General features: G+C 43.3%; 2 protein-coding genes across 5 annotated transcripts; both read left to right on the top strand.

Moving 5' to 3' along the window:
* The first annotated feature begins 4692 nt into the window (after positions 1 to 4692).
* Positions 4693 to 13120, top strand: anxa1 (Annexin A1). Its single transcript, NM_001141271.1, is given in 13 exon segments — positions 4693 to 4784; positions 5526 to 5597; positions 6080 to 6170; positions 6967 to 7061; positions 7214 to 7327; positions 8450 to 8540; positions 8630 to 8709; positions 8799 to 8855; positions 8951 to 9044; positions 9767 to 9862; positions 11897 to 11955; positions 12243 to 12365; positions 12732 to 13120. Coding segments are annotated over 12 exon segments (1020 nt in total). The 5' UTR covers positions 4693 to 4784; positions 5526 to 5537; the 3' UTR covers positions 12792 to 13120.
* A 7265-nt stretch (positions 13121 to 20385) lies between these two features.
* mfsd3 (major facilitator superfamily domain containing 3) lies at positions 20386 to 56700 on the top strand. Of its 4 annotated transcripts, none has more exons than XM_014160681.2 (6): positions 20386 to 20643; positions 21420 to 22185; positions 38158 to 38305; positions 44606 to 44706; positions 46678 to 46787; positions 55031 to 56700. In XM_014160681.2, exons 2-6 carry the CDS (start codon positions 21495 to 21497, stop codon positions 55232 to 55234), a joined length of 1254 nt encoding a protein of 417 aa, XP_014016156.1. In that variant the 5' UTR covers positions 20386 to 20643; positions 21420 to 21494; the 3' UTR covers positions 55235 to 56700. The 4 variants fall into 4 exon arrangements, with proteins under 4 accessions (XP_014016156.1, XP_014016153.1, XP_014016155.1 ...); XM_014160678.2 differs by having other exon boundaries at positions 20402 to 20730; XM_014160680.2 differs by lacking the exon at positions 20386 to 20643 and adding an exon at positions 20729 to 20896.
* Positions 56701 to 58315: the final 1615 nt, after the last annotated feature.

The following is a 58315-nucleotide window of genomic DNA, read 5'->3' as shown; positions in this document are numbered from 1 at the left end:
GTGATGATTAGTGCAGTGTTATAAATGGGAGATATGTACTTTAACACTTTTGGAAGGTATAGCTTACCTCAAGCTGGTCCCCCTCCGACTCAGAGCACAAAGAATCAGACTGATCTGAACTCACTTGTTCTGGTGGATGGGACACCTCCTGGGGGGCTCAGACAGTCTATGATCCGAAAGTCAAGCAGCACCGGAGTCCACCAGAGCTAGAGACAACACTTGAGCAACAGCCAGCGAAATAGGAACCGTAAAGGGTTTGGCAGAAAACAATGAAAATGGAATACTCATGCCAACACTGGACTATGGAAGGTCACGTGGCCGCCCCTCTGCACTAGTGGAGCATACCGGTGTGGATGCCCTAACCATGGAGGTTAGGGCGTACCGGACACCACTGACGCTGGTAACCCTCCTGGCTGCAATAGGGACAGAGCCCCAGCTGTCTCTGGCGATGCCACGGAGAGGTGTGGCCCCTACCTCTATGGGGTTCAGGTTCGGATTCAGAATGGTCAACAAGGAGGGAGAGAGGAAACAGGGGTACAGACGCTCCCAAAGGTTATCCAGACGGATGACCATTGGATTGAGTGAGTCGAAGGTTAAAGTGTCATCTCAGCATGCCAACTGCATCTTGACCTCTTCGCGCAACCCTCTTCTGAATAGGGTGCAGAGCGCCGGCTCATTCCATCCGCTGGATGCTGCTACTGTCCGAAAGGTGAGCGCATACGCCACCGTGTTCTGGCCTTCCTGCCGTAGTTGGAGTAGGCACTCACCCCCCTCTGGTGGATGGTCGAAGACCCCGCTGCACCCCTCATAGGAACCAAGTTCCGCCAGACAACCATAGCCCATGCCCACCTGGTCTGCAGGGAAATAACCATGGCAACCTTAGACCTCTCAGTGGTGGGGGCTCTCATCTAATGAGTGAAAGAGGGAGCACTGGAGTAGGAAGCCACGGGATTTGGATGGAGACCCGTCACATTTGTCTGGGAGGGACAAACGGGCATCGCTGACGTGGGCGGACTATTGGACAGGCTGGGGTGCTGGCTCGACCCTTGGTGGAGAATCCTCCGGTGGTTGGAGGTGACACCCCTCTGGAAATGTCGAAGAACGCGGAGGACCTCTTCCATAGCTATCCCCAGTTGTGCCAGCTGGTCGTGGTGTTGGCAAAGTTTCTCTATTCGCTGACCATCTGGGAGATGTCATGCTTAACTTAACCACTGCTTCCATTTGGTGAGGTAGTATTTTGTAACGTAGACACAGGTAGTCAGGACGCAGGTGCAGTTAGTGAGTTCAATAACATGGACCAAAACAAGAGTAGCATCTGACATGAAAACACAAACAATACTACCTGAAAACTAGTGATAAAAGAGTGATATAAGAAGGGTAAGTAATCAGGGAGTAATGAGGTCCAGGTGTGACTGATGATAACACGCAGGTATGCGCAATGGTGGTTGCCAGGTGTGTGTGAATATGGGTTGCCAGGACCAGTGGTTAGTTGACCGGCGACGTCGAATGTCGGAGGGGAGGAGCGGGACTAGACATGACAGTTGGTCCCATGTTTCATGAGCTGAAGTAAAAGATCCCAGAAATGTTCTATATGCACAAAAAGCTTATTTCTCTCAAATGTTGGGCACAAATTTGTTTACATCCCTGTTAGTGAGAATTTCTCCTTTGTCAAGATAATCCATCCACTTGACAGGTGTGGCATATCAATGAGCTGATTAAACAGCATTATCATTACACAGGTACACCTTGTGCTGAGGACAATAAAAGGCAACTCTAAAATGTGCAGTTTTGTCACACAACACAATGCCACAGATGTCCCAAGATTTGAGGGAGCGTGCAATTGACATGCTGACTGAAGGAATGTCCACCAGACCTGTTACCATAGAATTGAATGTTCAATTCTCTACCATAAGCCGCCTCCAATGTCATTTTAGAGAATTTGGCAGTATGTCCAACCGGCCTCACAACCGCAGACCACGTGTAACCATGTAGCCCAGGACCCCCGCTTCTTCTACCTGCACATATTGCAATACAGCTATACACCAAGGCAGAATAAAACATTAGTAACAACTAACTGTTAAGAATAGTCTATACTTCACACAACTCACTTTAGGCACGCACACCATCCTAGAAGTCCAGCAATATGAGTGAGTCCAGTTGTTGATGGGCAGAGACAAAGATGCTGCTCTCTACCACTGCTTGAGGGAGACGGCAAGTATTGTGTGACATGTATGGTCAAGAGGATGAGCAGATGTCCGGCCCCTTAACAACCTTCCTAGCAACCTATCCGGAAACAGCTTCCACAGGTCAGGGGGAGTTTGTGCTAACCTGCTGTTTTCGACTCTCTCTCTCTCTCTACCGCAGCTGCTGTCTCGACCTCTGAAAGCTGCAATATGTAACTTTTTGGGCGACCCGACCAAATTCACATAGAAATGTGTGTTATAGATATGTCATTTTCATTGAAAGCAAGTCTAAGAAGCAGTAGATATGTTCAACTGTATGTGCGCTATTTCTATGCTTCCCATTCTTATGTTTCGTTTTTTGCGTCTTTTACTTTCAGTTTTGTACACCAGCTTTAAATAGCTGAAAATACAATATTTTTGGTTATTGAAAATATATTTCACAGTGGTTTGGATGGGACAATGATTACTTACACTATATATTGCTTGTTTTGTCAAATAAACTGAAATTAGACAAACAATTTTAGCAACCAGGAAATGGTGTAGTGATTTCTGCATATTGCACCTTTAAGGAAACCCCTTTTGGCTCAATTACACTCCCAGAGGCAAAACTTTCATAGCCTAACGCCTCGATCACACCAACATCGATATCTCAGATAGAACAATGAAACAGTTATTTCACCGGATGTATAAATTTGAAGCGTCCACTTGGCGTTTCCACTCACTACCAAATATATCAAATATGGTAGTGAGAGGAAGCCCACTGGCCAGCTGTGGGAGTGGATTTAGGCAGACATTCTGCAGATTTTCTCACCGATGACACATTTGATCTCAATACAGTTATCAACAAACTGGACTAAGTTTTGTAGACTTTACCCTTTGCAAAATCTTTTAAAAAGCACGTTGTTTAGAAGGAGTATAAAGGCGAATGGAGTTATTGCACACGTGCACTTCACAGAGGTTCCGTTCCCTGACAGAAATATGCGGATGCACGCTAGAACGCGTCAATTGGATCTTGCTAGTTCGTGTTTGGCTATGCCCACTTCCTTGCTTGTTCTGCCCACTATGACTCATTTATTCCCATTGGAAACGACAGGTTGTGGTCTATCTTGGTTTAGTTATAAAAATATTCGTAGTTATTGCATTTTGGTACACCTGGGACCAGATTCACAAAACCTTCTTAAGAAGAAATGTCTTCTTAACTGCCATTTTTCCGTAAGAAGAAAGTTAAGCAAATGTCTTATGTTTCTCCTTAAGCAAAAAATTAAGAAGACATTAGATTCTTGAAATTAAAGTTATTGGAAATGTTCTTAATTCCAAGACAGCTAAACCGTTGTCTTAAACTCAGGTTAGTGAGAGAAAAAGCAATTGAAAGCAATTGAACATGTTTAGCTAGATAGCTAGCAAAAACGGTTGCCTAGCAACAAACATCTTAAGAATATTTGTAATAAGATATTTGAGAAGAAAATCATTACATCTTGAGATATTGTTGAGGAATTGGACTTACGAACCATTTTATGAACTTCTTTAATTTTTTTCTTAAGAAGCTTCTTAAATTTTGGCGTAAGAAGTGTTTTGTGAATCTGGGCCCGAAGTACATACATTTCCAATAGAACGCTGGGTTTGCCTTGCTGCATTGCGTTGCAGAGGCAGTTGCAGTGCGTTCTGTGTAGTGCATATGGGGTTGGCTGTAATACTAGGCTGTAATAGCGATAATACTTGTATTTCTCAAACAGCAGTCAAGCATCATGTCACCAGAATAAGACTCTTGATATTTATTTGAAATGAGCATAAAGATCACTATGCACTTTCACCAGGAAGTTGGTGGCACCTTAATTGGGGAGGACGGGCTCATGGTAACGGCTTGAGCGGAATAAGTGGAATGGTATCACATACATCAAACACATTATTTCCATGTGTTGGATGCCATTCAAGTTGCTGCATTCAAGCCATTATTATGAGCCGTCCTCCCACCAGCAGCCTCCAATGTTCATCACAACTTATTTCATTTGTAGCCTAAAAAACTGCATGGTTTCTCGAGTCCTAATGGAAGGCCCACACACCATATCATCTCGTGACTCCAAGTTTATTTTGATATTATTTATAGTTGCGCATCAAGTCCTTTCCACCGCCATTTCTAGCATAATTACCTAAACTTCCTGTTTCCATCAGAGCTGTCTTGATTTACTCACATACTCACATACAAAATACCTCTTATAGTTAAGAAATCAATTTTTACCTCTCAATTTGTAGTGTATATATTAAATATGTAATTTGTTAACATCAACTCAAGAGGGTAATTGAACATCCCACATCTGTTTTCATTTAACCAAATTGTGTCAGGATTTTCCGTTTTTTTCCATTTTCCTTATTGGACTGCATGGAAACTTTTCCGCAGCACCAGTCATTGGTAGTGAAGCGCGATTGTGGGATGCACATTGCTAGGTGTGGCTATATAAATACATGAGCGCAACTTCACAACGCCTCTGCAAGCTCAGTCTGAGAAAGTTTTCCAGTCCCAATCTTTGGGCAGCCGGTAAAATATCCTGTTTGTGATTCAATAAACCTACTCCAGGAAATTGAGCACCGCGACATCGAGCCTAGGTAACAGTAATTTGTTAATTTCTCTATTTTATTCGGGAGTTTGAACCGTGTTAAACTGGGAAACTAACTTCCCCGCTTGCCTACATTCTAAATACAGCTACGTTGTCAAGGAACTTTACTGTACGTAGCCTACATCCTTGTTTGTTTGTCGCTTAGGTAGCCAAAGGTTGTGTGTGGCTGGCGTAGTAGTGACATTTTCATTATTATTTTTGATTAGTTTTATAGGGGATCCTGTTATGTCTTAAACCATTGAACTAATTGAGTAAAATTGACGAAACGGTTAAAGTTTTGGGCGAGTTCTACATGATTCCAATTCTAGGCGTGGTCACCAGACAATTTTTGCCATACCATTGTGAAATAGATGGGGGGGCAATTTGTTCTGCAGTGACAAATAAATAATCTGTGCAGCATCATAAACACGAATTATATCCACATGTTCTCGGCATGTTTACTTTTACTCTATGTAATGATGATTATCCTATGTAAGTGGCAGTCGTAGCCAAATATATATATTTTTGTACCAGATTCAATGAGGCATAAAAAGTGTACGAGGTTGCGTTGCATGAGTCCACAGAAATATAATTTGACCAAATTGGTCTTGTATTGTAGCATATTCTTGCAACAAAGAGCCTTTCATCTCTCCATTTCACACTCAGAAATGCAAAAGGCCTTGGTGTTCAATACAAAGGATGTTATTAATACTGTGGTTATTACTGAATCCCCCTATTCCTCTCTCTTCAGACCCGTACCACCATGTCATTCATCGCAGCCTTCTTGCAGCAGACCGTCTATCTGGGCCTGCCCGATGACTCGGTAGGGTTCTGCTCCACTTTCTAGAGCGAACGTCCCAAATCTGATCTCCCCCCCCCCTCTTGTGGTATGCATGTGTGAAAAAAGTTACCAGGCAGTGTTTGTACATTTGTAGCTGGATAGACAGGAGGGGGACTGGGAGGGAGGACAGAGAAAGGTGAGGCCAAAAGGGATGGCTGTTGAGGATAAAGAAAGGGGGTCAGAGTCTGAGATACAAAATAATGGGAGGAGCGTACCTAACTTGTGACTCATAGAAGGAATTTAGGAGTAGGGGCCCTTCCCTTCAGAAACAGTTGAAAACTGTACAATTCCTGCTCTCTCCCGCTGTTAGTAACATATTCTTTATATGATGTGGTATGATTATTAACATTATGTGGTATGGGCTGTTCATTTCTTTGCTTCTATATTATTGTTCTGTATTTTGTGAAGGTGTACATTCATTCACTGAATGAAACTAAGTGTTCTCTCTGAAATCTCTTTCTCAGACCTTACCCAATCAGGGCACTGTGACTCCTGACCCGCATTTCAGTGTCGACGGGGATGTAGGCATCTTGGATAAGGCCATCAAGGCCAAAGGTGAGACTGACATAGCCTAAATGTGTGTGTTACATAGCTAGGGGTGAATGTAGATGGGTCCCCGTACCACAAAAATGTCTGCCCATGCACTTCAAGTTTTATTACCTTTTTGTTTTTCAGTCAACAAACAAAACACAATTCACATATGTGGCAGACATAAATAATATAAACCACTTTTCCAGCAGCACTTTTCCAGCAGCACTATCATTAATTGTTAGATATTTCCAGGTTTAGCTGAGACAAGCAAGGAATTTGTTTTACAGCACCTTACACATATATATATCACCCCATTCACTCTGTCAAGTTGGAAATATGTGACTCGTTTCAGGACACTAGACGTATGTCGCGCGTCACTACTTCACAGGAGAGCCATTTGAATGTAAACTTAAAAAATATATATTGTGCAGAAATGCCTTCTGGAACATGTGAACTTTCGTGTGCCTTAATAACAAATGTGTATGCCCTCTGTAAATAAGAACTTACAGTAGTGATGTACATTTTCAAACCCACAACCCTGGCGTTGCAAGCACCATGCTCTACCAACTGAGCCATACGCGTATCCTTTCGGTATTGATTATCGTGATACTAAACCTGGTAGCAAAGTACAAAAATGGGTATCATGACAACACTAGTATGAACATGTCCGGGTCATTGTTTTCATTGTTGCTGGTGAGTAGTCAGGGTTGTTTGGCCGGGGCCATACAGAAATTTTGTATTTGTAAAAAAGGGCTCATGGATTAGGCTACGTATGCAACAGCGTTTCTTATTGAACAAGTCCCTCCATCTTGTGATGCAGGTGTGGATGAGAACACCATCATTGATGTGCTGGTGAGGAGGAGCAACGCCCAGAGACAGCAGATCAAAGCTACCTACGAAAAGGCTAGTGGCAAGGTAAGCGGTGACACACACTTACCAGCACACTAGTTTGGTTTAGGATATGCGGCGGGTGGAGTTTGCACAATTCCATCGGTCCTAAAATGCAAACTCCAGCCTAACACACACTTGTGTATGACTGTGGAAGAGTGTCACCCCTCTCTCTGCAGCCTCTGGAGACTGCCCTGAAGTCGGCCCTAAAGGGAGACCTGGAGGATGTGGTTCTGGCTCTGCTCAAGACGCCAGCCCAATATGACGCCCAACAGCTCAAACTGGCCATGAAGGTAAACATGCACGCAGCTAGTCACTCACTAACTCCGAAAACAACACTACTTAGAATACAAACAACTGTGCAGATTCCCTCTTGTTTATGTAGGCCTAGAGACGGTAACAGAATACAAATATTTAACGAGTAATCAGTGGTGGGAAAAGTACCAAATTTTCAACTTGAGTAACAGTAAAGGTACCTTAATAGAAAAGGACTCAAGTTAAAGACGCCCAGTAAAATTCTACTTGAGTGAAAGGATTTGGTTTAAAATATATTTAAGTATCAAAAGTGTAAATCATTTCAAATTCCTTATTAATCAAACCAGATGGCACCATTTTCTAGTTTTTAAATTTTTTTACAGATGTCCAGGGGCACACTCCAACGTTCAGACATCATTTACAAACGAAGCCTGTGTTTAGTGAGTCCGCCAGATCAAAGGCAGTAGGGATGTCCAATGTTCTGTTGATAAGTGTGTGAATTGGACCATTTTCCTGTCCTGCTAAGCATTCAAAAGGTAACGAGTACTTTTGGGTGTCAGGGAAATGTATGGATTAAAAAATACAGTATTTTTCTTAAGGAATATAGTAAAGTACAAGTTGTCAAATATAAATACCCCAAAAAACTACTTAAGTAAAAATACTTTAAAGTACTATTTAAGTACTTAATACCACAGAGTAATGAATCAGTTCTTAAGAGGGAGATGTGATGTCGTCATCCAGTATTCTTGGTCTGCTGCTTAGTCACACCCACCCACCCACTTCCTCACATTCAGCCCAGAGTGACTCATTCTGATGCATTATTACACTGTTGTGAGGGAGGCAAAAAGGTGGGACTTTTACAATGGGTGGGACTGTCTTAATATGTGAGGAGACTGTGCTGCCGAGTATCTACTGTACTTTAGAGTTCACGGTGTGTATGAGGTGTCTGGTATAGAAGTAGACCTGAAAATTAGATGTTATTGAACAAGTGCAGGTAGTCCCTCCATGTTTTGTTGCGTTTGGGGCATAATTAACACTGCCCTGCACTTTCTGTTTGTGTTATCCGATCCTGGACTCTTTCTCAGCTTTACGACTTGTGACCTGACACTTTTGTCCTTGTTGACCGTTCACACCATCCCCTCTCGCCTTCTCTCTTTCAGGGATTGGGCACAGACGAGGATACTCTGATTGAGATTCTGGCCTCCAGGACCAATAAGGAGATCAGAGAGATAAAGAAAGTCTATAAGGGAGGTGTGTCTGCAATATGTAAATATGTCTATGTGGATGTCCTGTATGTGATATTTACAACAAACCAATAATCATGGCATTTTCATTGCTAGAATACAAAAAGGAGCTAGAGGATGACATCAAATCTGACACAGGCGCAGACTTCAGGAATGCTCTGCTCTCACTCTGCAAGGTGTGTTTTATTGTTTGTGTTTAGTTTGTTTAAAGATAAAGTTTGGCAATATTAACATCACTCCCCCCTCTCTCATTCACATACTGTAGGCTACTAGGAATGAGGACACCATGGTGAACCAGGAACTTGCTGACAGTGATGCCAGGGTATGGAAGAGTGTCAGAATCAAGGTTGGGCACCGCAAAGAGTCACTGTAATGCGAACCGTGTGTGATGCCCGTGCCTACTGTATCTGTCTATAGGCCCTGTATGAGGCTGGAGAGAAGAGGAAGGGAACAGACTGCTCTGTCTTCATAGACATTCTGACCACCAGAAGTGCTCCTCAGCTCCGCCAAGGTGAATATACACACTGCACATGTATACACATTTGGTAAATAAGACATTGCCCAATAAGCTTACACTATTACTTTTCTCACCACCTGTTCATTATGTCGTAGCCCTATAGTGTGCTTTGTTTTTGTCATCAGTTAGACCAGAGGTGTCTAACATACGGCCCACGAGCACATTCAATCCTGAGGGTGCTTTAGTGGGCGGGGGTGTTATTTTATTTAGGGAGGAAAACATATTTTAAATGACGAACCAAATCGAAACTGTATAAATGATAACGGACCTACATTCATAGCTGGCCAGACTGACGTGACTAACAGTCATTGACACAAAAGCTAAACAGTCAGGGAGCATTGGAAGTGATATAGGACCATATTTTTATGTTTAATGCAAAGATGTATAGTACATTTTAAAGTGTGGCCCTCCGAACCTCAGTGAAGGCCGAAGGCAGCCCGCAAAATTAGTTTGACACCCTTCTGTTGAAGTCAGGCGACACATTTGTCCAGAATTTATTTTAGACACTTCATACAATTTATTTTTTTCACTGCAAATACCTGTGGATTATCTTATTTTTTTAAATCCTAGAATGTTAATTTTGTTCAACGCACCACAAATACTAATAGAATCTAGATGTGTGTGGTTTTTTCCTTTTTCATACACTGCATGTGCAAACACATGGTTGATACTGTAATCATTTCAAGTACATAATCCTTTCCCACTCTTTCTCTCAGCGTTTGAGAGGTACTCCAAGTACAGTAAGGTGGATGTGGCAAAGGCTATTGACCTGGAGCTGAAGGGAGACATTGAGAACTGTCTGACTGCCGTAGGTGAGCGAACACAGCCAGATCCAAGCCTCTTAATGTTCCAATGCACAGATTATTTGAGGACATCACCCTCAATCCATGTCTTCTGCTGCATCACACCCTTCACTAGGCCTTAGTCCTCTGACATTACACCATGGGCTCCATTTTCTTCATTCAAATAAGGCCACACTGTGAGCAAAATAAGTCTCGAGACTAAAATAATCATCACTTTTTTTTATAAATAGATGTGATGGCACATTATCCAAGGCATATTCATATTATCCAATTACTGATTGCAAATGCCTGTATCATTTCATGGCCATTCCGTTTTGTGTGAGGACAATGGAGCACTATGTCTGACTTAAGAAAACACCATAGGAACAACTGGCCAAGTGTCTGACACTTTCAACCTCTCCCTAACCCAGTCTGTAATACCTACATGTTTCAAGCAGACCAACATAGTCACTGTGCCCAAGAACGCCAAGGTAACCTGTCTAAATGGCATCTGTAGCCATGAAATGCTTTGCAAGGCTGGTCATGGATCACATCAACACCACCATCCCAGACACCCTGGACCTACTCCAATTTGCATACCACCCCAACAGATCCACAGATGATGCTATCTTTTTTGCACTTAACACTGCCCTTTCCCACCTGGACAAAAGGAACACCTATGTGAGAATGTTTTTCATTGACTACAGCTCAGTGTTCAACACCATAGTGCCCTCAATGCTCAGGACCTTGGGACTAAACACCTCCCTCTGCAACTGGATCCTGGACTTCCGGAAGGGCTGCCTCCAGGTGGTGAGGGTAGACAACACATCCGCCACGCTGACCCTCAACACGGGGGGGCCCCTCAGGGGTGCGTGCTTAGTCCCCTCCTGTACTCCCTGTTCAGCCACGACTATGTGGCCGCGCACGACTCCAACACCATCGTTAACTTTGCTGACGACACAACTGTGGTAGGCCTGATCACCTACGACGATGAGACGGCCTATAGGGAGGAGGTCAGAGGCCTGGCAGTGTGATGCCAGGACAACAACCTCTCCCTCAACGTGAGCAAGGCAAAGGAACTGATTGCGGACTACAGGAAACAGAGGGCCGAGCACGCCTCAAGCTACATCAACGGGGCTGTAGTTGAGCGGGTTGAGAGCTTCAAGTTGCTGTGTCCACGTCACTAAGGAATTGTCATTTGTCCACACACCAACAGTTGTTAAAAGGCACAACAACGCTTCTTCCCCCTTAGGAGGCTGAAAAGATTTGCCATGGGCCCTCAGATCCTCAAAGTTCTACAGCTGCACCATCGAGAATATCTTGACAGGCTGCATCACAGCCTGGTATGGCAACTGCTTGGCATCCGACCGCAAGACGCTACAGAGAACGGCCCAGTACATCACTGGGGCTGAGGTCCCTGCCATCCAGGACCTCTATACCAGGAGGTGTCAGAGGAAGGCTCTACAAATTGTCAAAGACATCACACCCAAGTCATAGACTGTTCTCTCTGCTACCACACGGAGAGCGTTACTGATGCACAAAGTCTGGAACCAACAAGACCCTGAACAGCTTCTACCCCCAAGCCATAAGACTGATAAATAGTTAGTCTGGGTAGCTATTTGGTTAACTGCTTTGACCCTTTTTGCACAAACTCTTCTGACTCCTCACATATGCCTCTGTATATCCTGTTTCTGAGTAACTTTACCCATACTTGTATGTACATATCTACCTCATACCACTGCACATCGCCGCAGTACTAGTACCCTGTGTATATAGCCAAGTTATTGTGTATTTATTCCTTGTCTATTTTTCTCTGCATCATTGGGAAGGGCCTGTAAGTATGCGTTTCACTATTAGTCTACACCTGTTCACAAAGCATGTGTAATTAAAATTTGATTGAATCCCCTCTACCATACCTCTCTCCATATACCAATTCCTATCCCTCTTGTCCAGTCAGGGCCTTAGCCTTTTGGGGGCCTTAAGCACGTCCCCACCTTGAGACAGCTTTGGAGAATGCCCCTTGTTGATGCTGTCACTTGACTGGTATTCCTTTCTGTCTTTCAGTGAAGTGTGCTGGAAGCAAGCCTGCTTTCTTTGCTGAGAGGCTCAACTTGGCAATGAAGGTGTGTTAACTGTTAAACATTGTTAGGTTTTATGTACCAGATGAGAGGCTGCGTAACAAATGCATATTAAAAACAAATGAGCTTTTGTTGGAAAAATCCTGGTAGTTCCTCCCTGTTTAGTATATTTTTCTACTTAATGATTACAACCTTGTTAAGATGTGACATTCTACACAAGAACACTGGTTATGCACATACTGTACAAGACAGCACAAACAGATCTGGGTTCAGGCTAAGGAGCTTCCACTATCGGTTATAAATCTTCAGTTTGTGTCTGTGCCGTACCCCAGGGTAAAGGAACCAGGACCAATATTCTGACCCGTGTCATGGTGAGCAGGTCTGAAATAGACCTGGCCCGGATTAAGCAGGAGTACAAGAAGACATTTGGGAAAACCCTCTCGCAGGAAATTCTGGTGAGCAAACATCTCCACTGCCAAAGTGGCAATAAAAGACAAGGGACTGTTTTCCCAGATTAAGCATAGTACTGGACTAAATCAAATTAAACAGATCCTCCATTGAGAATGTTTTATATCCAGGACTAGACTTAATCTGGGTCTGGGGAACTGACACCACCCCCTCCGAGTTAAGTAATGCATCACATTGTAGAAGGCATTCTGATTACTAGGTCCAATCGGTGTTTGGATAGAAGACAAACCACTTGGGAAATATGGCATCTGAAAATAATTTAACAAAAATGTTATAATGGTGTGACATGTCTCAACATTATTGGCATTCATATTCTGTAGAGTAACTCTGTGCTCTGTCTCTTACCTCCTTAGGATGACACCAAGGGAGACTATGAGAAGATCCTACTGGCCCTGTGTGGAAGTGACAACTAACTTTCTCATCTCACCTGGAGCCAATTACCACAGTGCATGAGTGCCATTGGAGAATAATGTACATGATTAAATGTTCCCCTCCCAAATGCAAAATATTATTGTTCATGACAACTATCTGAAATGGCAGTCATGATGTATCTTCTCTACCTGCTAACAGCAATGAGCACAGTAAACATGGTAAGCAGCATTGACATATATTTAGCTTAGCTTCAGCAGACTTGAGGATCTATAGTGCAATATACCAGACACCATTTGTGTGCGACGAATATGCAGTGGCATTGTGGCCTGGATAACTGGTCCTTCATGCAAATAAAGCATTTTGTGGATCCAAATTGTCTGACTTGATCTGTGTATATATTTCTGAGTCTATGCTACATTGCATGTTTATTTCCAAAATGCAGCATATAGCATAAGGTCTAATTTAAGAATTAACCACTTAAGACCATGTCGTGAGTTCAATTCACAACATTGTAGAACACAGACATGGTATGTGATATAATACAAATGAAGGATCTTGCTCTCGATTTTAAATGGCTTTAATTGTATTAAATGTACAGTAGCTAAACTGGCTTTGGCAGGATGGTCACGTGATGTTAGTGCATGTAAGGCAGAGGAGGCTGGTTGGAGTTTTTGGAGGATGGGCTCATTGTAATAGAATATAGGAAACCGTATCAAGCATCTGGAAACCACATGTCTGATGCCGTTCCACTTATTCTATCCATTAAAATGAGACCCTCCTATAGCTGCTCCCAACAGCCTCTATAGTAAGGCCATTTTGAAGAATCCCAGAAGAGGAACAAACAGACTTCTAAGTCTTATGTAAGGCAGGCCTAATTTCAATAACTTGACTGTTGTGCTCACCTCGGTCATGAAGTGCTTTGACATTAAGTTCAGCAGGCCAGGCACACTGGACCCACTCCAATTGGCCAACTGATCCATGGAAGATATTTACATTCACACGGCCGTAACACATCTAGACAAGAGGAACATCGTGTGTATGCTGTTCATTGACTACAGTTCAGCAACATTATTGTTCCTTTCAAGCTTGACACCAAGCTCTGGGTCTGAACACCACCCTCTGCAACTGCATCCTGGAGTTCCTAACGGGCAGACCAGGCTGTGAGGATTGGTAACAACACATCCTCCACTGACTCTTAATACAGGGGTGTGTCCTCAGTACTCCCTGATCACCCACAAGTGCATGGCTTTGCAAGACTCCAAGTTAGAGGATGACACCACGGTTGTAGACCTAATAACCAACAATGACGAGTCACCCTATAGGGAGGAGGTAAGGGCACTGGCATTGTGGTGTCATAACCTCTCCTTCAACATCAGCAAAACAAAGGAGTTGATTGAGAAGGGAACATGCCCATATTCACATCAACAGGACTGCAGTAGAGTTTAAAGTTTTTCACTGCTGCTACTCTATCTATGCATATTCACTTTACCCCTACCTACATGTACAAATTACAGTGAGGGGGAAAAAAGTATTTGATCCCCTGCTGATTTTGTACATTTGCCCACTGGCAAAGAAATGATCAGTCTATCATTTTAATGGTAGGTTTATTTGAACAGTGAGAGACAGAATAACAAAAAAATCCAGAAAAACACAGTCAAAAATGTTTTAAATTGATTTGCATTTTAATGAGGGAAATAAGTATTTGACCCCTCTGCAAAACATGACTTAGTACTTGGTAGCAAAACCCTTGTTGGCAATCACAGAGGTCAGACGTTTCTTGTAGTTGGCCACCAGGTTTGCACACATCTCAAGAGGGATTTTGTCCCACTCCTCTTTGCAGATCTTCTCCAAGTCATTAAGGTTTCGAGGCTGACGTTTGGCAACTCGAACCTTCAGCTCAGTGCAACATGGCAGTGTCGCCATTGTTTATAAAAGTTGTTCTTTATAATGTTGAAATAATATAAAGCTCTTTTTACATCAGCAGATGTCACAAAGTGCTTATACAGAAACCCAGCCTAAAACACCAAACAGCAAGCAATGCAGATGTAGAAGTGCGCAGGCTAGGAACAACTCCCTAGAAAGGCAAGAACCTAGGAAGAAACATGGAGAGGAACCAGGCTCTGAGGGGTGGCCAAAATATGTGTGTACATTTTACAATCATTTGGTGAGAGAGCCTCAAATATCACTTAATTTTTACATATCCACTGTATAGGCCTATGTGAATTACGGCAAAGTTGGTTCCTGTTTGGCACAAAAACACCCTAATGATTGGTTGACAATAAAGCCTCCCACAATGCAGGCAGGCGGTGGCTGCAGGATGAAATTGGTGAAGAGGAACTGCTGAAACTTGCAATTGACTACAGTCAAAACTTCATTAACTTTGATCACATGATTTTTATAAAGTCATTTAGGCGCAAGTCTGACAATTTTTGTCACCATGATGCAACACACTTTGAAAGGTGGTGACCAATGAGGGTCACTGACTTGACAAACGTGATCAGCTCAAACACACCCACTATGTCCTGCTGAGTTTTGATGCAGAGTCAGAGCTTTTGTCCTGAACGCATTACACTGTTTTAGGTGACAAGCTTATTTTTTTACATTTTAAAATGTTTAGTCATTTAGCAGACGCTCTTATCCAGAGCATCTTACAGTGGTGAATACATACATTTCATGCATTTTTTTTTTTTGTACAGGCCCCCCGTGGGAATCGAACCCACAACCCTGGCGTTGCACACACCATGCTGGCATGGCAAACACCATGCTCTACCAACTGAGCCACAGTTGGTAGTTGGTCATGTTGCAGCAGTGTGTAGGAAGGAGATTCCTAAATGTTATAAGTGTGCAGGAGGGCATGAGACAAAGGAATGTGCAGTATCCCTGGAAAAAGCTGTGTTTGTTAATAACTGTAAGGGTACCCATAGTGCTGGAGATCAGAAGTGTCCAGTGAGAGAAAGGCAGGTTGAGGTTGACAGGATCAGAGTAGTACAGAACGTGTCGTATGCTGAGGCGGTGAAGAGAGTAGTAGAAGAAGATGGATCCAGGGCGAGGGATCCTAAGAGGCTTCCTGTAAGTAGGCCGAGGCCAGTAGAGAGTGATTGAAAAACTTGTGATTCAGTAAGGTTGGCTTCTTAACATTTATAGCAGTGGTTATTAATTGTAGCGCAGAAATCACAGAAGATATGTTGTGGTGGCAGCTACAGAGAAGTACTTGGGTGTACGAGATTTTAATGCAGAAGAGTTACAAGGTGTGTTGAACTATAGTGTCCTGTCCTCCGAGGCTGCCGGCCTGGTGTAGGATAAACTACGGCCAAGTAGTAGAATAGTGGTGAGGTTTTAATGGGTGTAGGGTTAGTTGGTAGGGCAATTTCTCTTTTCTTTTCCCTCTTTGTGTCACAAAATGTAATGAATTCACACTACAGAACAGTAGGTAGACACAGCCCACACAGTAGGTGGCGGCATGCACCTCTAACGAATGTTTGAGGACCGCCATAATAACATAGAAGAAGAAGCGTTGGGGCCGAATCGCAACTGTGGTGGTGCTTGGGAAAGATGGAGGAAGTGGATGATGAGTTCGAATCAAGCAGCGCGTCGAGAAAAGTTGGTGAAGACGAATGTTCAAAATGGACAACAGTAGTATCGAAAACTGGAACAAAAAGGAAATAGTCTAAAATTGGAGTGGAGGATACGTGTATGAATGATAATGAATCACTTCTTATCGGGATGCATATGTGGGAGACCTGTTTATGTGTCGAAAATGGTGAAGTATGCGATGGGAAAAGTGGAGTCTGTCAGAGTGACCAGGTGTGGTCTTATTTTGATTAATTGTATTTCTGAAGAACAGAGGAAGATTTCAGTGAGCCTCAAAAGAATCCGGACAACATAAGTCTTGTGTTTTGAACTTTGGAGTAGAGCACCCGTCAAAGGAGTTCTCTAAGGGGTGACGATGGATGTTCAAGTTGAACCCCTGAATAGAATTCCTGGTGTGGTTGGTGCCCGGTGTCTGACCCGCTGGGTGAATGGAGAAAAATAAGAAAGTCTGTCGGGTCCTGTTGTTTTTTGGTAAAGAGCAAATACCGACACATGTGAAGCTTGGTTATGTAATATATGCTGTAAGAGCTTTCGTCCTGAAATCATTGCCATGTAAGAATTTAAAAGGATTTGACCATGTTTCAAGTGTGTACAGATGGACAGAGTATATTGAAGAACGGTGTGTAGAAGGACGACAGTGTTGCATTTGTGGTGCCGATCATGATCCCGAGTTCCTGGAGTGCCCTGTAAGGGTGAAGGAGATTCAGGTGGCAAAAGTTAGAGCGGTTAATCGAATCTCCTATGCGGAGGCGATTAAAATAATTAAGAAAACTAGTGAAGATATGGTAGTGGACGCACCACACCTTGTAGTAAATGTTTACTCCCAGTCAAAAGTCAAAACTGGAACATGCTTAACACCCCAGCCATCCTACAATCTAAGCTTGATGCTCTCAATCTCACACAAATTATCAATGAACCTACCAGGTACCACCCCAAAGCCGTAAACACGGGCACCCTCATAGATATCATCCTAACCAACTTGCCCTCTAAATACACCTCAGATCTCAGCGATCACTGCCTCATTGCCTGCATCCGTAATGGGTCAGCGGTCAAACGACCTCCACTCATCACTGTCAAACACTCCCTGAAACATTTCAGCGAGCAAGCCCTTCTAATCGACCTGGCCCGGGTATCCTGGAAGGATATTGACCTCATCCCGTCAGTTGAGGATGCCTGGATATAAAAAAAAACGCCTTCCTCACCATCTTAAATAAGCATGCCCCTTTCAAGAAATTTTGAACCAGGAACAGATATAGCCCTTGGTTTTCTCCAGACCTGACTGCCCTTAACCAACACAAAAACATCCTGTGGCGTTCTGCATTAGCATCGAACAGCCCCCGTGATATGCAACTTTTCAGGGATGTTAGAAACCAATATACGCAGGCAGTTAGAAAAGCCAAGGCTAGCTTTTTCAAGCAGAAATTTGCTTCCTGCAACACAAACTCAAAGAAGTTCTGGGACACTGCAAAGTCCATGGAGAATAAGAACACCTCCTCCCAGCTGCCCACTGCACTGAGGATAGGAAACTCTGTCACCTCCGATAAATCCACTATAATTGAGAATTTCAATAAGCATTTTTCTACGGCTGGCCATGCTTTCCACCTGGCTAACCCTACCACGGTCAACAGCACTGCACCCCCGACAGCTACTCGCCCAAGCCGTCCCCATTTCTCCTTTTCCCAAATCCAGTCAGCTGATGTTCTGAAAGAGCTGCAAAATCTGGACCCCTACAAATCAGCCGGGCTAGACAATCTGGACCCTTTCTTTCTAAAATGATCTGCCGAAATTGTTGAAACGCCTATTACTAGCCTGTTCAACTTCTCTTTCGTGTCGTCTGAGATTCCAAAAGATTGGAAAGCAGCTGCTGTCATCCCCCTCTTCAAAGGAGGGGACACTCTTGACCCAAACTGCTACAGACCTATATCTATCCTACCCTGCCTTTCTAAGGTCTTCGAAAGCCAAATCAACAAACAAATTACCGACCATTTCGAATCCCACCGCACCTTCTCCGCTATACAATCTGGTTTCAGAGCTGGTCATGGGTGCACCTCAGCCACACTCAAGGTCCTAAACGATATCGTAACCACCATCGATAAGAAACAATACTGTGCTGCCGTATTGATTGACCTGGCCAAGGCTTTCGACTCTGTCAATCACCACATCCTCATCGGCAGACTCAATAGCCTTGGTTTCTCAAATGATTGCCTCGCCTGGTTCACCAACTTCTTCTCTGATAGAGTTCAATGTGTCAAATCGGAGGGCCTGTTGTCCGGGCCTCTGGTAGTCTCTATGGGGGTGCCACAGGCTTCAATTCTTGGGCCAACTCTTTTCTCTGTATACATCAATGATGTCGCTCTTGCTGCTGGTGAGTCTCTGATCCACCTCTACGCAGACGACACCATTCTGTATACTTCTGGCCCTTCTTTGGACACTGTGTTAACAACCCTCCAGACGAGCTTCAATGCCATACAACTCTCCTTCCGTAGCCTCCAACTGCTCTTAAATACAAGTAAAATTAAATGCATGCTCTTCAACTGATCGCTGCCCGCACCTGCCCGACCGTCCAGCATCACTACTCTGGACGGTTCTTACTTAGAATATGTGGACAACTACAAATACCTAGGAGTCTGGTTAGACTGTAAGCTCTCCTTCCAGACTCACATCAAACATCTCCAATCTAAAGTTAAATCTAGAATTGGCTTCCTATTTCGCAACAAAGCATCCTTCACTCATGCTGCCAAACATACCCTTGTAAAACTGACCATCCTACCGATAGTCGACTTCGGCGATGTCATTTACAAAATAGCCTCCAATACCCTACTCAATAAACTGGATGCAGTCTATCACAGTGCCATCCGTTTTGTCACCAAAGCCCCATATACTACCCACCACTGCGACCTGTACGCTCTCGTTGGCTGGCCCTCGCTTCATACTCGTCGCCAAACCCACTGGCTCCAAGTCATCTACAAGACCCTGCTAGGTAAAGTCCCCCCTTATCTCAGCTCACTGGTCACCATAGCAGCACCCACCTGTAGCACGCGCTCCAGCAGATATATCTCTCTGGTCACCCCCAAAGCCAATTCCTCCTTTGGCCGTCTCTCCTTCCAGTTCTCCGCTGCCAATGACTGGAACGAACTACAAAAATCTCTGAAACTGGAAACACTTATCTCCCTCACTAGCTTTAAGCACCAGCTGTCAGAGCAGCTCATAGATCACTGCACCTGTACATCGCCCATCTATAATTTAGCCCAAACAACTACTCTTCCCCTATTGTATTTATTTATTTTGCTCCTTTGCACCCCATTATTTCTATTTCTACTTTGCACTTTCTTCCACTACAAATCTACCATTCCAGTGTTTTACTTGCTATATTGTATTACTTTGCCACCATGGCCTTTTTTGCCTTTACCTCCCTTATCTCACCTCATTTGCTCACATTGTATATAGACTTATTTTTGTACTATATTATTGACTGTATGTTTGTTTTACTCCATGTGTAACTCTGTGTTGTTGTATGTGTCGAACTGCTTTGCTTTATCTTGGCCAGGTCGCAATTGTAAATGAGAACTTGTTCTCAACTTGCCTACCTGGTTAAATAAAGGTAAAAAAAAAAAAAAAGATATCCTGTGGATTTGTGGCGTTCATTGCCACAGTTATAAATTGTACGGCACAAGTCTCAAATAAATCTAAGAAAAGTTACATTATTGTGGCTGCGGCGGAAAAGTGTTTGTGACTTAAGGATTTTACATGTGAATACTTGCAAGGGGTACTTGCGCCGGAAGACCCGCCCTCCCAGGTTCCCCTTGAGCCTGTGTAGGGATCAGATCTGTTTTATTATATTTTTTTTAAGAGAAAAGTTGTTTGATTTAGTTTATTTATTTCGTTTTTGGTAGCTTGGTCGTTTTTTACATATATATTTTGTTACATTTTTGGGAATCCTGTTTCCATCCCACACAGTAGGTGGCGGAATTCACACTCAATTGTGCAATCGCCAATATTCCAAAGAAGAAGAAGAATCTGTGAAAAAAACATTCATTTCCCTCCCAGATTTGTATACTGCTGCTCCTGCTTTTTGAGCCCAATACAATGATTATCTGTAGATAAGTAAAGTCATAAAAAAACATTTTCTGAAGATGGTAATTCCTCACTGCAGGAACAATAGGTAGTGAGGAGAGAGTGTTCATGTAAACGATCTGACATAGTGGTAGGCAACCTTTTAGGTTTTACGGTAGAAATGTTCGATTTTTGCATCGTTTTTAAGCACTACCAGCCGTTTGGTAGTCAAATGAACGGCTATTTAAGGTAAACAGAGCCAAACGCCCCGGAAGTAGTTTTTCAAGGGCAGGGCGGAAGCGGATCGGCTTTGTGCTAACAGATTCGCCTATTCCAGTATGTAACAACACAACTTTGAAAACAGATTGCAGTGACATATACGTTTTATAATATTTGAAAAATTACGACCGAAATTGCTAGCTATTGGCACGCGCTGATACTTGTTCTGAATTGGTTGTATCACAGCGTTAGCTTGAGTATTGGCCATGCATGTTAATTGTTTGTAAGTGCTATGTCTAGCCTATTTACCGAGACATTGTTAGATTAGCTTGCTACTATCTTTAGCTTGCTACTATCTAAAGGTCAGTTTGGGGCGTAAAATTGTATCTATACATTATCCCATTATGTTATACATTTCATTAAAAAGGAAAAGGAACTAGTTAAAGTTCATTCCTGCTGGTGAATAAGCAAACGTTCGACAGCTGTCTGATGCATCAGTCTGCAATAATCAATAATGTGTTTATTTCACTTGCATAATAAAACCCCAAACTGTTTCTTGCGAGTTCAATTCCGTTTGCTCATGTTTAAAAACAAATACATATTTTTTTTGTATTGTTTTAAGGACAGTGACAGGTAGAGAAGGAGATACAGAGAGTAGGGAACGAGGTGGAATTTGTAACCCCATCTCCAGCTAGCATGTGTGGTCTGGAGTCAGCAGTGCTACCACTACACCAGACTCCGGGACTCCGGTTGTGAACTTTTTGTCAGTGAAATGATCCTCTCTCTCTCTTCCCCATCTCTCCTAGCCTGATCGACCCATTTGATCAGCTCCTGCCGGACCATCATCATGACCTGAAGAACTGTCCCGTTCCCATTGAATCATGAATGACAAGCTGGTTTTCCTGGGCCTCCTGTACTTTGTCCAGGGAATCCCCTATGGGCTCCAGTCCTCGCTGCTCCCCGTCTACCTCCGTGGGGCGGGCCATTCCCTCACGCGCATCGGCCTGACCAAAATCCTCTACTTTCCCTGGGTGCTCAAAGTCCTCTGGGCGCCCCTGGTGGACCGTGTGGGCACCAAGCGGCTCTGGCTTGTGGCTACTGTCTCTGGCTTGGCGCTCACCTGTCTCTCCAGCGCCGCCCTGTCCCCAGAGGCCCACATCTGGGGCGTGGCGGGGACACTACTGGCCATGAATGCCCTTGCGTCGGTTCAGGACATCGCGGTGGACGGGGCCGCTGTGGGACTGCTGAAGGGCCGTAGCGAGCTGGGCCTGGGCAACACGGCCCAGGTGGTGGGCTACAAGGCCGGCTCGGTGTTTGCCGGGGGCGGGCTCCTGGCTGTGATCGACGTGGCCGGGTGGGGCCCTATGTTCATGCTGTTGGCCTTTGTGTACTTCGGAGTGGCGCTGTTTGTGTGGGGGGCCCCCGTGCTGGATGATGAGCTGTTGAGGGGCCAGGCAGAGGGGAGGAAGGGGGTCCAGTCAGACGCTGTGCATCCCTGGAGGGTGTGGCGGAAGCTGCTGTCAGTACCTGGGACGCCCTGGACCATAATCTACGTTCTCACATACAAACTGGGTAAGTCTGCTAGTCTGTCTGACAACCATGCACACTTGCCTATTGTACCAACTGGAGAAGTAGCTAAAGGACCTAACACTAAACCTCAACTCTCAGCCTACAGACTAAACCTAATCCACTGCGAGGCTACTACATAAGAAACCCGCTATGTCATAAATGACTAGACCATATGCCAAAACATGTTTTCTCATAGTAGTCCAAGAGTTCTAGGCTACCATCTCATTGATGTTGATGTGTCATCTCATTGATGCCTGTGTTGAAAAGCAGAGATAAATCTACATTGAACAAAAATATAAATGCAAATTTATATAAGGAAATCAGTCAATTGAAATAAATTCATTATGCCCTAGTCTTTGGATTTCACGACTGGGAATAAAGATATGCGTCTGTTGATCACAGATACCTAAAAAGATAGGGGCGTGGATCAGAAAACCAGTCAGTATCTGGTGTGACCACCATTTGCCTCATGCAGCGCAACACATCTCCTTCGCATAGAGTTGATCAGGCTGTTGATTGTGGCCTGTAGAATGTTGTCCCGCTCCTCTTCAATGGCTGTGTGAATTTTCTGGATATTGGCGGGAACTGGAACACACTCTTTTACATGTCGATCCAGAGCATCCCAAACGTGATCAATTGGTGACACATATGGTGAGTATGCAGGCCATGGAAGAACTGGGACATTTTCATCTTCTAGGAATTTTGTACAGATCCGTGTAACATGGGGCCATGCATTATGTTGAAACATGAGGTGATGGCGGCAGATGAATGACATGACAATGGGCCTCAGGATCAGGTCACGGTATCTCAGTGCATTAAAATTGCCATCGATAAAATGCAAAAGTATTCGTTGTCCGTAACTTAAGCCTGCCCATACCATAACCCCACCACTACCATGGAGCACTCTGTTCACCACGTTGATATCTGCACACCGCTCGCCCACACGCCATCTGCCTAGTACAGTTGAAACCGGGATTCATCCGTGAAGAGCACACTTCTCCAGCGTGCCAGTGGCCATTGAAGGTGAGCATTTGCCCACTGAAGTCTGGTACGACGCTGAACTTCAGTCAGGTCAAGACCCTGGTGAGGACGACGAGCATGCATATGAGCTTCCCTGAGACAGTTTCTGACTATTTCTGCAGACCTTCTTTAGTTGTGCAAACCCACAGTTTCATCAGCTGTCCGGGTGGCTGGTCTCAGACGATCCCGCAGATGAAGAAGCCAGATGTGGAGGTCCTGGGCTGGTGTGGTTACACGTGGTCTGCAGTTCTGAGGCCGGTTGGGCGTACTGCCAAATTCTCTAAAATGACATTGGTGGCGGCTTATGGTAGAGAAGTGAACATTCAATTCCCTGGCAACAGCTCTGGTGGACATTCCTGCAGTCAGCATGCCAATTGCACGCTCCCTCAACTTGAGCCATCTGTGACATTGTGTTGTGTGACATTTTAGTGGCTTTTTATTGTCCCCATGCACAAGGTGCACCTGTGTAATGATCATGCTGCTTAATCAGAGATGCTCACTTCTTGAGATGCTCACTAACAGGGATGTAAGCAAATTTGTGCACATTTGAGAGAAATAAACTTTTTCTGCGTATGGAAAATTTCTGTGATCTTTTATTTCAGCTCGTGAAACATGGGACCAACATTTTACATGTATGTGTTTTTGTTCAGTATTTATTGTTTTACTATATCTATGTTGAATACTCCTGTCACGTCATAATCTATCTCCACTTTGAAAAGCTTTACCGAATATAGTATAGCCAAAGTTTCATACCATTTAAGGATGACATTTTTCATTTAAATAACTTAACACATTCTCAACTCATTCTCTAGGTAAGTGGGGGTTGGAGCGCATTGATCGGGCAATATCTGTTTTGAGTTCTATGAGAGAACATGACAACCTTCCGGGTTGTATTCATTAGTGCACTACGTCGCAAAGCCTTTTGCAACTGAAAACAGAACAAGCATTTCTTATTGGACAAGCTATGATAATCCCTTCCTGTGTAGTGTTGACTGAGGCAGGCAACAGAACACATTTTTAAACGGTTTGCAATGGTGAACAAAATGATACGTTTTATATTGGTCCAATCCAAGTAATCCCCTCGCTATTTCAGTCAGTTTTCTACAGTTTGGTGCCTAAATGAACACTACGCAGTCCTATAGCCGCTTTTGTGAGGTAAGGAAGACTGAGATGTGCCTTTTCTGCGTTCAGCTGTGGTCTCATTTCTTACCACCAGATGTCTCTGTTTCCATATCATAGACCAGAGAGCCCTGCTCATCTTGTTGATGAATGAAGGGAAAGGGGTTATTACCAGGGATTTGGTAGTGAGTCCAGAACCTACTAAAAGTCCCGTTCTTAGAAATTATGACATTTTGAGCTGTGTGAATAGCATTTATGTACAAATCAACAGGTGTATATATTAGGCCTAGTGAGATGTTAGAAATGTTGTCCTTTTTAAACCAGTTGTTTTGTAGTTCATATTTGCAAGATACAAATATTTCTGGTAAACAGAGTTTGGTGTTGGATAACAGAAGGAGATTATGTAAGGATTAGGCCTGGAGTGTCTTTGTGTCTGCGGCTGCTTTTAAAAAAATGGAAACTGAAATGGAAGATGCAGCATCACACTGGTGTTTGTGTGGGTGGTGGGAAAACATGCTATTTTACATTTGCATACATTTGCTTGTGTGTGCAATTGTTTTTTTCCTGTGTGTTATGTGTGTGTGTGTGTGTGTGTGTGTGTGTGTGTGTGTGTCGCTTGAGAGAGTGTGGTAGAGTTGGCATGGTAATCAGATGTGCCCAGGCAGACCCTAGACAGGACCCCTCCCTGACACTAATCCATATGAGGGTTCACCAGCATCATTTCCATATCATCATTATCACCACTGTCATCCTTCTCCATCGCAATCGTCGCCATTATCGTTAACATCCTCATAATGTTATCAATATTAACATCATCATTAGGCCCAGGACGATACCAGTATCGCAATACTCGTTAGTATCGTGTCAAGGAACAAAACACAAAGCGTATTTAACTTCTTTAGGAAAACAGCTCTAATGTTGGAAACAAACATCATTATGTTTTCATCCAGAGTCACATGTATTTATTTTCCAAGCTACAGTGGGGTAAAAAGTATTTGATCCCCTGCTGATTTTGTACGTTTGCCCACTTACAAAGAAATGATCAGTCTATAATTTTAATGGTAGGTTTATTTGAACAGTGAGAGACAGAATAACCACCAAAAAATCCTGAGAAACGCATGTCAAAAATGTTATTTCCCTCGTTAAAATGCAAATTATTTTATAAGTATTTGACCCCTCATCAAAACATGACTTAGTACTTGATGGCAAAACCCTTGTTGACAATCACAGAGGTCAGACGTTTCTTGTAGTTGGCCACCAGGTTTGCACACATCTCAGGAGGGATTTTGTCCCACTCCTCTTTGCAGATCTTCTCCAAGTCATTAAGGTTTCGAGGCTGACGTTTGGCAACTCAAACCTTCAGCTCCCTCCACAGATTTTCTATGGGATTAAGGTCTGGAGAATGGCTAGGCCACTCCAGGACCTTAATGTGTTTCTTCTTGAGCCACTCCTTTGTTGCCTTGGCCGTGTGTTTTGGCTCATTGTCATGCTGGAATACCCATCCACGACCCATTTTCAATGCCTTGGCTGAGGGAAGGAGGTTCTCACCCAAGATTTGACGGTACATGGCCCCGTCCATTGTCCCTTTGATGCGGTGAAGTTGTCCTGTCCCCTGAGCAGAAAAACACCCCCAAAGCATAATGTTTCCACCTCCATGTTTGACGGTGGAGATGGTGTTCTTGGGGTCATAAGCAGCATTCCTCCTCCTCCAAACACGGTGAGTTGAGTTGATGTCAAAGAGCTCCATTTTGGTCTCATCTGACCACAACACTTTCACCAGTTGTCCTCTGAGTCATTCAGATGTTCATTTGCAAACTTCAGACGGGCATGTATATGTATTCTTGAGCAGGGGGACCTTGCGGGCGCTGCAGGATTTCAGTCCTTCACGGCATAGTGTGTTACCAATTGTTTTCTTGGTGACTATGGTCCCAGCTGCCTTGAGATCATTGACAAGATCCTCCCGTGTAGTTCTGGGCTGATTCCTCACCGTTCTCATGATCATTGCAACTCCACGAGGTGAGATCTTGCATGGAGCCGCAGGCCGAGGGATATTGACAGTTCTTTTGTGTTTCTTCCATTTGCGAATAATCGCACTAAATGTTGTCACCTTCTCACCAAGCTGCTTGGCGATGGTCTTGTAGCCCATTCCAGCCTTGTGTAGGTCTACAATCCTGTCCCTGACATCCTTGGAGAGCTCTTTGGTCTTGGCCATGGTGGAGAGTTTGGAATCTGATTGATTGATTGCTTCTGTGGACAGGTGTCTTTTTTTACAGGTAACGAGTGCTCCTAATCTCAGCTCAATACCTGTATAAAAGACACCTGGGAGCCAGAAATCTTTCTGATTGAGAGGGGGTCAAATACTTATTTCCCTCATTAAAATGCAAATCATTTCATAACATTTTTGACATGCGTTTTTCTGGATTTTTTTGTTATTCTGTCTCTCACTGTTGAAATAAACCTACCATTAAAATTATAGACTGATCATTTCTTTGTCAGTGGGCAAACGTACAAAATCAGCAGGGGATAAAATACTTATTTCCCCCACTGTATAGCACATAATATTTTAAATACAGCAGGTTCAATGAATTTGGTCTGCTTCGTATTTAAATGTTTTGCCATGGAAAAATATTGTGATACTGGTATCGTCACAGCCCTAGTAATCATCATATTATTTTAGTTGTCCGCTCTTCTATTCAGACTAAAAGGACAGACTGTTAGCGTTTGTGTGCGACTGTCGGGTGAGACTCGACAATGCGTGTGAATGTGAGATGGTATTATGTATGTGCAAGGGTGTGTTTCGTGTGTCTAGGTACGTGTGTGAGGTTTGGGTGTGAAAGGTCCCCCCCCCAACACACACACACCTCTTAGACCCTGCTCTTCCACGCACTCTTAATGAACACAGTGAGTTTTCTGTGTACAACCGCACAACCAATGACAGCGAGCCATTTGGAGGACCCCTGTGTTGCGGCCACCACTAGTTAAATGGAGAAAAACTTGACCCTGTATCAGTCAGAGGTTTACTTAGCGCCAACATCTACCTACTGTGGATGGATGTTGTAGTGTGGAGGCAGGACTGGTGCTGGGATGGCATGAGGAGATGTGAGTGATGGTGAGAGACAGTGTGTGTTTGCGTTTGTCTGTGAGAAGACAGCATGGACGATTCCTCTGGGAAGTGACCGGGTGGGTGGGTGGGTGGTGGGGGCTTAGATGAGACTGCCCCCGTCCCGCCATACACAGCCGTAGGTTGGATTAGGAGGATCGCCTGTGTGACACGGGAGAGCTGATGGCAGAGCGTGGTGAGGGAGGCGAGAGGAGGGTTTGCGGTTGGTAAGTGGGGAGAGAGAGTAGTGCAGGGTGTGGGGTTTAATTTCCAGAGAGAAAGAGGACTGCAGGGAGGCTGAAGGGGGCGATGAATTAATGAAGAACCACCACATGGTGCCCAGAGAAACACATAGAAAGGGGTGGGTAAAGGCGAAGAGGCCTAAAGAGAGAGGACAGTATTAGGATGGTATAACATTACTTTTCCAATACTGTGTGTGTGTGGGGGGGGGGTCCCCCAGAGGTTTTATTTGTAAAGCAAACCCACCAGTGGCCATGTTTGGTTGTCCATAACACTGCTCCCCTGGATTGCCTTGTCAGTGTTTCCTTGCTTTGTCAACTCATATATTTACAGTACCAGTCAAAAGTTTGGACACACCTACTCATTCAAGGGTTTTTCTTTATTTTTACTATTTTCTACATTGTAGAATAATAGTGAATACATAAAAACTATGAAATAACACATATGGAATCATGTAGTAACCAATTGTGGAGGCCAGGTCATCTGATGCAGCACTCCATCATTCTCCTTCTTGGTCAAATAGCCCTTACACAGCCTGGAGGTGTGTTGGGTCATTGTCCTGTTGAAAAATAAATTATAGTCCCACTAAGTGCAAACCAGATGGGATGGCGTATCGCTGCGGAATGCTGTGGTAACCATGCAAGGCACACCTGTTAAATGAAATGCATTCCAGGTGACTACCTCATGAAGCTAGTTGAGAGAATGCCAAGAGTATGCAAAGCTGTCATCAAGGCAAAGGGTGGCTACTTTGAAGAATCTCAAAATATATTTTTATTTGTTAACACTTTTTTGGTTACTTCATGATTCCATGTGTGTTATTTCATAGCTTTGATGTGTTCATTATAATTCTACAATGTAGAAAATAGTAAAAATTAAGAAAAACCCTTGTACATCATTGGTCAGTACACTAGTAGGGCTGCCAAAGAAAAACCATTGATTTCAAAGTTTAACAAACCATACAACTCTATGCACAAAGATTACGTTGAACAATTTACACAAATTTCACAAAAACACATTTACTGTAAGAACTTTGCAGATGCAATATTTGATTACAGAATTACGGTAATGTCTCCCTCACTTTATGTGACCACGTTTCCAGAAAACTGTTAAATATCTGCTCTGAATTAAGATTCAAAGATGCCTGCAGAAAGAATGGTGTGTCAGCTATGACACCTCAAATTTGATATTTTTTTGTTTTGGTTATTGAACTACATTAGGTGAAGTGAAGTTATTGAACTATTATTATTATTTGACAATGCTGGTCATTTATGTACATTTGAACATCTAGGCCATGTGCTGTTATAATCTCCACCCGGCACAGCCAGAAGAGGACTGGCCACCCCTCAGAGCCTGGTTCCTCTCTAGGTTTCTTCCTAGGTTTTGGCCTTTCTAGGGAGTTTTTCCTAGCCACTGTGCTTCTACACCTGCATTGCTTGCTGTTTGGGGTTTTAGGCTGGGTTTCTGTACAGCACTTTGATATCAGCTGATGTAAGAAGGGCCATATAAATACATTTGATTTGATTTACACCCGGTAACGGAATTACATCATGGGTCTCTGATCTGTACTTTATAGAAATGCATAATTATGAATATCATTCTCTTCATGGTGATGTATCCTGAATAGGTATACAAAGGTAGAAATCGGCCATATCCTTATTTTGCGTATTTGAGTGTTATTATACTCTCTGGCTATTATTGTAATGAGCTCTGCCCCCATACAAGACCACATTTGGTTGGTCCGGACCAGATCAAATCTGGAACAATCATAGACGTCTGTGTTTCACAAGTTTGGACATCGCAGTGGAGTTCAGTACAGTAAAGTAGATATGTTCATTACAGTACAATACAGTACATTATACTACGGGAGGGTCACGGTTAGTCGAATATCCGAACAGGCATTTGAGTTCCAATACTTATGAGTTAATTTTTGCAAGACAAAACTATTATAGGCCTATTTTTAACACTGAAAAGGTTTTTTCTAAATTAAAACATCCATGTGACATTGTTACACACAAGGAAATACCATGACATTTCAAATGATTTAATTTAATAAAAAAAATATTTTGAAAGTAGTTTTTATGACGTGCACGGAGCGCCCCATTTAATAAAAATACAAATCAGTAGCCGACCAGTAGACGTGTGTAGCTTGTTGCTTATGTTGGCCAATCAAATGGACAAAGGGGCTCTATGTGTAGGAAGTGGAGTGGGAGTTCACTAATGCAAGATGGAATAAAATGACTGTTGTTTTATATGAATGGGGTTTGAGAGAAAGCGCAGCATGTGGCCTCAATTAGCTTCTCTAGGCTACTCCAGTCAAGACGGGCACTGGGATGATAAACAACATTGTGGCTGCTAAAAGTTAGCTCGTCTTGGCTGTAGCCAAGTTACCTTGGCGTCTCTCTCTCTCTCCGTCTGCTCACTCCCGTCTCACACACACCACAGCTGCAGCAATAGAGCGCCAGCCTCTAGCCCTCGCGCAGCAATGCTTAGGTTAATAGGTCAAAAACATACGTTTCAAACTACATGCATTTCGAATATCCGGATATCCAACAGAAATTCATGACACTATTCGAATAGGGAAATTATTTCAACTCCCTTCCCTACATTATGTTGTATACTCTAGTGTGCCTTACTGTACAGTACTGTACTTTTATTTACTGTGCTCTACTGCAGGGGTCCCCCCCCACAGTACTGTACTGTTCTCGACTGTGCTCTACTTAAGTGATAATGCCCGAGATGCTGGTGTTTGGAGGATATATTGGCAATGGTGTTGTCTTGGGTCGGCAAACCGTGCCAATATCTCCTCCAAACACCGGCTTGGAGGGCATTATCACTTTTATACAACGGGTTACCAACATATTCAAATAATGATTTGACATTTGAATTATCGTTTATTTGATATATTTATTCATAGCATTTCATCCTTCCAGATATATAGTCCCGACACATCTAGGGTTGCTTCCTAAGCCGGCTGGTCGTTTGTCCGGTTGTTCTGTATCTATGGACACGACCCAGTCGTTCGTTCTAAATGTTCCATTGCCATACTGGCTGGCAACGTTCTTATCCCTTGCTTGCTAGCTAGCCAACTATGGCTAACTGACAGTCACGTCAAACAGTGCAGACAGAATAACAACAGTAGCTGCATTTGTTTAAGCTGTTTTCTAGTGACATTTATTTTGATACATCCACAATAATGAGCTAGTTAGGTACGATTACGCCCGGCATAGAAAATGTGCTCACTTGTCAGGACCAGTGGCGGTTCTAGACCATTTCAACTGGGGTGGCCAAGCTGGGGCCAGTTGTACTGTTAGAGGGGCCAGTTACATTAGACGTTATTGTTGTCATATCGTTTTATTCACTACATTGCAGGCATTAGCAGGCAAAAGACCATGTTCATAATCATCATTGTTGCCACTGTCTAATAACGGATGTAAAAAAAGAACGATAGCAAAAATTTATGTCAAAATTATTTCATACTCCACGTTTAGGGGGGCCACAAGGGGGTCCAAAATTGTTGTCACAAAAACAATTGTTGTTCCCCCCCCCCCAACCCTTGTCAGTGGACACTTTTGTTCAGAGGAGCTAGCCAACAACACAACTAACACGTTCACTTCAAACTGAAGTTGGAAAGATGGCAAACTAGCTGCGCTTGGTTTCGTTTGACCTTTTTTTCAATTGACATATCCATAAACATTATGCTGATTCATGATTTCAACTGGCTGAGAAAAGCTGCCTGTCTGTCTCATCCCGACTCCCGAAACATTCATTACTATGGGACACCTGGAGATCGAATTAGAACTTTGAAGCCATGTTGCAAACGTCGGACAGACCGACGGCAACGTTTATACAAATCTCCGCTGTTGAAAACCAAATGTTAGTCTAAAAGAAATTAGATAATGTCTAGATGCTTTTTATAGTGGAGACCAATTTTATAAAGTGCCTGGCTGGCCTGATGAGACAGTGGATGGCGCAGTCAGATGGAACAGAGTAAATAAGCTTTTTAATGTCATAGATTTAGCTGGTATTAACTTGTGGAATAGACACCGGCTGGAATGCAGTTTTAACCCATAGGGATTAGAACCACCCGTTGTATAATACTGTACATTACTGTGATGTCCAAACTTGTGAAACATAGACGTCTATGATTGGTTCAGATTTGGTCCCCCCAGGGTGGACTGACCAAATTCCAACTACTTTTCAACGTCCGTGTCAGTCACTACTCAGTGGGCGAGGATGCTTGTTACAAGAAATGGAAAGAGGATGGGTGCTAGGTGTCATGGTGTCAGTAAGAGCCGGGAGAGGTGACATGCTTTGACCACCAGATGACAAAAAGCGAAAAGAAACCAGTAATGAGCTGAACATAACAGTATGCCAGTAGAAGGGAGGACTGTAGCTGCTGACCCAACTGTGGTTTGTGACTACTCTGTCCCATTGTAGCCAATTCAATTGCAGTAATTCCGTTACTGGTTTGTTTTTATTAAGAATTATTACTTTTTAATCACTTCATAAACAAACTTGATATCAGGAAGAACACAACTCATTGGTAGGTTTACCTTTTACTCTGTGAACTTTCATTATACTTCCTCCCCATGAGGGAGAGAAATTAGAAAAACGTCTTTAAACAGAACTACAAGGCACATGGCAATGTTAACTTAACTTACCAAAGGCAAATCATTTCTACAAAACTAAATATAAGTGTTGATATTAGTTGGCAGGGGGTCTTCAACATTATTGTGTTTTGATGTATTTCTAATACCTTTTATAACTTTCTGGTAGATGTTGTACAAGACCCCTTTTCCATCTGTTTGACCAGAAATCAAAGCCGTTGCTTATTCCTAATTTTTGGGTATGAAAATGTTTGAAAAATGTATATACTATATGCCTTCATTTCTCAAAAATATAGTCTCTTAGCTTTCATTTGACACCCAATTTGACATTGGAGTAGGATTCTGTTGCATCGACAGGCATGACTCAGACCCGTACTCTACACAGACCGGTGCGCCATTAACCAATCAGAGCTCAAGTAAGCCTATATGCAAATAGCCATTGCCATATATACAGTGCATTTGGAAAGTATTCAGACCCCTTCACTTTTTCCACATTTTGTTGCGTGCAGCCTTATTCTAAAATTGATTTTTTTTAAAACATCAATCTACACACAATACCCCATAATGACAAAGCGAAAATGGGTTTTTAGACATTTTTGCAAATGTATTAAAAACAAATACCTTATTTGCATAAGTATTCAGACCCTTTGCTGTGAGACTCGAAATTTAGCTCAGGTGCATCCTGTTTCCTTTGATCATCCTTGAGATGTTTCTACAACTTGATTGGAGTTCACCTGTGGTAAATTCAATTGATTGGACATAATTTGGAAAGGCACACAGCTGTCTATATAAGGTCCCACAGTTGACAGTGCATGTCAGAGTAAAAACCAGCCATGGGGATCGACGGAATTGTCCACAGAGCTCCGAGACAGGATTGGGTCGAGGCAAAGATCTGGGGAATTGTACCAAAACATTTCTGCAGTATTGAAGGTCCCCAAGAACACAGTGCCCTCCTCATTCTTAAAGGGAAGAAGTTTGGAACCACCAAGACTATTCCTAGAGCTGGCTGCCCGACTGAGCAATCGGGAGAGGAGGTGACCAAAAACCTGTTCAGGGAGGTGACCAAAAACCTGTTGGTCACTTTGACAGAGCTCCAGAGTTCCTCTGTGGCGATGGTTGTCCTTCTGGAAGGTTCTCCCATCTCTGCAGCACTCCACTAATCAGGCCTTTAATGGTAGAGTGGCCAGACGGAAGCCTCTCCACAGTAAAATGCACATGACAGCCCACTTGGTGTTTGCCAAACTCCACCTGAAGTTCTCTGACCATGAGATATAAGATTATCTGGTCTGATGAAACCAGGATTGAACTCTTTGGCCTGAATGCCAAGCGTCACATCTGGAGGAAACCTGGCACCATCCCTACGGTGAAGCATGGTGGTGGCAGCATCATGCTGTCGGGATGTTTTTCAGCGACAGGGACTGGGAGACTAGTCAGGATTGAGGTGAAAGATGAATGGAGCAAAGTACAGAGATCCTTGATGAAAACCTGCTCCAGAGCGCTCAGGACCTCACACTGGGGCGAAGGTTCAACTTTCAACAGGACAATGACCATAAGCACACAGCCAAAACAACGCAGGAGTGACTTCGGGACAAGTCTCCGAATGTCCTTGAGTGGCCCAGCCAGAGCCCGGACTTAAATCCAATCAGAAAATAGCTGTGCAGCAACAATCCCCATCTAACCTGACAGCGCTTGAGAGATCTGCAGAGAAGAATGTGAGAAACTCCCCAAATACAGGTGTGCCAAGCTTGTAGCTTCATACCCAAGAAGACCTGAGGCTGTAATCGCTGCCAAATGTGCTGAGTAAAGGATTTGAATACTTATGTAAATGGTTTTTATATTATTTATATTTAATACATTTGCAAAAATTCGAAAAAACTGTTTTTTCTTTGTCATTATGGGGTATTGCGTGTAGATTGTTTTCCCCCCCTCATCAATGTAATCCATTTTAGAATAAGGCTGTAACATAACAAAATATGGGAAAAGTGAAGGTTTCTGAATACTTTCCGAATGCACTGTGTATCTGTGCCATTCACTTTGAACTGGACTGTGTTTACGCTACAGTATGAGGGGTCGAGAGCAGATGCGCTTGTTTTTTAGTTTTTTTTGTATATGTATATTTTTTTTATTTAACCTTTATTTAACTAGGCAAGTCCGTTAAGAACAAATTCTTATTTTCAATGATGGCCTAGGAACAGTGGGTTAACTACCCTGTTCAGGGGCAGAACGACCGATTTTTACCCTGTCAGCTCAGGGATTTGATCTTGCAATCTTTCGGTTACAAGTCCAACGCTCTAACCACTAGGCTAACTGAGCTCAAAGCAAGAGATGCATGTAGCCACGTGCACATTTGTTCATATTCTTTGCTAGTTAGTGAGTTATTAGCTCACTTATAGGCAATTTCTAGTCAACAATGGGGGAGTGGTTGATTCTAACGAGCACAAAATCTGTGCATTTCTAGTCATCGTTGAAAAGCAAGTTGGAAAGCGCTTTTTTTGATCTCTTAAAGGGGCAGTGTTGTATTTTGAGACAGGCTTGAATAAGCTAAGTGGCCAATAGGCAGAGGGTAGCATAATTTGTCTGATTCTCTGTAATAATGGTATGGGAATAACAAAGCATTTTATTTTGTAAAGTGGTGTCTTGCATCAAACACAACATTTCCAGTCATCTTGTCTGAAACAGTGGATAAACAGGTTATTGTCAAGCCCTAAGTAGATTGTAGGTTCTACATTGAACACCACACATTGGCTGCTACTGTAGGTTGAATGAGAGAACAGCTATTTCCATGTTAAAATGTTATGGGATGCATTTTCTCCATTGTTATTGGTGGTTGGCCTCTCTGGTATGCCTACATTATGATCAAATAGCCTACTTGGCCACTGTTAAAACTTTAACTTAAAGCGGGTACAGCCTCAGTGTTCACAGTAAATGCCCACTGGAAGTGGCACAACATTTTCATGAAGTTAAAGTTTGCTTTCAGCAGACCTGAAATTTTCCCCGTTCTGAAAGAAATGAGAGTTTTTGGTTATAGTTCATGTGGTTATGGGAGTACAACGTAGTTGGTAACATAAGAGCATTTTAGCAAAGTGACCCTTCTGGGGGTTGGGGTTCAAGTTGCCTTGCTTTTACTCTTGGTCAATAGCCACGCACATAGTATTTTTCCCATGCTTCACCCTAGTCCTTTAGGTGGTCAACAAACTCTGTGACACCCTGCAGACCTGTAGGGATAGCTGTTAGTGTGCCAGTAGGGCTGGTCATGTGAGTGTGTGGGGTCTCTATTCTCTATGGATGCTTTATGTACTGTAGATTTGTGTTTTACTGGTTCTCTCTGTATCGTGTCCCCAGGGTGGGTTGTGGCTTGTTGTTTTCTCCCAAGTGTCTGTGATCCCCTCTGATCCTGGCCTCTTCTGTCTGAGCTTCATGTGACCACTCTGTGATCCTTCTGTGTCCTCATTGACCCTTCAACCCTCCTCCCCTCTCATGCTGATCCCCCTCCTCTTCTCTCGCTCTTTCGCTCTCGCCCGTACACACACAAACACCTCTCATTTTCCATCAGCAACCTGTCAAGCCCTCCTCTGCACGCCCCCCTGCACCAAATTCCTCACCCTCTCACGCGTGAATGTTTTTTTTCTCTTTCCTCATCCCTTCCCCTCTTTATTTATCCCTTTCCTTTCTCAAACCATGTCTGTTTCTCTCCCTTCTCTGTTTGTCCATGTTTCTCTCTTACCCCCTTTCTCTCTCTCTCGCTCTCTCTCTCTCGTTCTTACTCTCTCTCCCTTACCCCTCTCTCTGGCTTTCTCTTAATCCATTATTTAGGCTCTCCTTCTTTCTACCTCATGTCTTTCTACCTTACTCCTCTCTTTTTCTCTCCACCTTTTCCCCCTCTGTCTTTCTTCCTCTGTCTCTGTGTCTTTCTCCCTCTCTCTCTGTCTATCTCTGTCTCTGTCTCTCCCGCTCTCTCTGTCTCTGTTTCTCCCCCTCTGTCACTATCTTACTCCCTTACCCCCTTCTCAACTAGTTTATTCTTTGTGGATGCCTAATGAAATCCCCTCTGAAAATGACAATTGTTGCTTTGAGAGTATTTATAGAAATGAATAATCAGCCTTGTTGTGTTTGTCTGCATGGATTTTCAGCACTGAACGCTGTGAAGACAGAACCACCGGTAAAGAATCAAGACATGGGTGTAGGAAGTATGAACCGCAACAGTAGTCTGTGGTTTATTAGACATTATAAAGGCTTATAATGTGTTTTTAAACCATTATACCTACAGGCTATTAAAGGGCAATCTGCAGTTCCAATAACAGCAAAGCGTTCACCCCGTCAATGTTTTATTAAATAGCTGAGCGATGGGGTTGGCGAAATGTAGTCACTCTCAAATGAATAGAATTACAAGGACTGACCATCCATGAGCTCCACATTATAATTATAACCATATTTTGAGGCTATACAGTGTTTAAGACCTACATTGCTTACAAACAAAGAAGTCAATCAAGCTTATATTTTGGGATCTGATGGGGTACGACAATTGAACTAAGCCCATAAGTTATATGTTATATTCTTCAGGAATCAATGGGTGTATATCAATCATTTAAAAGTCCAAAAAATGGATGTGGCAATCACAGATTGCCCATTTAAGTAAAGTCTTGCCGTAATTACAAATGGTCAAACTACCTACACCGTTGGATGTTAAAACGTTTCCCAGGTTTAAACTGATGATGGTGGGGAATAGTGAGTAGTAGAGTAGATGAATAGCTGTTGATGTTAGATCTGCCTTGTAGAGACAGACATAGGAGATGTAGATGCTGAATGTGATGAATATGTCATCATCGCAACCTCTGTTTATCCCACTCATTCTCCTGCCACACATTTAGCTGGGCTGTCACACAGCGTTGTCAAAACGTTTACGCGTGCGTTGTCGCAGCGTTCCCGCGCGCCGGGAGGTTTTCACCATCCTCTCTGAACTCTTTGATTTCCTTCTCCATTTCATGTGAAGGGCTTTCTCTGTCTCTCTCTCTGTCTCTCTCTCTCTCCGTCTATTTTTGTTTTTCTCCTGGCCAAGTTGTGGCTGTGTGTGTCGTCTCTTTGACAGTAGTCTCTGAGCTGTCACTCAGCGCTCAGTCTTCCTGTCTCTGTGAAGTCACTCTCCATTAATAATGGCGGTGGCGCTGAATATTTTACACTGTCGCTCGGCAGTACATTATCCTGTCTTTGACGCCACACAGCGACAGAAAGACAATTGTCTGCCTGACAAAACTTTTATTTCAACCGAGAGCTCTGTGACTGAGACTTGAGTTATGTGAGGAAGTTTTGCGTATTTCTGTCGTCTCTCCCCCCCCCCCCGCCCTTTAGAAATATGGCAGAGGATATTATTTTTCCTGTTGAACATCTATTATTGACACTATCTAGGAATAGTGTGTGCTGTTTCGTTTAGAAAAGATGTTAGCACTACTGTAACAGTGTCCAGTCAGTCTATTAATCAGGTTAACTACTTTGTGCACTGTCACTGTGTTTAAGAACATTGGAGTTGTCTTACATTCACATGGAAGGAATACACTATTGTCTTCTTCCTCCTTTTATGGTTTGAATAGCTCTGTCACAGGAAGGTGGGTTGTAGATGTTTTTGTGTGTTTTTTTCCCCCCTACAATGGCTAATCCATCGTAGTTGACGTGGGACTGTGTTGTAGATAGAATTACAGATGAACTGATTTGCGTAAAGTGTCTAAGCCTAACTCCTCTCGCTTGTCTAACCTTAACTCTAACTGGTGTCCCCCCCTCTCTCTCTCTCTCTCTCTCTCTCTCTCTCTCTCTCTCTCTCTCTCTCTCTCTCTCTCTCTCTCTCTCTCTCTCTCTCTCTCTCTCTCTCTCTCTCTCTCTCTCTCTCTCCACCCATAGGTGAGCAGGGAGCTGTGACCATGTTCCCTCTTTTCCTGTTGGACAATCACATGACAGCACGCGAGCTGGGGTTCTGGAACGGCGTGATCGCCATGGGCTTCTCCATCTGTGGCTCCTCCCTCGGCGGCCTGCTGCTCTCCCAGTTCAGGTAGCGTTCAGGGGCAACACGCCCCTGGTAGCGTTCAGGGGCAACACGCCCCTGGTAGCGGTCAGGGGCAACACGCCCCTGGTAGCGTTCAGGGGCATCACGCCCCTGGTAGCGTTCAGGGGCAACACGCCCCTGGTAGCGTTCAGGGGCAACACTCTGATTTCAGTTTTACCTAACTCGCATGCTTCCGTAACTTGTTTTGTAACTCATTTGAAATACTCACCAGCTGTTTTAAAATCATCTGTTTATCTACAGTGCCCATTTCAGCTTCACATGTCTCAGAAGCATCCCTTTCTGTGGCACAGATATCACATCACCTCCACTCCACACACTGGGGTGTATGTGTGTGTATGCGTGCGTGCATTTGCGTATGTGTGTTTTAATGGAAGTGAACACAGCCCTCAGAGCTGTGTAGCCCCCCTCTCTCGCTCTCTTTCTCTCTCTGTCTCTCTGTCTCTGTGTGTGGCCCCCCAGTGTGAGATGTGTGGTATGATGGCAGCATGGGGAGATGCTGTGTAGCCTCCAATATTTCTTAGAGAGGCAAGGAGACGGGGCCCCAACAGAAACACTAGGCCCTGTAACTTCTACAGCTGATAATGCAAAACCATCCACCAATAATCAACAACTTCTGTTTAGGTCAATAGAAATTGTCTTATTTTTTTAAAGAGATCAAAGATCACAAACTCTAGCCTAAAACTCATAGATTTTTTTTTACTGTGCAAAATGTCACTCATAGTGTAAGTTGGACTCATCTTTTTTTCTACCAATAGCCTGACGTTCAGTCACATGTTTGGACACACCTACTCATTCAAGGATTTTTGTTTATTTTTACTATTATCTACATTGTAGAATAATAGTGAAGACATCAAAACTATGAAGTAAATGAAAATATATTTGAGATTCTTCAAAGTAGCCACCATTTGCCTTGAGTTAACTGCACCTCAGAAATTGCAGCCCAAATAAATGCTTCACAGAGTTCAAGTAACAGACACATCTCAACATCAACTATTCAGAGAAGACTGCATGAATCAGGCCTTCATGGTCAAATTGCTGTGAAGAAACCCCTACTAAAGGACACCCAAAAGAATAAGTGAATTGCTTAGGCCAAGAAATACGAGCAATGGACATTAGATCGGTGGAAATCTGTCCTTTGGTCTGATGAGTCCAAATTTGAGATTTTTGGTTCCAACCAACGTGTCTTTATGAGAGGCAGAGTAGATGTGTGGTTCCCACCGTGAAGCATGGAGGAGAGGTGCTTTGCTGGTGACACTGTCAGTGATTTATTTAGTATTCAAGGCAAACTTAACCATCATGGCTACCACAGCATTCTGCAGCGATACACCATCCCATCTGGTTTGCTCTTAGTGGGACTATCATTTGTTTTTCAACAGGACGATGACCCAACACACCTCCAGGCTGTGTAAGGGCTATTTGACCAAGAAGGAGAGTGATGGAGTGCTGCATCAGATGACCTGGCCTCCACAATCACCTGACCTCAACCCAATTGAGATGGTTTGGGATGAGTTAGACCACGGAGTGAAGGAAAAGCAGCCAACAAGTGCTCAGTATATGTGGGAACTCCTTCAAGACTGTTGGAGAAGCATTCCAGGTGAAGCTTGTTGAGAGAATGCCAAGAGTGTGCAAAGCTGTCATCAAGGCAGAAAATCTCAAAAATAAGATATAATTTGAAATGTTTAACACTTTCTTTTGGTTACTACATTATTCCATATGTGTTATTTCATCGTTGTGATGTCTTCACTATTATTCTACAATGTAGAAATGAGTAAAAAATAAAGAAGAACCCTTGACTGAGTAGGTGTGTCCAGACGTTTGACTTGTTCTGTATACTACAAAAGTATGTGGACACCTGCTTGTCGAACAGCTCATTCCAAAATCATGGGCATTAATATGGAGTTGGTCCCCCCTTTGCTGCTATAACAGCCTCCACTTTTCTGGGAAGGCTTTCCACTAGATGTTGGAACATTGCTGCTGGGACTTGCTTCCATTCAGCCGCAACAGCATTAGTGAGGTCGGGCACTGATGTTGCGAGCTTAGGCTTGGGTCGCAGTCGGTGTTCCAATTCATCCCAAAGGTGTTCGATGGGGTTGAGGTCAGGGCTCTGTGCAGGCCAGAGTTCTTCCACACTGATCTCAACAAACTATTTCTATACGGACCTCACTTTGTGCACGGGGGCATTGTCATGCTGAAACAAGAAAGGGCCTTCCCAAAACTGTTGCCACAAAGTTGGAAGCACAGAATCGTCTAGAATGTCATTGTATGCTGTAGTTTTAAGATTTTCCTTCATTGGAAATAAAGGGCCTTGCCCGAACCATGAAAAACAGACCCAGACCAATATTCCTCCTCCACCACCAAACCTTACAGTTGTCATTATGCATTGGGGCAGGTAGCGTTCTCCTGGCATCTGCCAAACCTAGATTTGTCCATCGGACTGCCAGATGGTGAAGCATGATTCATCACTCCAGTGAACAAGTTTCCACTGCTCCAAAGTCCAATGGCGGTAAGCTTTACACCACTCCAGCCGACAATTGGCATTGTGATCTTAGGCTTTTGTGCGGCTGCTTGGCCATAGAAACCAATTTCATGAAGCTCAGTTTGGAACTCGGGAGTGAGTGTTGCAACCCAGGACTGACAATTTTTATGCGCTTCAGTACTCGGTGGTCCTGTATCTGTAAGCTTGTGTGGCCTATCACTTCGCAACTGAGCTGTTATTGCTCCTAGACGTTTCCACTTCACAATAACAGCACTTACAGTTGACCGGGGCATCTCTAGCAGGGCAGAAATAGCCAAATCCACTAATTTGAAGGGTTGTCCACATACTTTTGGCCATGTGGTGTACGTTTTGAAGTAAAGCACCTGCACATCAAAGCTGGGCTGAAGTCATTATGCAGTTATCACTGTACACACAATATACATTTCACTACCGTGCCTCAGCTGTAGAGCTTTAAGTTCTCCTTTCAATTGCTACTTAACCTTACAGTTTCAGCAATTACCATTACAGCACATACAGTACCCTAACTCATCCTCCATTGCATAAGACCATACATCTGCCCATAGCTTCACATTATAGCTTTCTACCCTGGCACATGAGATGTAATGCAATCTATAAATAACATTGCGTATGTATTTTCCCACACAAAGGCTTTAGCATGGCTCACACAGCACCATATCCGTCTATACTACTCACAAAGCTAGAAGGGTTAATGAGAATTATCAACTGGGTGGTTTGAGCCCTGAATTTTGATTGGCTGAAGGCCATGGTGTTTCAGATCGTATACCACGGCTATGACAAAACATTTCGTTTTATTGCTCGAATTACGTTATTAGTGTCCGCGTTACATCGTGCCTAAGAACAGCCCTTAGCTGTGGTATATTGGCCCTATGCCACACCTCCTCGGGCCTTATTGCTTAATACTACCATTAGCGTCGATCTGAAATATGCCCTATATGAAGAGAATACCCTGATGTTTTCTCACACTACCTGTAAAATAATAAGTCCAAATACCTTTTGTTTGAAATCACTTTCACATAAGTTCTGTCATATTTTTGGAGGTGGTACTTTCTTTCTTTTCTGTCTTTCTCCCTCTTTCTTTCTCCCTCTTTCTGTCTTTCTTTCTTGTAAAGGACTCCGGTAGAATTGTCACATTTTCACACACAGAGGTGCGTTCACCTGACACTGTACACTCAGTCCAGATTCCCACAGAGTGATTCCCATCCTTCTCCCCCCCATGTCCCCACACACACACACACACACACACACACACACCTACACAAAGCCTATCCACCAGGCCATTTCAATGCTCTAAAAGCTCATTTGGACGCTTATCCTGGGCCCCATCAGAAACGCTTGAGTGGCCAGAGACTGACCCCCTCACACAGATCGCCATCGGCAACCTGAGAGCCTATATGGTATCGGGGCCTAGCCAGTGTGAGGTGTCAGTAGCGAGGCAGGTTCTCTTCTCTCGCCCCATCACTACGGCAACTCCCCAGAGAGCCAGATTTCAAAGAGTGTCATTGAGAAGGGAGGGAATAATGAACGAAGGGAAAGAATGTCTTTAGCATGTGAATGATAGCAGATTGGTTTTCAGGTTGGAAGGACCCTGTAGGTCCTGTAGGCTTACAGACTGATAGAATGGACAGAAGGAGACAGATTCTATTTGATATACCATTTTTGGATAGTTTGTAGATCCGTCCCTTTTTTAAAAACATTTTGTTGCATTACGAAGTGGTATAGAAATTGATTTAATTGTACTTTGTTTTTTTTCATTGATCTACACAAAATACTCCATAATGTCAAAGTGAAAAGAAAATTCTACAAACGTTTACAAATTAATAAAAATGAAATGACTAAAATATAGTATAATTATTCACACCCTTTGTTTAGGCAAGCCTAAACTAGTTCAGGAGTAACATTTAGCCTAACAAATCACATAAGTTACATGGACTCACTTTGTGTGAAATAACTGGGATTGACATGATATTTGAATGACTACCCCTTCCTCTGTCCCCCATACATACAACATCTGTAAGGTCCATCAGTCAAGTATTGAATTTCAAGCACAGATTCAACTACAAAGACCAGGGAATATATCGAAAGCCTTATGAAGAAGGATAGTTGTTGGTAGATGGGTAACAATAACAAATCAGACTTTGAATAGCTCTTTAAGCATGGTCAAGTTAATAATTATGCTGTAGATTGTGTTAAACCACCCACACACAACAAAGATACAGTCGTCCTTCTGAACTGAGCTGCAGGACAGGAAGAAAACTGCTCAGGGATGTCGCTATGAGGCCAGTGGTGATTTTAAAACCGTAACCGTTCAATAGCTGTGATGGGAGAACTGGATCAACAACATTGTAGTTACTTCAAATTAATTACACGAAAATAACAATATAAATATACAGAATAAATAATAATTCCAAAACAGGAATCGTGTATTGTGTATCCAACAAGGAACTAAAGTTATAAGGCAAGAGAACACAGCAAAGGAATAAATGTGAAGCGTTATGTTTGGGGCAAATCCAAACGTGACACATCACTGTGTAACCGCCTCCTTATTTTCAAGCATGGTGGTGGCTGCATCATCGTATGGATATGCTAGACAAAAATAAACGAGATGGAGCTAAGCACAGGCAAAATCCTCCAGGAAAACCTGCTTTTAATCAGACATTGGTAGAGGAATACACCTTTCAGCAGGACAATAACCTATAACACAATGAATGTTCCTGAGTGGCCAAGTTACAGTTTTGACGTAAATCTGCTTGAAGATCTATGGCTTGACGTGAAAGTGACTTTCTAGCCATGACACCTAACACCTTGACAGAGCTTGAAGAATTCTGAAAAGAATAATAGGCTAATATTGCACAGTCCAGGTGTGCAAGCTTTTAGAGACTTACCAAAGAAGACTCCGCCGTAATCACTGGCGAAGGTGATTCTAACTTGTATTGACGCAGGGGTGTGAATACTTATCTAATCAAAGTATATTAGTGTTTCATTTTACATACATTTTTAAGACATGATAGTTACAAAGTATTTTTGTAGATCGTTGACAAAAAAAATGACAATTAAATCCATTTTAATCCCACTTTGTAACACAATAAAATGTGAAGAAATCCAAGGAGGGTGAATTCTTATGAAACCAACTGTGTGCTCACATTAGCCTGAGTTCAAACTAAGCTGTGGTAAGGTCAATGTCAGATGGGTTGTATAGATTTCAGATATCAGACAGTGACACGGGCCAGGTTCGTCTGATTGACAGGAACCTTTTGGAGAATTATTGCCACAGTGGTAATCCCTAGGTGACAGACACACACAACACACACTGCTCTAAGAGGGTGAGTGTCCTGATGGTCATTAATTCACTTCCACGCTGGGGAGGTCCTTAGGTTATTGATTACCACATGAGCCATGCCCACCGGGAGACAAAGCTCTTAGACTATCAGGGAATCGATTAGCGTCTGGCGACACGTCGTGTGTGTGCATGCGCTCACTTGTGTGAGCTACTGTAGAGGGGAAATATCGTGTTTGTTTTTGTTAGCATGCACATACTCCACAGTATTATTTATCTCTGTGTGTGTGGTGTGTGTGTGTGTGTGTCAAATTGCATTTGTCTACTCATAGCACAATTCTTTCTATCTAGAACCTAAAAGGGTTCTCCAGCTGTCTCCATAGGTTTTACCAGGAACCAACAAGGTTTCCCCATTGGGGACATCCAAATAACCCCTTTGGAACCTTTTATTTCTAAGAGTGTGACTGGTTGTTTGTCTTGTGTGTCTCCACAGTATTGGCTCTCTGATGAGGCGGGTGTTTGTAATGCGGACGGTCAGCATGGCATTCCAGAGCTCCCTCCTGACTGTGCTGGAACCCTCCCCACTCATGAAAGGTGAGAGAAGACCCGACCGCACTCTTGACTAGGCAGCATAGGCATCAGTTCACCCACTAACCATGGACATACAGTACATCATTGACTCTAACCAGCCTGTCCTTAGCCACTGATCTCGACTTACACGCGTCCCTAGTCCCCCACTAGCCACATCTATTTGTCCATCTGTAGCTCGATATCTTTTTTTCCTTTTACGATGTGGGAGCAGGTGACTGTGGGTCTGATGAATGAAGGCAGACAACTCGATGTAACCTCACTGGCTCTTACAGGTAGCTATGAGTATTAGACCCACAGAATATACATATTAGATATTAGACCCACAGAATATACAGACCCACAGGGCTCCCAGATCGATCCGCTTTTTTACATGAAAGCTGCATGGGATGGACTTTACCGGATACCCATAGCATGTGTCCACAACTGCGGCACTCTAACCCACTGAGGTATACGGAACTGGGGACTGCGTCCAAGATGTCCAACCGTTGTTTTCAAGGTAATCTACTCAGTATCGCATACGCCAGTTCATGCATGTCCAGGTTGCATCCTGTTTACCCGGACCAACATGCGCTGTAGCACTCAGTGCGGGCAGGGAGCAGAGCGACCAGCGACGACGTCATCACGTCATCCAAAAACATTGCAGACATTGGATGAACAAAAACATTTAATATCCTCTGCTGTAATGGAGGAAAAATTGGGAAAATGGGGGGGAAAAAACATCCTCAGCGACAATTATTGGAATAATTCAATGGATGTTTTGTGCACAAAGGTGATTACTAAAGTGTCTTATTAGGATTTTTCAAATCTATGTGGCCGTGCATTGAAATTGTCTTTCTGGGCCGGGCGTCAGTTAAACTGCAATACCAAAACAAGACTGTAGAAGTAGTTGAAACCGTGCTTCAAGACTGGAACCCTGGCTCTAACCCCCTGTCCCCATGGCAAAACAAATAAAACGTTGTGTCATGTGACCATCCACATTTAAGTCTATACATAAAATATGATACTCCATTTTTTATATTTAACCTTTATTTAACTAGGCAAGTCAGTTAAGAACAAATTCTTATTTACAATGGCGGACTATCGGGGAGAACAACAGATTTTTACCTTGTCAGCTCGGGGATTCGATCTAGCAACCTTTCGGTTACTGGCCCAACGCTCTAACCACTAGGCTACCTGCCGTCCCAAAGTCCATTCAGTATGTTGCATTAGCCCATAAGCCATGCGTGCTCCCCAGTCAAGCAGACATGGGTTCAAATAATTTTTGTTGTCAAAAAAGAATGAAATGGATTCACTGCTAGGATACACTAGAATATCTTTGTAGATCTACAAATCTCAGATCCCCCCCCTCTGCTCTCTCCGTTTTAATCTCATGCAAATGGAGGAAAGCTGAACGAAGAACAGAAGCTCTCTGTGTGACCTGTTTGAACCTTTGTTGAGCTGTTCACTCTGGAAACCTCTGGAAGTGGAGGCCTCCCTCTTGTGATGTCAAAGATCCAAAAATGTGACAATGTTTTGCCGCAAAATTCTTAATATTACATGAGTGCCCCCTTCTCTCACTCTGATGAGCTGAGTTAGTGTCTCGCTCTCGGAATCTTATGAAATGGAGTCTTATTCAGCAAAACTCGCCATCTCCGGTGAATAATTCACCGTCAGTGGGAGCTGAGAGATGCTCGGTGTTGCCTGTGTTCTGCTCTCTTCTCCTGAGAGGGAACGACTTGATTGGAGGAAAGCGAGGAGACGCCCCCCCCCCCCACTTCTACCTTTGTTCAGCAACAGATCAGTCTCCTCTGATATACGTTGTGCCACAGAGCTCTCCTCACACCATCCATCCAGTAGGAATTTATGAGCGAAAAGGGAGATTTAAATAGCACTAACGTAGAACCGGACGTGCCGTAATGTCTCGCAACATTGTGCAATTGTGTTGACATTGAGACGTGTCGAGGCTGTTTCTCAGGCTGTGTTTGTGCCCCTCAGTTATGGCTGTGTTGAGTTTGAGCGTTCAGCACTTCCTGGGCGGCCTCATCACCACGCTCACCTTCACGACCATGATGCACTGCACACAGAGAGCGGAGGAGAGTGTACAGGTAAGAGCCACTCTCTACACACCTGTCAATCCAGTACCTACAGTGCCTTCAGAAAGTATTCATAATACCCGATGACTTATTCCACATTTTGTTGTTAGACTGAATTCAAAATGGATAGAATAGATTATATATATTTTTTACCCATCTACACACAATACCCCATGACAAAGTGTAAATATGTTTTTATATGTTTTTGCAAGTTTATTGAAAAATGTAATACAGAAATATCTAATTTACATAAGTATTCACATCCCTGAGTCTCAATACATGTTAGAATTACCTTTGGCAGCGATTACAGCTGTGAGTCTTTCTGGGCAAGTCTCTTAAGAGATTTGCTCACCTGGATTGTACAATACAGTAATTTCACAGCAAGTTGGTTGTTGATCATTGCTAGACAGCCATTTTCAAATCTTGCCATAGATTTTCAAGACGATTTTAAGTCAAAACTGTAACTAGGCCACTCTGGAACATTCAATGTCATCTTGGTAAGCAACTCCAGTGTATATTTGGCCTTGTGTTTTAGGTTATTGTATTGTTGAAAGGTAAATTTGTCTTCCAGTGTCTGTTGGAAAGCCAACTGAACCAGGTTTTCCTCTAGGATTTTGCCCGTGCTAAGCTCTATTCTGTTTCCTTTTATCCTAAAAAACTCCCTTGTCCTTGCCAATGACAAGCATACCCATAACATGATGCAGCCCCCACCATGCTTGGAAATATGATGAGTGGTACTCAGTGATTAGTTGTGTTGGATTTGCCCCAAACATAATGCTTTGTATTCAGGACATAAAATTCATTGTTTTGCCACATTTTTTGCAGTTTTGCTTTAGTGCCTTATTGCAAACAAGATGCATGTTTTGGAATATTGTTATTCTGTACAGGCTTCCTTCTTTTCACTCTGTCATTTAGGTTAGTATTGTGGAATAACAACAGTTGTTGATTCATCCTCAGTTTTCTGCTATCACAGCCATTAAACTCTAACTGTATTAAAGTTACCATTGGCCTCATGATGAAATCCCTGAGCGGTTTCCTTCCTCTCTGGCAACTGAGTTAGGAAGGACGCCTGCATCTTTGTAGAGACTGGGTCTATTGAGAAACCATCCAAAGTGTAATAACTTCACCATGCTCAAAGGGATATTCAATGTCTGCTTTTTATTTTTACCCATCTACCAATAGGTGCCTTTCTGGTCTTCCTGGTCTTTGTGTTTGAATCTGTGTTTGAAATTCACTGCTCGACTGAGGGACCTTGCAGATACAGTGCATTCGGAAAGTATTCAGACCCCTTGACTTCCACATTTTGTTACGTTACAGCCTTATTCTAAAATGGATTAAATAAATTTGAATCCTCATCAATCTACACACAATACCCCATAATGACAAAGCGAAAACAGGTTTTTCGAGATTTTAGCAAATGTATAAAAAATTAACAACATGCCTTATTTTAAAAAGTATTCAGACCCTTTGCTTTGAGACTGTTTCCATTGAACATCCTTGATGTTTCTACAACTTGATTGGAGTCTACCTGTGGTCAATTCAATTGATTGGACATGATTTCGAAAGACACCTACCTGTCTATATAAGGCCCCACAGTTGACAGTGCATGTCAGAGCAAAAACCAAGCTGTGAGGTCAAAGGAATTCTCTGAGACAGGATTGTGTCATGGCACAGATCTAGGGAAGGGTACAAAAAAAATGTCTGCAGCATTGAAAGTCCCCAAGAACACAGTGGCTTCCATCATTCTTAAATGGGAGAAATTTGGAACCACCAATACTTTTCCTAGAGCTGGCTGCCCGGCCAAACTGAGCAATCGGGGGAGAAGGGCCTTGGTCAGGGAGGTGACCAGGAACCCGATGGTCACTCTGACCGAGCTCCAGAGTTCCTCTGTGGAGATGGGAGAACCTTCCAGAAGGACAACCATCTCTGCAGCAGTCCACCAATCAGGCCTTTATGGTATGGTGGCCAGACAGAAGCCACTCTTCAGTAAAAGGCACATGACAGCCCGCTTGGATTTTGCCAAAAGGCACCTTAAGGATTCTCAGACCATGAGAAACAAGATTCTCTGGTCTGATGAAACCAAGATTGAACTCTTTGAACTGAATGCCAAGTGTCACGTCTGGAGGAAACCAGGCACCGCTCAGCACCTGGCCAATACCGTCCTTACAGTGAAGCATGGTGGTGGCAGCATCATGCTGTTTTTTAGCGGCAGGGACTGGGAGACTAGCCAGGATCTAGGGAAAGAGGAACGGAGCAAAGTACAGAGATCCTTGATGAAAACCTGCCCCAGAGCGCTCAGGACCTCATACTGGGGCGAAGGTTAACCTTCCAACAGGACAACAATCCTAAGCACCGAACCAAGACAATGCAGGAGTGGCTTTGGGACAAGTCTCTGAATGTCTTTGAGTGGCCCAGCCAAAGCCTGGACTTGAACGCGATCAAACATCTCTGGAGAAACTTGAAAATAGCTGTGCATCGACGCTCCCCATTCAACCTGACAGAGCTTGAGAGGATCTGCAGAGAAGAATGGGAGAAACTCCCCAAATACAGGTGTGCCATGCTTGTAGCGTCATACCCAAGAAATCTCGAGGATCTAATCACTGCCAAAGGTGCTTCAACAAAGTACTGAGTAAAGGGTCTGAATATTTATGTAAATGTAGTATTTCAGTTGTACATTTACAAAAATGTCTTAACCAGTCTTTGCTTTGTCATTATGGAGTATTGTGTGTAGATTCATAAGGGCGAGAAAAAAAATGTCATCCATTTTAGAATAAGGCTGTAACGTAACAAAATGTGGAAAAAGTGAAGGGGTCTGAATGCTTTCCGAATGCACTGTAATTTTTCTCCTGAATGTATTTAGGCAAGCCATAACAAAGGGTTTGAATACTTCTTGACTCAAGATATTTCAGCAAAACACTTTGACATTGGCTGGTATTGTGTGTAGATCAGTGGCACAAATCTCAATTTAATCCATTTAATCCAAACCAAAACATTGTCCAGATAGAAAGTTGCTTAAAATGTAGTAGGGACGTCAAAAGTTCTGGCTGCTGCACAGATCCTATGGATGCTCTAGTCTAGAGCGCCTGGTTTGGTTGGTTTTCTCTCTAAATGGTTAAACTAGTGAGAAATATTTGATCATTGAAAAAATGTGAATTTGCTTCATTTACTATCATCTTAAATTAAGATATTGAAATATTTTGCCATGTCTAATTAATGTAAATTACGCTACTTTCCATATGGACAGTATGTGTTAGAACATTACACAAGCTGACGTCTTAACCACATCCTTTTTACCTCAGATTGATAATGTTAGTATAAAAGTTTATAGTCAGCACAAGATCAGTATCTTAAAACAGACCAGTATCTTTGGTTTTGTAATGCTGATTTTTGTCATATTCGCTGGGGGTCGCAGGACTTTTCTTTCCTTTACTTTCACAAATGGTACGTGTAATTCGGGACAATCTCTCTTTAAAAGTCGCTAGCCACACACCAATAAGCGGACTTGACAGTCGAACTCTCACCTTAATAGCAGCCGACCGTTGTCACTGTTCATATCCTATGGCGGGTCCTGATTTGTTGAAGTAAACTAAGAAAAATAGATTTGTTTCCCTTTCCTTGATGGCAGCTTCACGGAATCATCATTGTTTATTAATTGCTTATTAATTTGGACACATTAAAACTGTTTTTACATTATCAATATGTCTTATCAACAGGAAGCAGCAACGTCATCATTTTCCACTGAAGTTTTAGGAATATAAATTGAACTTTCAACAGGAATTTCCAATGGTAGAGGTCAAAACTGCTGAATGAGTCCAAAAATGTTTTTTTTTTAATGATATACACTATATATACAAAAGTATGTGGACATCCCTTCAAATTAGTGGATTCAGCTATTTCAGCCACACCCGTTGCTGACAGGTATCTAAAATTGAGCACACAGCCATGCAAATCTCCATAGACAAACATTGGCATTAGAATGGCCTTACTGAAGAGCTCAGTGACTTTCAATGTGGCACCGTAATAGGATGCTACCTTTCCAACAAGTCAGTTTGTCAAATTTCTGCCCTGCTAGAGCTGCCCCGGTCAAATGTAAGTGCTGTTATTGTGAAGTGGAAACGTCTAGGAGCAACAACGGTACAGCTGCGAAGTGATGGGCCACACAAGCTCACAGAACGGGACCACCGAGTGCTGAAACACGTGGAGTGTAAAAATCGTCTGTCCTCGGTTGCAACACTCACAACAGAGTTCCAAACTGTCTCGAGAAGCAACGTCCACACAAGAACTGTTCGGCGGGAGCTTCATGAAATGGGTTTCCATGGCCGAGCAGCCACACACAAGCCTAAGATCACCATGCGCAATGCCAAGCGTCGCTGGAGTGGTGTAAAGCTCGCTGCCATTGGACTCTGGAGCAGTGGAAACGCGTTCTCTTGAGGGATGAATCACGCTTCACCATCTGGCAGTCCGACGGACTAATCTGGGTTTGGCGGATGCCACAGAACACAATCTGCCCCAATGCATAGTGCCAACTGTAAAGTTTGGTGGAGGAGGAAAAATGCTCTGGGACTGCTTTTCATGGTTCGGGCTAGGCCCCTTAGTTCCATTGAAGGAAAATCTTAACACTACAGCATATAATGACATTCAAGAAGGTTCTGTGCAACAGTTTTGGGAAGGCCCTTTCTTGTTTCAGCATGACAATACTCCCATGTGCAAGGTTCATACAGAAATGGTTTGTCGAGATCGGTGTGGAAGAACTTGACTGGCCTGTACAGAGCCCTGACCTCCACCCCATCGAACACCTTTCGGATGAATTGGAACGCCGACTGCGAACCAGGCATAATGTTCTTGTGGCTGAATAGAAGCAAGTCCCCGCAGCAGTGTTCCAACATCTAGTGGAAAGCCTTCCCAGAAGAGTGGAGGCTGTTATAGCAGCAAAGGGGAGACCAACTCCATATTAATGCCAATGGTTTTGGAATGAGATGTTCGACAAGCAGGTGTCTAATTGCTTTTGGTCATATAGTGTACCAGGAATCACCAAAACAGGTTTTCTCTGCCTATTTTTAGTTGCCTTGCTTGGTAGATTGACATTTTTAAACTGAAGGTTTTTTGGGGGGTTGCAAAGATGGAGCTGGTAGCTATGCTATTTGGACCAGGCTGCTGCGATGTCATGCAGACTTAGACTGTCGTTTTTGTGTTTATACTTTTTCATAACGACAAGGACAAGTTTGGTGTCGGACAACAATAGAATATTCATGATTTAATCCTTGCCAAAGCCGGTTAGATGAAAGGCGATATTTTCACAGAGGCGTAGGTGGAATCTCTAAAGAAAATACATAAAAGATATCTAGTTCCAGAAATGAATGTAACGCGTTTGTTCCCGTCTACACCGTTCAGATGTAAAGAAAAGTAACACCTAGAACATAATTTCCCATGGCCAAGTCAGGTCCTAGGTGTGAGAAACAAATTATATTCAGCTTGAAATCATGTTTTAATACGTAAAGATGCTCTCATGGAATGTGAAAATGTCATAGGGATGCATTTGCTCCAATGTTTACATTTCTATTGGTGCCTCACATTTTGAAGGTCATGCACACATTTACGGAGTGGAGCTCTCAGCCGTTTACCTCAGCTTGGAGGAGAGGCTTCTCCCCAAGAAGACGAGATTCTCCGAACCCCGGCGCGGCCACAGGGGTGGTCTGTTATGTAAGCCAGCGAAACAGAAACTCCTGGCTGTGAACAAACACAACAAAGAGACCAGGCTAACCTGCTCTGTTCTGTTCCCTCTCTGCTTTCCCCACTGTTCTCTTTTTAAAGTGCTCCTTCTATGGAGTTAGGTCATATCCTGTGGTGTCAACAGGCAGGACAGGTAGCCCTCCTCAAAGCAACAACACCCACCCGTCATCTGGGACTGACAAGCCCTTTTCTTTTTCACTCCCTTTTTCTGTCTTTCTCGTTCTCTCCTTTTTCATCTCTCTCTCTCTTTGACATAACTTTTTTTGTCCCACTCAAACTGGGCCATCGCTGCCTGGAGGTGATCCGTTTGCAGCCTCTCAAACATCACTCAATCAATTCTGAAGGTGATGAGTTGCCTCGGTTCTACCAAGGAGTCAACGACTAGGAAAGCTACATCAAGGCTGTGTCTGGGCAATTAAGGAAGAAAAACCTAATGAAACAAAGCTAATCACAATCCTTGATGATAAAGACAGGCGATAACCTCCGGGGTTAATTTGAAATGTTCTCATGACACATATAGCTGCCTGTTATTTTAAGGTCATATCCAGTGACAGAAAGCTGATACCATGAGTGCTTGTCGAGGGCCCAGGAGAGAGAAACGGAATCCCTTAAACAAGTTCACTGGAATAAAAGCACTTCACTTAACTCGGGTCTACAGGCGCTCCGGCTGTGTGAACCCGGTTCAACCCAGCACTGGACTCTACTGAGACCCAGCAAAGATGCCTGGGAAATGTCTCCTTTACAGCTCGCCCATTTTGCCACCAGTGACATTTGTCCGAGTCAGGTAACTGGCTAAGTTACTCATAGCCACACAGGAGCTATATTACACGGTGTCAAAGGCACAACGAACGAAGGCCTTGTCACCTTTTCACCGCCCAAAGTTTTAATAATCTAAGTCATCTGCTCACCGTAATCATTCAACAATGTTTTCCACGGCAACCTACTCCTCTTATTGAGTTAGGTTCTTTTCACTTTGATCATGTGGATTTAGGCGTAGCCAGCACTGTACTGATAACTATGCATGCCACAGCGGATGCTTTAGTGTTTTGTGCTGAAATAAATCAATTTTGTTAAGTGGTTAGTAGTTTACATAGTTTCATTTGTGGAGGTGGTTTAAGGCCAGGCACCACACTCATAGGGTACTTGTTTACCCTTAATGATATCACAATCAACTTTTACCAGTTGAATGTAGAAACACAATACTTTTTTGTATTACCATTTTTTTCTGAAATATTGTATTACGATATGCAAATGAGGCAATGTCTTATTAAATATGCACATATTTGCATATCGCGCAATTTCTTTTTTCTGGACACTGGATGAAGTATGAAACAAAAATATTTAGGCAATCTGTTAAGACACTCCAGGACCGGACCTGTCCATAAATACTTTTTTCATCTTTCTATCTGTTTAATGCTGAAATGCATTTTTCAAAGGACAATGTTATCTAGAATCGAAAATTGACAACATATCAACAATTCCGAAGAATATATCTAAGGATAACCACACTTAATGTGGTGAATGCAGTTGTGTCTGAGAAAAGAGTCTGACTTTTGGCAGAAATTACACTGAATTTACTGAATTTATATTGTAGTACACACTCTTATCCAGAGCGACTTACAGGAGTAATTAGGGTTAAGTGCCTTGCTCAAGGGCAGATCAACAGATTTTTCACCTAGTCGGCTGGGGATTCGAACCATCGACCTTTTTGTTACTGGCCCAACGCTCTTAACCGCTAGACTACCAAACACCATACAGCTACTTAGACCCAATCACCATCTCTTCCAAGTAAATTGCTAAAGATAGTCCAGTTTGTGACATTCTCTATGAAATGGGCTTTTAAATTGTGTCATTTAATGTAGTACGCTTTGCAGTTGTTGCTGTATGTCCAATTTTAAAGTGGTCAAAATTATTATTATTTTTTTTTACACTTTTTGAAAATACTAATATTAAAGGTTGGAAATACCAACCTTGGCACACTTTAAGTCTGTATGTCTGTTGGCGTAAACACATGAGTGTATGGAATAGGGTTGCACCTTGTGTTGGTGTCAGTAGAGGGTGGAGACCCACGAATCTGCGTTAGTTATGTTGCCGTGTTGCTGTGGGCCTGAGAGGTAGAGTCTGGGATGTTAGGTAATCTGTGTTGGTCTGGTCTCTCTCTCTTGCTCTTTCTCTCACTAATTCTCTCTCTTTCTCCTCTCCTCTCTCCCTCTAAGAGCCTGCAGGCCTGGACCCAGATACCCCTCACCAGCTGGCCTCCATCCACACATTGGAGACAAAAATCTCAAGCTTTATCATTCCGGCTCCCTCTTTCATTCTTCTTTTGGTTCCTTTCTTCTTCTGTAGTATTTCTTTCCTTTTCTCTGTCTCCTGCCCATCCTCCTTTTTTTGTGGGAGTTTAAGACAAGTAGATGACCACATACCCGAGACAGAAATGTCCCCCGAGTCCAGTTTTTTTTTTCTCTCTCTCTGACCTCGCCCCTACTTAACCCTCTCCTCTCTCCCCTCTCCTCTTCTCCCTACAGGCCACCCACTACAGTTTCTTGTCCACTCTGGAGGTACTGGGGAAGCTGATGTTCAGTGCCCTGGCGGGGGGTCTGGTGGACTGGGTGGGTTACCCCACCGCCTTCCTCCTCTTCCTGGTTCTCTCAGCCGGTACAGCCCTCCACGTCTGGAGGGCCACGGATACCGGGGCCCTCAGGGAACAGCTCAAAGAACAGCCCAAGTGATCAGCTCTTCCCCAACAGCTCAACCATCCCTTATGTAACTGCTTTAGCACCCACCCATCCAAACCAGCAATGATCCTTGCCAACACAATCCCTCTCACTCAGTGGTCCCCAACCCCTTGGTCTTTGAGAGTAATACAGTGTGCATGCAGTTTTTAATTGCCCAGTGCTAACATGTCTGATCAAGCTATTCAAGGTGTCGATGATCAGTTGAGTCGTTTAATAAGGTGGGTGTCTGGTTGGAGATTTTTCCAGGACGCTGTATGGAGTTGGAGGATTGGATCAGTAGCATAAGGGATAGGGAGAGCAATATAGGGGAAAGCTGTTAAGGTGTTATTGGAGGACATACCATCTGAGCCATTTTCATATATGCCAAGCCAGCAATAAAACTTAAGCCAGCAGTAATACTTAGCCAGGGATGAGCCAGCGATAAAGGTTCTATGTGTCTTATCAGTTTGCCATTGCACTAGTTCTGAGGCGACGTTTACGAATCTCTACTACCTCTGTTTAACACTGTAAGACATGCAGAAGAGCCTAGTGAGCTTTATAGTACAACGTTTGCTAGTTCGAGTACGATTTTGATTAGAGATAGCTAGCTTAAACCATTACACAGCGTCAGCTAGTCTAGGTTAGTTAGCGCAATTAGGGAGCTATAGCCTTACATAATGCATGGTGGCAAGTTATCAAGGATTGGATGATTTTTTTTATTTTTATGGATTCGGGTATTTCTTTATGGATTCTGGAGGGGGGAAAATACTTATTTTTTATGTTATTTAGACTACTGCTGCTAGTTTTTCAACTACCTGCTGATATTACTTGTTTCTGTTCTCTGTAAAGTTTTTTAAAATTTACATTTACATTTTACATTTTAGTCATTTAGCAGACGCTCTTATCCAGAGTGACTTACAGTAGTGAATGCATACATTTCATACATTATTTTAAAATTTTTCCATACTGGTCCCCCGTGGGAATCGAACCCACAACCGTGGCGTTGCAAACACCATGCTCTACCAAATAACACGCACCTTATCGAATCACTTTTTAGTGGGCTTGAAACATACACCAGCTGAAGCAACTTAGATTGTGGTGCCTGCTTTTTGTTTACGAACGGTTCATTGGACCTGCGAGAGGCATCTACTGGGAAAGCAACGCAAATACTCAGCCAATGCCTCACACCGATCGAATACCATCTATCTTTTGATGACCATATCTCTCATTGTGATGGCTGAATGATAATATCACAGAGAGTCACAGGGATGACAGGTCAGGGAGGTGACACAGGACCTAGGCAGTTTCAGATAGGGACATAGAACCAGAGCAGCCATGTTATGAATTGGCATGAATAGCGGGGTCACTGTGACCAATGCAGCCAAGCCCACTCTAATGTAAAGCATTTGTTGCAAAGCACACCCCCGTCTCTGACACGTGCTGAGAGACTGGCACAAAAATAAAGCTGCTACCCAAATGTCTATGTGCCGCCGTGTATGTGTGCTTGTTACTGTAGTAATATCATATCCTGTAAAAAATCTTCAACCTGAACTTACCCATTTTTAATACCATTACTTTGGCATCAGTCTAAAAAGAAATCAAAGTAAATACCTGTAAACTGTGAAGTTTGAAGCATAACATTAAAGGTAGACTATGCCGTTTAGATGAACGCGATGCGAGACTTTGCTCTCACACAGTCTCTGTGCATGGGTGTGCTTCACGCTGCTACCACGTAGCTATGGGGCCAAAAAAATCTGCGAAGTTTAGCTCCGCTTCAACATTCTTAGTTATTGCGGAAATTGACACTGTTACTTCGTGCATGCAACGTCATCTCGCTGAGTCTAGCTTTAATATCAACGTAACACTGGTATATCATACCCATTTATATCCAGTGACTGAATGGGGTTTAGGCTAGCCATTTCACCATGCCAAATCTTGGGACACAATTGTGAATTCCTCACACACGCCTCCCATATATCCACCCTATATCACTTTGGATCACGATCTCATTACATCTGGGCCCTCCTGATAACCATAGCTCTGGTGTGTGTGTGTGTTCGAGAGAGAGAGACCCCATCGTCTCCCATTAGCACATCTGCCCTAAGGGTGAATCCTCAGCCAAGTCAACCTGTATCTCTCTCCTATACCGCTCCCCTTGTTTCATGAAACACACTCATCACATTCTAGCTACAGCATTGATATGTCTCCGAAAGCACAGGTGGTATAGACATTCTCAACCCACATTGATCGTGTTTGGCTCTCGCTGTCGGAGAATGAAAACACAGGTGTTGAGGACAAGAACTAAGCAAGTGACCATCTAATAGACCTGTTTAAATTCCAACTCAACATTGAGCGATGGTATCACTACACGTGCAGTGTTCAGGTTTCCTGCAGGATTACAACACTGTTGGAGCATTACAATGCCTAATTTGGCTGTTTCAAACCAGTTGTAATCCTTGTATTTCCTACAGGTGTTATTTACAGGTGTTATTTACCAGATATGGGGAAACCCAACACTGCACTGGAGGTAAGCAGGCAGAAAGTCCAGACAAAACAGTCCTACCAGCCAAGAAATGTTGTTTCCTTGCCAGTTAAAAGGGCATGGCATAACACGATCAAATATTAGATTCTCTGGGAAGTATTGAAATTGAAACAGATACATCAAAGATGCACAACACAAAGACATGACTCACAGACGCTTATTCATTCGACTCCCTTGAGCTTTATCAATGTGAGACTGAGTTTCCTGATGAATCACTTCAGTTCAATCACTCATGCAAATGCAGCTAACCCCTTCAAATTCTTGGTGTGTCTTCGTAGAGTTGTGGGGCTGCTACCGCGCTGGCTGATGGACAGACATGTAATCATGACATTGTCAGAGAGGGCTTTTCACAACACACCCTAAACACCGTGGCGTGGTGCAGTTAACCCTCAGCCAACGTGTCATGACAGGTTGTCTATAAGACGCAGAGGGGGTGAAGGGATGGAATAGCAGAGGGGAGAGGCGAGTGGGGGTTTTGGCGAGTGGAGCGGTGGGTTGAAACACGGGGCGTCTTCTGCCTTGGCCCTAATGGCGCAAACGAGGCTGTGAGCGAG

The sequence above is a fragment of the Salmo salar genome, chromosome ssa20 (genome assembly GCF_905237065.1).
Source record: "Salmo salar chromosome ssa20, Ssal_v3.1, whole genome shotgun sequence".
In the NCBI taxonomy this organism is placed as follows: Eukaryota; Metazoa; Chordata; class Actinopteri; order Salmoniformes; family Salmonidae; genus Salmo; species Salmo salar.
This window is presented reverse-complemented; position numbering and strand designations above follow the sequence as displayed.

Bases quoted from the DNA above. Each gene is read 5' to 3' on its own strand.
- mfsd3 (XM_014160681.2), top strand. From the start codon at position 21,495: ATGAATGACAAGCTGGTTTTCCTGGGCCTCCTGTACTTTGTCCAGGGA. The intron at 38,306-44,605 runs GTAGCGTTCAGG...GTGTCTCCACAG, and splicing joins CTGCTGCTCTCCCAGTTCAG to TATTGGCTCTCTGATGAGGC. The intron at 44,707-46,677 runs GTGAGAGAAGAC...TGTGCCCCTCAG, and splicing joins ACCCTCCCCACTCATGAAAG to TTATGGCTGTGTTGAGTTTG.